The 72,089-nt window shown below is 38.4% G+C and overlaps 1 protein-coding gene and 1 long non-coding RNA gene across 2 annotated transcripts; both read right to left on the bottom strand.

The window, feature by feature from the left end:
* Positions 1–28,848: 28,848 nt before the first annotated feature.
* On the bottom strand, positions 28,849–30,403 carry LOC311297761. The gene is made up of 3 exons (XR_014628876.1): positions 30,274–30,403; positions 29,913–30,031; positions 28,849–29,561 (listed from the first exon to the last, which is right to left on the bottom strand). It is a non-coding gene; the product is annotated as an uncharacterized lncRNA (long non-coding RNA).
* A 29,155-nt stretch (positions 30,404–59,558) lies between these two features.
* LOC311296868 (uncharacterized protein) lies at positions 59,559–71,246 on the bottom strand (the record flags this gene model as incomplete). Its single annotated transcript, XM_084418852.1, has 5 exons — positions 59,559–60,269; positions 60,428–60,540; positions 60,665–60,735; positions 63,393–63,481; positions 71,158–71,246. 5 exons carry the CDS (start codon positions 71,244–71,246, stop codon positions 59,609–59,611), a joined length of 1,023 nt encoding a protein of 340 aa, XP_084274978.1. The 3' UTR covers positions 59,559–59,608.
* Positions 71,247–72,089: the final 843 nt, after the last annotated feature.

The following is a 72,089-nucleotide window of genomic DNA, read 5'->3' as shown; positions in this document are numbered from 1 at the left end:
AGACTGCGCGCCTCACGGAGGAACGCGTCCAGTCGGTGCTCAACTGCCTCAAGTCTTTTCGAGGCAAGTCAGCGGTTCCACTGAAACAGTTTCAGAGGCTCCTGGGGCATATGGCAGCCGCAGCTGCAGTAACGCCGCTCGGTCTGTTGCATATGAGACCGCTCCAACACTGGCTTCGCGATCGAGTCCCGAGGTGGGCGTGGCAGAGTGGCACGTTCCGGGTCAAAGTCACCCCGCACTGTCGCCAAACCTTCACCCCTTGGTCGGATCCTGTGTTTCTACGGGCCGGAGTGCCCCTAGTCCAGGTTTCCAGGCATGCTGTGGTGTTCACAGATGCTTCTGCCAAGGGTTGGGGGGCCACGTACAAAGGGCATGCAGTCTCGGGTCTGTGGACGGGGCCCCAGCTGCATTGGCACATCAACTGCCTAGAGTTGCAAGCAGTACGCTTAGCCCTGTGTCGCCTCAAGGGGCTTCTCAAACACAAGCACGTACTGGTCCGTACGGACAACACTGCGACCGTTGCGTACATCAACCGACAAGGTGGTCTGCGCTCCCGTCGTATGTCGCGACTCGCCTCCCACATCCTCCTATGGAGTCAGAAGCATCTGAGGTCGCTTCGTGCCGTTCATGTCCCAGGGGAGTTCAATTGTGTGGCCGACAAGCTTTCACGTCAGCCTCCCCTTCCGGGAGTATGGCGACTCCATCCCCAGGTGGTCCAGCTGATTTTGCGAATCTTCGGAGCCGCACAGGTAGACCTGTTTGCCTCTCCGGACACGACCCATTGCCAGTGGTATTACTCCCTGACCGAAGGAACTCTCGGCACGGATGCCCTGGCACACAGCTGGCCCCGGGACTTACGCAAATATGCGTTTCCCCCAGTGAGCCTTCTTGCACAGACCCTGTGCAAGGTCAGGGAGGACAAGGAGCAGGTCCTTTTGGTGGCCCCGTATTGGCCAACCCGGACTTGGTTCCCAGAACTCATGCTCCTCGCGACAGCCCCTCCTTGGCCGATTCCTCTGAGGAAGGACCTACTTTCTCAGAGACGGGGCACTCTGTGGCACCCGCGTCCAGACCTCTGGAAACTCCATGTCTGGTCCCTGGACGGGACGCGGAGGTTCTAGATGGCCTGCCACAGTCAGTGGTGGACACCATCTCTTCAGCTAGAGCCCCCTTTACGAGGCGCCTCTACGCTCTGAAGTGGAACCTGTTCGTCGGCTGGTGTTCTTCCCACCGGGAGAACCCACGAACTTGCCCGATCAGAGTCGTGCTCTCCTTCCTACAAGAGGGGTTGGAGCGAAGGCTGTCTCCCTCCACCCTCAAGGTGTATGTTGCCGCAATAACTGCACATCAGAAAAAAACGATGTAGTTGAAGGTAAGTCCGTGGGGAAGCACGACCTGGTCATCAGATTCCTTAAGGGTGCTAGGAGGCTAAATCCAAAAGAAACCTCGCGATTTGCACCCTGTACCCTCTTGGGACTTAACTTTAGTGCTTAAAGCACTCCAAAGTCCTTCCTTTGAGCCTTTGCCGACAGTTGAGCTTAATTTCCTGTCCATTAACACAGCGCTCCTGTTAGCATTGGCATTCTTCAAGAGGGTAGGGGATCTGCAGGCTTTTTCGGTCGACGAATCGTGCCTAGAGTTCGGGCCTGGCCTTTCTCATGCTATATTGAGACCCCGGCTCGGATATGTGCCCAAGGTTCCTACCACTCCCTTCGCGGACGAGGTGGTGAACCTGCAAGCGCTGCCCCTGGAGGAGGTTTATATAGACAGAACGCAAAGCTTCAGGACCTCAGATCAGCTCTTTGTTTGTTACGGAGACCAGCAGAAGGGGAAGGCTGTCTCCAAGCAGAGGTTAGCCCACTGGCTAGTGGATGCTATCACCAGGGCTTATGAGTCCCAGGGTGAGCCCTGCCCACCCAGGTTGCGGGCTCACTCCACTAGGAGTTTGCCGCTTCCTGGGCTCTGGCATAAGGCGCCTCGCTAACAGACATTTTTAGAGCTGCGGGCTGGGCGACACCGAACACGTTCGCTAGGTTTTATAGCCTACGTGTGTAACCTTTTTCCTCCCGAGTACTTGCTACGGCCAATAATTAGAGGGAATAGGTGTGTCGGCTTGCGATGCCATTCCGTGAACGGATACGTGCGTCTTCTTGCTCCGTTGGTTACCCAACAAACGGCTAACCTCGTGAGTTCCTCCATCACCCCCTCCGGTGCCAGGCGTTGCGGACCGCCCGGCACCAGGTCTGCTACCTTCAGTAAGGAGTTGCTAGTAGACTGGGTGCTTTTTCCAGTGGTCCCTGCGGCGACCCGTGATTGCCACGTGCAGTTCAGCCGTGTCTTCCCCTTGACAGACTCATTCTGTTGAGTACGCTCCTCACTCCTCCGGACTGGGACTACCTTCATGGACTGCCATATGTTTCATTACCCTAAGTGGTTAGTACATGTGTGTATTTGAGGGCCTTCCTCTTCCTCTAATCCCTTAAATTTCATTGGGGTCGGGCACGCTTTCCCAGTGTTATCCAATATCCACTGATTGGGTCTTGCGGAACAGCAGTGTGATTCCCTAGCTAGCTCCCGCAAAATTTCTGGAAACTGCTGCAGGGCTGTAGCTTAGCTGGGCGCTGGAAGGGGCCAGCACCATGGCGTTTTGGTAGGGATCCCAATTCGTCAGGGGAACTCCGACGAGGCGTGTGAATTCTTTGATAGTTCTCTCAAGTGTTTTTAGAAATATTTGGCTATCTTTTTCATAGTCAACCAAAGTTAAAATGTCATCCCATTGTATTTGGTTAGCTGCAGCTACAAAGTTGTGATATTTACTTTTAGGGATTGTAATAGTTTCTTTTTTATCTCTAGCACAAGGATGGAAACTAAGGTAGTAGTTCCTACATCCAAATTCATTCATAGTTGAGTTCTATGATGTAATCACTCGTTTTCTGCCAGCCCCCCCCCCCCCCCCCCCCCCAAAAAAAAAAAAATATATAGATATTGAATGTTATATTACAGATAATACAAGTATAATCCAACAAAGTTCATAAGCAATTGATGAAAGCTTTTTTTTTATTAAAAATAAATATGTAAAAAATATGTAAACAGATGATAAAGATCAAGATACAAAAGGTTCCAAAGCAAAGGTATTTAATATAAAACATGCTTAAGTAATCCACTGATGGACAGGTAACATAACAGCTTGTAACACATGGCAACTAAAGTGAGCACAAAGAGGAACTGAAATACACTGTGATAATGAGACAATGACAAACAGCTGTGATGATCAATGGTTGTCCATGGAAACTGATGACTGGCGGAAAACAAAGGAAGCTAGCAATACATTAAAAGTCCAGATTTTAGTAAAACTAAACACTGTTCGTGACAGAATGCCCCCATCAAAGAAGTGTGGAGGTTCGGGAGGTGGACGAGGGACCGGCGATGCGCTGGAAAACCATGGGAGGACCAGGGCGGAGCAGTTGGTTGAAGAAGCCATGGAGGTGTAGATGGTGGTAAGATCCAGGTAGGAACGGACGGCCGTCTAAATCCCAGAGCAACCTGGGAGAAGGCCATGATGGAGGAGACCCACAGTGGCAGGGATGAAGGGAGAAGCCAGGGTGGTACGACCAACTGAGGTGACACAGGGAGATGGTGAGGCCCAGGTGATGTGTGATGGACCAGGAGTTCTGGTGATATCAACTGCCTGGGAGACCAAGCCAGAGTCCCGGCGACAAGTGGCCGAGGTGGAGCCAAGGGCCAAAGGACTGAGGCGAACTTGTGTGATTGAGGACCCTGCTGGAGCCTGAGGGATGGAGGAGCCCGATGGAGCCATAGGATTGGAGAGATGGAGCACGGCAGACAGCCCAGAAGTCAGTGACGATGGTGGAGCAAAGACTGACATGGTGAAGCCGGTGGGACGAGGGAGCTCCGTGGAGCCAGAGCAACAACGGTCCTGGGTGAAGCCGAAGGGACGAGGAGCCAGGACGGAGTCAGTTGGTCGATGGGCCGAGGCGGAGCTCGGGACTCCTCATGCTAGGGCAGCACTGGGGACCGGAAGCCCCAAGGCGGATCAGGGCTGCATGGCTGATAGTGGAGCTGAAGGGCTGAAGTTGGTGGTGGCAGAGACGAGGGAATGGCTGGCTTCAGTGGAGTGTGCATGGATAGGTAGACTGGGTGAAGAAGCAAGCTTGGTGATGTACATGGCTGGTGGCAACGGAGAACACTCTGTGAAGGACAGGACTGGTAGTGACGACAAACTCTCTGAGATGGTGGTGACAACGAACTATAGGCCAAAGTTGATGTACTCAGCCAGCATCCCCGCGGCTTTATCTCGTCGTCCAAACCGATCCATAATCCCTCCATGAGCATGATGACATAGTAGATGGTGAGGTGGCTGGCACTGATGAACTCCTCCGCTAATCCTCCAGGTCTCGTCCTCTGTGAAACATGCAAATCATAAACCCATTGGGCTGAAAGCTCCCCTTTGGGGCAATGTTCATGGACACACCAGAAAACGTGGAGGAAAGCTGTGGCGATTAATCAATTTCCATGGAAACTGGGGGGAAACTATAGGAACAAAGGAAACAGGAAACTAACGATAACAAACTAAAAGTAACACGAAAGTAAAACTAATACAATACAAAAACAAAGATACAAAATTACAAATAAAAAGTCAATGAATCAAATTACACTACATTCAAAAGTTCATCATACAATTTAACAATTCTGACACTTTTTTTATTGTTCAAGGATAATAGTTGAATTGTGTTCTGTGAAAAAAAGTTTTATGAAAGATAAGTGGAATAATTAGAAATCATTCATTAACATGCCACCCTTTGAACATTGACATAAGCATTTCTCTCAAAATGGAAAGTAGTGATTTCTTTTCAGGCTAGAATTTTGTCCATTGGAGAATTACCTAAAGGATAGAGCAGAAAATGAGTTGGCCGTGCAGCAATGACATTATGTGATGGTGTGCCAACAGAAAAGAATAGAAAGGTGATTGTTCATTAACTTTTCAATTTCAAAATGATTCATGGTCAAATGCAAACACACAGCCTACTTACATGAAACGCCTTCTTTAATTGATTTCCTTTCTGAAGCAGTTCATTGAGTAAGAGTCTAACTGTTGATCCTGAACCCTGGGCTACCTTCCTCAAGAACATTTACAAGACCAATGGAAACCACATAATTACTCACTTTCACTGCGGTCTTTGCAAGTGTTTAAGTTTCTCCTTATGTGAGTAATTCTCCTTATGTGAGTAATTCTCCTTATGTGAGTAATTCACCACCCAAATATCAAATGGCCAAAACCACAAACATACTTTTGAGTATTTTCGCTCAATTTTGGCTATTTCAGCTAAATCAGCTATTTCTGCAAAAAAAAAAAGAAATTCAAATTTTGAGTATGTAAACTAAATCAGCTAAATGTGCCACTTTAAAGGAGTAGTTCACTTTAAATTGAAAAGTATCCCATGATTTACTTGCCCTCAAGACATCCTAGCTGCATATGACTTTCTTCTTTCAGACGAAAACAATCAGAGTTATATTAATAAACACCCTGATGCCATCAGTAAGTGATGTAAGCTTCAGTATCAGTTTGAAGATCATAAAAGTGCATCTATCCATCAAAAACGAACTCCACACATCGCCAGGGGGTTAATAAAGGCCTTCTGAAGCAAAATGAGTTTGCGTAAAAAAAATATTCATATTTAACACGCTACAAAGTAAAATTCTAGCTTCTGTCTTCACATTTATTGTAAGCCACAAAATTGTATCATTTATTTAATGAGTGCCTTACCAAAGACCAGATGTCAGTTTGCATATTATACAACAAACAGATGATGCATGTCAGAGATTTAAAAATTGTTGTTCTTTTGAGAATGTTGTTATCCTAACAAATTATATTGTAAAAAATCACTGACAAACAAATGTTGTCAGTAATTTTTATCACCTTTGTTATTCTTTGAATTGAGCGATTCCTTATGTCTTTATAACGGCATTAAATGTCATTAAAGAGTATTACTGTTTATATGTTATTGTTGTAGGTCTTGAGGGCACCAGTGATTTCAAACTCTGGTCAATGTCTATGTGTTCCTGTAGATAAAGAGCAAAACTCCAGACTTATGTCAACATTTATAACTGGGTAATACAAGTTTAATTCACATGCCAAACATAACATTATGAGTCAGCCTGGGCGGCACATGTTGAGTTTAGGTTTATTGAGATATAGAGAGGCTGTTTTGAGAAAAGCAGCCCTGACATATCTTGATCTGCAGGTTCTTCTATGGGCTGCCACTGCTTTTCAAAATTAGTTCTCCCTCTAAATGTATTATGGTGTAAATTCCAGCATCTTTACCATAATCTCCTTTGAGTTGGGGTAAATAAGGAAGCAAGTGTCAAGGTGTTTTTATTAACTAGAATCTTTTTCCTGTATCTAGATGACTTGCCTTTACTTAGTTCTCATGTAAACAGGATCTCCAGATGGAATGTCAACACTTCGAATCACTGAGTTTGGCTATTTTTAGTAGCTAGTAGTGCGTGTCTAATTTCAGTGACTCCGCCTTGACGTTTGGATCACTAAGTTTGTTGACCTTTTAATTGCCCCACTGATCATTGTCCAATGAGGTGAGCGTTCATCTGCTGCCAGCCAGATATCAACAGATGCCAAAATGATGATGATTTCTAACTGTACCAGAAGTGAGAGTGTTTCCTTCACTTTCACAAGGATGGCATTCATTCTCACTCACACCATGGAAGAGGAAAGCATGAGGAACAATCTTCATTTTATCAAAGTTCTTTTAAAGGATCTTCCATGTTTTAGTTAGATCAGAATATTTTTTATACACTTTCAGTGAACTGGGGTTTTTCCACACTGAATGTCTGATAGTTGGAAAACATGCGAAACATAACTCAAGCAAACACTCTTTTCATACTTTTACTTTACTTTTTATTTTTTTGCTAATATTACCTTTAAATGGTGAAAGGTCATTCGATAGTTTGAAGTCGTTGAAGTTACGTCAGGCATACTTACTTCTGGTCAAAGTTGTTTGCAATATGACCAAGAGTAGGAATGTCCACACAATCTGTGATTTTGCACTTTGAGTAAAAAGAAAAACAGAAAGAGTCCACTAAGTGGCGCCATTGAGTTCTTCATTGATAACACAAAGAATTTGGTGTAAACAACATGAAAGCATTGATCATCCTGCCTGTATCAATGGTTCAGGCTGCTGGTGGTGTAATGGTTTAGGGGATATTTTCTTGGCACACTTTGTGCCTCTTAGTACCAATTGAGCATCGTTTAAACTCCACAGGCTGACCATGTCCATCCCTTTATGACCACAGTGTTTCTATCTTCTGATGGCTTCTTCCTGCAGGATAGCACGCCACGTCACAAAGCTCAAATCATCTCAAACTGGTTTCTTGATCATGTCATTGAGTTCACTAAACTCAAATGTTCTCACAGTCACCAGATCTCGATCAAATAGAGCAGCTTCGGGAAGTGGAGGAACGGGAGATTCACAATCATGGATGTGCAGCCGACAAATCTGCGTGATGTTATTCTGTCAGTATGGACCAAAATCTCTGAGGAATGTTTCCAGCACCTTATTAAATCTATGACATAAAGAATTAAGGCAGTTCTGAAGGCAAAAGTGTCCAACCCATGTGTATATTGTTTTTATTTGATTAAAAATTATTTCATTTTAATATGAAAAGTGTGCCACACAAAAGTTTGTGTGCATTTTGTTTTGTGATTTCACCAGAAAGAAGAGCCACAAGAGAACACAGTACCAGCGCCACTGATAACAGCGGCAGCGTACACTCCAAAAACAACACATTCCAGCGCCAGATAATCTGATTTAAGACAAATTAATGTTAACTGGATATGTTTGATTTGATTTCCTTACAGCGAGATGTTTCAAAAAATTTTACATTAATAATATCAACCCTGGCAAAAAGTGTTAGCATGTCCCACCCGCAAATTACGCCTATGATTGTATGAACATTTTATGGTCCTACGCCTTCCACAGACAATATCCATATACATTTAGACTGCTTAACTTTGTGATTGCTATCAGGATGTGAAAAGACTTTTCAACCCATATGGAGAAGGTTTGCTAAAAACACCTGTGATTCTTATATGTTCCAACAGAATATTGTAAGGGACATATATGCTGCAAAAACCACATAATATAAATTGCATAATATTAATGTATTTTTAATCATATTATGTCATATATGTCCTACATACAGTACAACTAAAGCCATATAGATTTTCATGATGTAAAAACATAGGAAAATAATGCTAATTTTATGTCCAGCATGGACGTGTATAAAACACAGTGCAGTTTACCAATCAGTATAAGGCTGTACTTCACTCATGCTTGTTCTTATCTTGTCCTAAGTCGAGCCCTATGTCTGTAGTCAATCATGGTTATATACTGTATAATCAGCCTTAGATGAAACACAACATTTAAACTACACACACAAGCACACATTTTAATTACAAAATTATTTATTAGAGTGTATTAGATACAGTTGCATATTTCACATATCACTAGTTTTTATTTTAAATCCTGCATCACCAGATTTTATTTTCATTTGTGACAATTTCTCTAAACTTTATCACAGTACTACTATGGTATACAACAGTTCAATTCTTAACCTACTAACATAAATGTCTAAATGTCGAAGTGATTCTTATGCTTACATTTTAGTTTGGGCTTAATTTTAATTAAATAATTAAAAATATATATTTATTTTATTTTTTTACACAAGCAACATACACATCACTGCTACAAATGAACACTTAGGATCTATCATTTTCGTACAGTTGCACTGAAAGTGACAGAAGTGCAAATGTTACAACTTACCCCATATGTGGGGTTAATTGTAAGAGACAGAGGGGTTAGTTGTAACACTTGTGTGTAACACATAATTCAGTACTATTTTATCTGTATAGTTTGATATTGTTTGTACATCTATATAGATAGATATCCAAACATCCATTCCTCATCCAAACATCCTTCTATTAGGGATCAATATCATGGATAGAGATATAGGAAAGGGCTGCACAGTTTTGTAATAAATAAATAAAATCATCAAATATTGTAATTGCTTTTGAATTATATTTGTGTGTGGCAGCTGCATGCAACATTTTTATTACTAATAATAACAGTAATAATAATAAAAACGCTCCAAATCACATTTTAAAGGGTTTATTGCATGAAAAACAGGCTTAAGTGATCAATGCATTCCAGATCTGGTCCTGTGGGCGTCAGTATCACAGTTCACACAGTGAAGCCCCTCACACAACAATTCACCAATAAATACTGGGAATATTCAAGATTTTTAATATTCAGAAAATAAGTGATTTAAGAGCAGCCGTATGTGTGAATAAGTTATTCTACTATTATAATCATGTGTTTCTGTCACTGTGAACAAGAGGTGGGCAAGTGAATGGTGTGTTTACAGCTGTACTCCTATTTCAGGCCCGCAAGAATGTGTCATATGGTGAAGACCTTCCCACCTGTCCATCTCTTAAAATATCTGTAGAATGCGTTACCACTTTGGGAAGGATGTGTAGATATATACTTGAGTGTGAGGCAGGACTCTGCAGTTGTTTCATCAGAAGCTGCTTAGCTTTATATATTTAAAGAATAAAGTCCATCTCTGGCATCAGAACCCCAAGACTGTAAAGATGGAGTTTATTAAAGAGGAGATTGAAGACATGCGTGATCCAGAACCATCCAGCATAAAACATGAAGATACTGAGGAACAAATAGGTGGGTTTCCATTCTTGATTCTTCAATAATTCTATGAATTAATAATCAGTATATGGATGATAAATGATAGAAAAATGCATGTAAATGATTATAACCTTGTATAACTGAACTGACCTTTTCAGATCAAATATACCTTATACTCACACAGACAGATACCTTGTGTCTTGTTTTCTGCTAAGTTTTTTTTTTTCTTTTTTTTTTCTCAACTGATTCTAACAACTTAATACATTTTATTTTAGACCAGCTGGAAGTGACGGAGCAAAGGCAAAAACTAAATGACGTAAAGAAACACTGCGACTTACAAACTCAAGGAACAAAAGTCAAAAAGCTGCACTCCTGCTCTCAGTGTGGAAAGAGTTTCCAAAAGAAAGCAAAGCTTAAAATACGCATGAGAATTCACACTGGAGAGAAACCGTATACATGCACTCAGTGTGGAAAGAGTTTTAAACAAGCATCACATCTCAGTGTTCATCTGCGCATTCACTCTGGAGAAAAAACATTCAGCTGTGATCAGTGTGGCAAAGATTTTATTTCATCATCAAGTCTAAAAGAACACCTGATAGTTCATTCAGATGAGAAGCCTTATGTGTGTCCTCTCTGTGGAAAGAGTTTTTCACGGCTGATCAATTTTAAACGGCACCAGAAAACACATAATGGGGTAACACTTTACAATAATAGTACATGAATAATCATGTACTAATACCTGAATTAATAATTACTTTACTATGAACTAATGATGAGTTAAGACATGTATTAATGAGGTACTAACCTTAATTACGACATGAGTATCATGAATTCCTACATGAATATACCATCTTAACTACGCGTTAGTACATGCTTGTTAATTAATGTATTAATTAACATTTCGAGGTAAAGTAAATCAAACATGCTCTAGATCAGAAGAAAGATGGGTAACACTTTAGAATACTGTATCTTACTTACTGCATAACTAATAAGGAATTATTGAGGAACTAATAGATAATTATTTATTAACACTTAAGTCACTACTGTTAACTACTAAGGAAGATGTGTTAACTAATTAGTATGTAATAGAATTGTATGATTGTGTTAAGTTTCAGTTAGTTAATCAATAACTAATGAATTATGTCATAACTCTTGAAGAACTATTATTAATTATCTATTAATTAATGTGCAAGAAAAATAACTAAGAAGTAACTACTAATGAACAGTCATACACAGTGGTTACTACAATAAACCGTTTTATTTTAGCAGTGGAGTGGTGGATGAAGTACACAAATCAAGTACTTGAGTAAAAGTACAGATAACCCAATAAAATATTACTCCAGTAAAATGATAAACTATTGGCCTATTCATTTTCAAAATTACCTTAGTAAAAGTACAAAGGTAATTACTTGAAAAGTAAAAAGCACTGATCAATGTTTTTTATTTTATTTTCTAGCCAGTTTTAGTCATTCTTGAGCACTAATAAGAAAGATAAGTGCAGACATTTACTAGGCTATATATTGATCTGCAAATAAGCAAACTTTTTATTTAATTAGCAAAATGTATCATAATGTATGATAACTTATCTATTTTACAAAGGTTTAGATAATACCGTTAATAATGTGTTTTTTACAGTAAGTTTGATTTGAGTCAGAAGTATGTGGTAATTCTGTATTAATTACTAATGAGTTTCCTATATTCTCACTTTAGAATACTGTTTCAGGTTATAAGTAATTCCTGAAGAATTATCTAATAATTATTTGTTAATTACCAATTAATTTCCTTATATGTTCACTTTAGAATACTGTTTCAGGTTATAAGTAGCCTAATTCCTGGATAATTATTTGATAATTATTTATTAATTACTAATGAGTTCCCTATATTCTCACTTTAGAATACTGTTCCAGGTTCCAAGTAATTCCTGCAGAATTATTTGATAATTATTTATGAATTACAAATAAGTTCCCTATATTTTCAGTTTCCCTCAGTCATTGCCTCAAACATGAATTTACTCAATGGCATTCTATGCTGAGGAAAACAGACACACACAGTACTGTATATAAAATATAAAAACTAATCTGAGGTTAGTTTTGTATGACTGTTCATTAGTAGTTACTTCTTAGTTATTTTTCTTGAACCTTAATTAGTAGATAATTAGTAGTAGTTCTTCAAGAGTTATGACAGAATTCATTATTTATTGATTAACTAACTGTTACTTAACACAATCCTAAAAATATATTACATACTGATTAGTTAACACATCTTCCTTAGTAGTTAACAGTAGTGAAGAAGTAGTTAATGAATAATTACCTATTAGTTCTTCAATAATTACTTATTAGTTATGCAGTAAGTAAGATACAGTATTCTAAAGTGTTACCGAAAGATGTACTAAAAGGGCACAATGTTAAATTGTTCATAAATTTAACACCATCAATTGTCACATACATCATTGAATGACACAAGATGTCTTGAAATATTTATATTAAACCTACTCATTGAACACACATTCCGTTTTAAGTGATTCCACTGCTGCCTTCAAGTGTAAAATACCTACTACACTAGCATATTCATTAAACAGATGCAATTTTCAAAATTAAAATCAGTGTTAGCACAGATGATGGTTATTTTCTGGATTTGTTTACTGTCTTTATATCATAATGCAGTCGGATGTTAGTCTTGTTTGCTGGCTCTTCTTTGGGGCCACTATTGCCCCTTCAAAATTTGTCCACTTTTTTCCTACCGTTCAGTTCCTTCTCCATCTAATTCAGGCACAGCACCTCTGCTCTTCCACTTCTTTACAAACCACCGACAAGCACCAAATGATATCTGATTTAGAAGAGCTGAATATGTATAAAACATGTGTAATTGATACATTTTTGAAGATTTACTCTTGGATTTTCCAAGTAATTAATGATGAGTTAGTAATGATGTGCCCCCCCAAGTAAAGTCATGACATTATGATACATTAACAAGTCATGAATTCATGTTACTTTCCAAGTAATTAATGATGAGTTAGTAATGATGTGCCCCTCCATGAAGTAAAAGTAACATGAATTCATGACTTGTTAATGTATCATAATGTCATGACTTTACTTGGGGGGGCACATCATTACTAACTCATCATTAATTACTTGGAAAGTAACATGAATTCATGATTTGTTAATGTATCATGTAATTTCTTGTGTTGGCCCTCCAAGAGTAAATCTTCAAAAATGTATCAATTACACATGTTTTATACATATTCAGCTCTTCTAAATCAGATATCATTTGGTGCTTGTCGGTGGTTTGTAAAGAAGTGGAAGAGCAGAGGTGCTGTGCCTGAATTAGATGGAGAAGGAACTGAACGGTAGGAAAAAAGTGGACAAATTTTGAAGGGGCAATAGTGGCCCCAAAGAAGAGCCAGCAAACAAGACTAACATCCGAATGCATTATGATATAAAGACAGTAAACAAATCCAGAAAATAACCATCATCTGTGCTAACACTGATTTTAATTTTGAAAATTGCATCTGTTTAATGAATATGCTAGTGTAGTAGGTATTTTACACTTGAAGGCAGCAGTGGAATCACTTAAAACGGAATGTGTGTTCAATGAGTAGGTTTAATATAAATATTTCAAGACATCTTGTGTCATTCAATGATGTATGTGACAATTGATGGTGTTAAATTTATGAACAATTTAACATTGTGCCCTTTTAGTACATCTTTCTTCTGATCTAGAGCATGTTTGATTTACTTTACCTCGAAATGTTAATTAATACATTAATTAACAAGCATGTACTAACGCGTAGTTAAGATGGTATATTCATGTAGGAATTCATGATACTCATGTCGTAATTAAGGTTAGTACCTCATTAATACATGTCTTAACTCATCATTAGTTCATAGTAAAGTAATTATTAATTCAGGTATTAGTACATGATTATTCATGTACTATTATTGTAAAGTGTTACCCATAATGGAGTGAGAGATCATGTGTGTTGTGACTGTGGGAAGAGCTTTACTACAGCTGGTCAACTGAAACAGCACCGAAGAATTCATACTGGAGAAAAACCTTACAAGTGCTCATATTGTGACAAGAGTTTCACTCGGTTGGGAACACTGAAAGTACATGAGCGACTTCATACTGGAGAGAAGCCGTACTACTGCACTCAGTGTGAGAAGAGTTTCAAAGATTCAACAGGTTTGAGATATCATCTGCGCATTCACTCTGGAGAAAAACCATTCAACTGTGATCAGTGTGGTAAAGATTTTATTTCATCATCAAGTCTAAAACAACACCTGATAGTTCATTCAGATGAGAAGCCTTATGTGTGTCCTCTCTGTGGAAAGAGTTTTTCACGGCTGAACAGTTTTAAACGGCACCAGAAAACACATAATGGAGTGAGAGATCATGTGTGTTGTGACTGTGGGAAGAGCTTTACTACAGCTGGTGATCTGAAACGGCACCTAAGAATTCATACTGGAGAAAAACCTTACAAGTGCTCATATTGTGACAAGAGTTTCACTAATTCTGGACACCTGAAATCACATGAGCAAGTTCATACTGGAGAGAAGCCGTACTACTGCACTCAGTGTGAGAAGAGTTTCAGAGATTCAACAGGTTTGAGATATCATCTGCACATTCACTCTGGAGAAAAACCTTACAAGTGCTCATATTGTGACAAGAGTTTCACTCATTCTGTAGCTCTGAAATCTCATGAGCGAGTTCACACTGAGAGAAGCCGTACCCTTTCTTTCACACTGAGAGAAGCCGTGAGAAGCCTTTCTTGAGAGAAGCCGTACCACTGCATTCGGTGTGAGAAGAGTTTCAAAGATTCAACAGGTTTGAGATATCATCTGCACATTCACTCTGGAGAAAAAACATTTAACTGTGATCAGTGTGGTAAAGATTTTAATTCGTCATCAAATCTAAAGAAACACCTGAAAGTTCATTCATATGAGAGGCCTTAATTGCGTTCTCTCTGTGGAAAGAGTTTTTCACGACTGATCAATTTCTCCACCAGAAAACTTATAATGAAGTGAGAGATCATGTGTGTTGAGAATGTGGGAAGAGCTTTACATTTACCCAACTGAAACGGCACTAAAGAATACTTCATTTTATTTGTTAATGAACCAAATGCAGTTGCTCAGATCTACTTTTTTTTTTTTTACTTACAGTTACTCAGTTCATATGGTATATGTCATTGATTTCATTGCTTTAAAAAATAATCAATATTTTTAAGTGTAAAAATGTTTGACCAAAAAAAAAAATTGAGTAAATCATAGTAAAAGTTGTTAGAGTGAGTGTGAGAAGAGTTTTAAACATTTATCAAGCCATCACACTGTCATGACTCCTGCCTCGTGTTCCCCTTCTCTTATGTGGACTTTTGTCATTTCCTGTTTCATGTTTTGTAGTCCTTTTTTAGTTTTTCTTGTTGATTAGTTCCTGATTGTTCCCAAGTGTGTCTTGTTTGCCAGTCACCCCTTGTGTATATACAGGTGCTGGTCATATAATTAGAATATCATGAAAAAGTTGATTTATTTCAGTAATTCCATTCAAAAAGTGAAACTTGTATATTATATTCATTCATTACACACAGACTGATATATTTAATGTTTATTTCTTTTAATTTTGATGATTATAACTGACAACTAATGAAAATCCCAAATTCAGTATCTCAGAAAATTAGAATATTACTTACGACCAATACAAAAAAAGGATTTTTAGAAATGCTGGCCAACTGAAAAGTATGAACATGAAAAGTATGAGCATGTACAGCACTCAATACTTAGCTGGGGCTCCTTTTGCCTGAAGTACTGCAGCAATGCGGCGTGGCATGGAGTCGATCAGTCTGTGGCACTGCTCAGGTGTTATGAGAGCCCAGGTTGCTCTGATAGTGGCCTTCAACTCTTCTGCATTGTTGGGTCTGGCATATCGCATCTTCCTCTTCACAGTACCCCATAGATTTTCTATAGGGTTAAGGTCAGGCGAGTTTGCTGGCCAATTAAGAACAGGGATACCATGGTCCTTAAACCAGGTACTGGTAGCTTTGTCAATGTGTGCAGGTGCCAAGTCCTGTTGGAAAATTAAATCTGCATCTCCATAAAGTTGGTCAGCAGCAGGAAGCATGAAGTGCTCTAAAACTTCCTGGTAGACGGCTGCATTGACCTTGGACCTCAGAAAACACAGTGGACCAACACCAGCCGATGACATGGCACCCCAAACCATCACTGACTGTGGAAACTTCACACTGGACTTCAAGCATCTTGGATTGTGTGCCTCTCCATTCTTCCTCCAGACTCTGGGACCTTGGTTTCCAAATGAGATGCAAAATTTGCTCTCATCAGAAAAGAGGACTTTGGTCCACTGTGCTTTATTAAATCCAGTCAACGCAGCCGTCTACCAGGACATTTTTAGAGCACTTCATGCTTCCTTCATTCTCCAGCAGGATTTGCACCTGCCCACACTGCCAAAAGAACCAAAACCTGGTTCAATGACCATGGTATTACTGTGTAATTACTAAGTCATTTCATGTAATATTCTAATTTTCTGGGATTTTGATTTTGTGGGTTTCATAAGCTGTAAGCCATAATCATCAAAATTATAACAAATAAAGGCTTGAAATATATTTCTTTGCATGTAATGAGTCTATATAATATATTAGTTTCACCTGTTAAGTTGAATTCTTGAAATAAATCAACTTTTTGATGATATTCTAATTATATGACCAGCACCTGTATACTTCAGTGTTTCCCATGTTCTGGGGCCTATACCATGAAGCCGGTTTAGGTGGCTAGCCAGATATGTTTCAGTTTAGTTTGCGCCAACCCTGGGTTTTAGGCACCATGAAAGTGGTTTGGCTTTTAGCAGTGTTCATCGCCATAGTAACTTACACTCCACGGCTAACCTGGTGCGGGACAGGTTATGTTCCGGGTTAGAGGTGGCAAACCAAACATGTACCAATCAGTAGTGATTGGTACATGTTTGGATTCCACTTCCTGCTCAGCTACTGTTCGGACGCTCTTGCTTACTGCTCCGCGCTTTGCTCTATCGCTTTTACATTTTATCTCCTATTCTTTTGTATTTTATTTCCTTTATTTTATTTCCTTTTATCACCTAATTTTAACTTCAGCAATCAGCACAGTGCTCATACGACAAAGTTTGGATTACTACAAAAACTGAGAATTCTTTTACCCGACCAGCTTACATTCCGGGAAAGGAAAACACAACTTCCTTCAAGGATAAGAGAAAATGCCTCTTCTGGAATCTACTTGCTGCACCAACTGCCACAGACTTTTACAAAGGATTGCAGTTCTTGAAACAAAGTTACTTACGGGACCACCAAACCAGACGGAGCACACAACAGAGCTTCGTCATGGACACCCTCAGCATACAGCCGGTGAGTCCCATGAAACTAGTGCTCCTCGACAGGTAGAGAAACAAGCCGATCGACTTACTAATCGATGGCACAAACAGGGAGCGAGACCCAAAGGCACTCGAGACATCAGATTGTCACGAGCATCACATATTGTCGCAGTAGCATCCTCTACCCCAGATACGGCTCTGACAAGGATTGCAAACACTGGTCTCCTACCACCGCCTATACATCTTGAGAACAGATTTGAAGTACTAAGGAATGTAAATGAGGAATCCCCAAATGTGATGAATGTGATCGAACACAGACTGAATGGGCCAGTAGCTAACACTGATGCTAACTGGCGCTCAAGGTCGAGCAGACAGCGGCACTCAGCTCAGAGCGCAGCTGAGCCCAGGACTCTGATAGTGGGGGACTCCATAATCAGAAACATTAGCAGCAGGGATACAACTACGTGCTGCCTTCCACAAGCAACAACTTCTGATGTAAACAGGGAACTTCAGAACATTCTGATGAAACATAAGACTGCAAATCGACTCATCATTCATGTGGGGAAGAATGATATTCATAAAGAGCAGTCAGAACTCCTTAAGAAGGATTTCCATGAACTTTTTGAAACACTTAAAAGACTGAAAGTTCAAACATTCATCAGTGGACCTCTCCCAGCAAGAGGAACAAACAGGTTTTCACGGTTACTTGGGCTTAATACGTGGCTGCAAAAAACCTGCAATATAAAAGCAGTAAACTTCATTGACAATTTCAATCTTTTCTGGAGTCAGAGACAACTGTTTCATCGGGATGGCCATCACCCAAACAAACTTGGTTCAGAGTGTTAAAGGACAATATCTACTTCTCCCTCAATCATCCTTCTGCAGTTTGTGCCAATCCACTCAATCTGAACGGCACACACACACCTGGACACAGTACGAATGACCACAGGACTTCACATCAGCAGCAAAATGGACATGATAACACCACTCCGCCACAACAACCTCACGGACACAATCTCAGCTGAGCCCTGCACACAGAGCTCACCACAGACAGACATATCAGAACTGCTTGAAGATTCAGCACCCAAGGACGACTTCCTGGAAAACAGCCAGGGAAGCCAGGACAGCATATTACAGCCTCCAATAACACCAGAGCAACAGCCCCTCTCACCAGACACTTTCTCCCTCTCTCCAGCATCGCCACATCTGTGCTTCTCACAGAAAATGGAAGAACTGGTGTATGCTGGAACCAGACTATCCCACTCTTTTGCTGCAAGCCCCCAGATACCAACCAAAAAAAGACAGGCACCATTACCACCAAAGCCTGCGGGCCCAGCTCGCCCTCCCCCTTCTCCTGTGAGAGCTCTTCGGCCTCTGCCACAACGCCAGGGCCCACACCCTCCTCTGTCTGCTCGAGGTGAACCAAAAACAACTGATACCAGCTCTCAGTGATATGTGTCGGGTCCCCGCTATGATAACAGTAACTTTCTCAAATGTTTACAGAACAAGCGGGAACCCAGTGTGCCTGTATCTTTCTCTATTGCTGTTCTATTACAAGATAGAAAGTCTAAGGCCTTCAATAGTCGTACAGCAAACCTAACTAATCTGGTGCCTATTGCACGTCAAACTAATATTGCTGTGGGGAAAAGTAAGTCTGTTAAGTTAGCACTCTTTAACATCCGCTCACTTAAAAATAAATCACTTCTAGTCAACGACTTAATAACCACAAACAATCTGGATTTTATGCTTCTGAATGAAACCTGGCTAGAAGACAGCTGCAGTGCAACAATCCTCAATGAAGCAGCCCCTCCTAACTTTACTTTTATGAGTGTCTGCAGAGCTGTTAAGAAAGGTGGGGGTCTAGCTGCTCTTTTTAAAGATATCTATCAATGTAAGCAAATATCATTTGGGAATTACTTGTCTTTCGAATATCTGTGTATTATGGAAGCTTGTTTCCGCCACAAAATAATAAAAAAAAAAAGATAATTGCGACTTTTTATCTCACAATTGCGAGTTTACATCTCGCAATTCTGACTTTATTTCTCAGAATTGCGAGATATAAAGTCAGAATTGCGTAAAATAAAGTCGCAATTGCGTGTTTTAAAGTCAGAATTGCGAGATATAAAGTCAGAATTGCGTGAAATAAAGTCACAATTGCGTGTTATAAAGTCAGAATTCTGACTTTTTTTCTCGCAATTGCGACTTTATTTTACGCAATTCTGACTTTATATCTCGCAATTCTGAGAAATAAAGTCAGAATTGCATGATATAAAGTCGCAATTGCGTGTTATAAAGTCAGAATTGTGAGATATAAACTATTCTAAGGTAAAAAAAAAAAAAAAGTCCCCTTTTTCCCCTTAGAATTGGACTTTATATCTCACAGTTCTGAGAAAAGATGTCAGAATTGCGAGATATAAACTCGCAATTATGTGTTATAAAGTCAGAATTCTGAGATATAAAGTCAGAATTGCGTGATATAAAGTCGCAATTGCGAGAAAAAAAGTCAGAATTCTGACTTTATAAGACGCAATTGCGACTTTATATCTCGCAATTCTGACTTTATATCTCGCAATTCTGACTTTATATCTCAGAATTCTGACTTTATATCTCAGAATCTGACTCAGCATGTACATGGACCCACACACAATCGTGGACACACTCTAGATTTACTTATCAGTAAGGGTCTAAACATTTCATCGATTGTTATTAAGGATGTAGCACTGTCTGATCATTTCTGTATTTTCTTTGATATTGATCTCTCCTGCCACTGAAGCTAGATCTGTGTCTGTCAAGAAGAGATGCTTAAATGAGAACACTAGTGTACTATTTATGAAGGCTATATCCTTAACACCAAGCATATCTGCAGATGATATATCTTTGATGATATTGCTCCTGTTAAACTCAGGAAGAAGAGTGGCAGACAAAAAGCACCTTGGAGAAACTCAACAGCAGTGCAAAATATGAAAAGACAATGCAGAAAAGTAGAGCGCATGTGGCGGAAGACAAAACTTGTAGTCCATTATAACATCTACAAAGACAGCATCCATGCTTTCAATATGGAACTAGGCAAAGCTAGACAGACTTTCTTCTCAAATATTATAAACAGCAATTTAAACAACACACGCACTCTTTTTGCTACTGTAGAGACTGACAAACCCCCCAAGCCAGATTCCCAGTGAAATGCTCTCAGACAACAAGTGCAGTGAGTTTGCTTCTTTCTTCTCTGAGAAAATCAATAATATCAGAAAGGTGATCAGCACATCCTTGAGTTGCACTGGGGTCAGACAGATCAGACCACCTGAGAAAGTAGCTACTTTGTCTGACTTCAAAGAAATTGATGGCAAAATTTTGGAAGAAACCTTACAGCACCTTAAAACATCAACATGCGCTCTTGACACACTTCCCACATCTTTTTTCAAAAGTGTGTTAAACAGTTTAGAAGCAGATCTTCTAGAAGTGGTAAATGCCTCACTTCTCTCTGGTAGTTTTCCAAACTCCCTGAAAACTGCAGTTGTCAAGCCCCTCCTGAAAAAGAACAATCTGGATAAGACCATATTAAGCAACTATAGGCCGATCTCAAATCGTCCTTTCATAGGCAAGATCATTGAAAAAATTGTCTTCAATCAGCTGAACAAATTCTTATGCTCGAATGGATACTTTGACAATTTTCAATCTGGTTTCCGACCGCACCACAGCACAGAGACAGCGCTCATAAAGATAATAAACGATATTCGCTTAAATACTGATTCAGGCAAATTATCAGTGCTGGTGCTACTCGACCTCAGTGCTGCATTTGACACTGTTGATCACAACATACTTCTGGACAGGCTGGAAAACTGGGTGGGGATTTCTGGGATAGTCCTAAAATGGTTCAGGTCATACTTAGATGGGAGAGGTTATTATGTGAGTATAGGAGACCATAAGTCTGAGTGGACATCCATGACATGCGGAGTCCCTCAAGGCTCAATTCTTGCGCCACTCCTGTTCAACCTGTATATGCTCCCAATGAGCCAAATAATGAGAAAGAACCAAATTGCTTACCACAGCTATGCAGACGACACACAGATTTACTTAGCCCTATCACCTAACGATTACAGCCCCATTGACTCCCTGTGCCAATGCATTGATGAAGTCAACAGTTGGATGTGTCAAAACTTTCTTCAGTTAAACAAAGACAAAACTGAAGTCATTGCATTTGGAAACAAAGATGAAGTTCTCAAGGTGAACGCATACCTTCACTCTAGGGGTCAAACAAGCAAAAATCAAGTCAGGAATCTTGGTGTGACACTAGAGTCAGACCTTAGTTTCAGTAGTCATGTCAAAGCAATAACTAAATCAGCATACTATCATCTGAAAAATATTGCAAGAATTAGATGCTTTGTTTCCAGACAAGACTTAGAGAAACTTGTGCATGCTTTCATCACCAGCAGGGTGGATTATTGTAATGGACTCCTCACTGGCCTTCCCAAAAAGACCATAAGACAGTTGCAGCTCATACAGAACGCTGAGCAGAACCAGAACATATGAACACATCACACCAGTCCTCAGGTCTTTACACTGGCTCCCAGTTAAATTTAGGATTGATTTTAAAGTATTACTACTGGTATATAAATCATTCAATGGCCTAGGACCTCAATACATTGCAGATATGCTCACTGAATATAAACCAAACAGATCACTCAGATCATTAGGATCATATCAGCTAGAAATACCAAGGGTTCACTCTAAGCATGGCGAATCTGCTTTTAGCTATTATGCTGGAACCAGCTTCCAGAAGAGATCAGATGTGCTCCTACTGTAGTCACTTTCAAATCCAGACTCAAAACACATCTGTTTAGCTATGCATTTACTGAATGAGCACTGTGCCAATGTTCGTCCGCCTGTTTGTACTGTACTGTATTTTATTTTTTATTTTTCTAAACTGTTTTAATTATTCTTATTTCTTTTTATTATTTTAATTTCTTCTATGTAAAGCACTTTGAATTGCCATTGTGTATGAAATGTGCTATATAAATAAACTTGCCTTGCCTTGCCTTGCCTAGTGAGCAAAGTGACACATGTGGGATGCGATAAAGTCACTCCACCTGTTTCTACTCCAAATTAAAGGTCAGTACATAGAAAATGATTTTTAAAGACACAATCGTCTCATATTTACATTTAGCTGACGCTTTTATCCAAAGCAACTTACAATTGCTATATATGTCAGAGGTTGCACGCCTCTGGAGCAACTAGGGGTTAAGTGTCTTGCTCAGGGACACATTGGTGTCTCACAGTGGATTTGAACCCGGGTCTCTCACACCAAAGGCATGTGTCTTATCCATTGCGCCACACCACCCCGTTTTTACCCCATTTTGTATGATTATTGTATAATTATTAATCGATCACACATGTATAATTTTAGCTTATCAATTATTATTATTAAGCAAAGTTTAAAGGAATAAATATATAAAAGGTAATATAAATATGCTTTAGATTGAATAGATAAAGCTATAAAATGACTACATGTGAGTTAAAATTTTCAATTCTCTCTATACCTTTATCAGCTGTATAAACTAACTTCACAACTTTTTACTTGCACTGATATAGCAAGACTTTTTCTTTTAGTTGTTGTTTCATAGACAGCTATTTTCTTCTTGCTGTGTAAATTTGTTTAAATTCTTAATATTTTTCAATCTCATAATATTCTGCAGAAGAGAGAAGTGAATTACAGTTTCACTCTTTCTCAGCATGTGATTGGCTGTTCGCTACTGATGTCACACATAAACTCCTATACTCAGGATCAAAACCTGAATTGACAGAGAAAGTTGATGATCAGCATCACGGTACCATCAAAGCCTGGTTGGACTGGTTTGGTTTTGTCAACTCAAAACTAATCCTGTAACCCTGAGTTTGTTCAACTACCATCATGGTACAGGCCCCAGGTTTCGAGTGATGCTCTCCGGTAGTAAATAAACAAATAAATAGACTTAGCCCTCACACTGTTGAACAAGTCCTGTTCCTTAATAAAAATCTTTAATTTCTTAAATTACCCACAAAATAAAATGTCAGCCCCCCAGTTTACAAGCACTTCACCATTCCACATGAATTGTCTTTTATTTTGATTATATATGCCTTCATGAGTCCCATTAGGACTGAGGCTAACGTTTATGTGAATAAGGCTGCATTTGTTGATCAAAGCAGATTCATAAGAATTGTTTCTGTACAAGTTCATTTGTAGGGGAGAACCGGGGCGAAAGTAACGCGGGACGAAAGTAACAAAGCGATTTTCTCAGAGCCCTGACTATATTAGCATTTCAACCTATGACAGCACGTTTAGTACGCAACCCTTGATGGAGCTGCCAAATATCACGTGATTTCGTCATCGTTTCCCGTGGTTAGGTCCGGTAAGCAGTTTTCGAGTTCGATAAGTAAATAACTGAAGCAGTACTTTTTTTCTAATTACAAGTTGTGTTTTTCGTTTCATGTCACACAGTAATGATCAATCTACAGGTTATTAAGTGCTGTAACACATCCTGAAGTTTGCCTTGTCAGAGTTTTTCAGTATAAAAGTAAATCGGGTTTAAATGTCAGGAGTTCCTGTCGGGACGAAAGTAACACTTGTTACTTTTGTCCCGCTATAGTGAAAAAAAGTGTTTCTTTTGTCATGCTGCTAATGTGGTGACTTTCTCTGTGTTGCAGCATTTATTAAAACATGTTTATGTCATATTATACCAACAGAATATGGCAGTGAGTGAGGGTCATAAGACAGATAGAGGTCTGATTCAGCCAGATGTTTATGAGAGGGCGTTCACATTTAAATCAGCTGATTTCAGCTGAGGTTTTAGCCATTCCTTATAGCTTTTTCACCTCCACCTATGAATTTGCAGGGTTTCCATCCTTATGTTTTTATGCAGATTTAAAATGTATGCATAAAAACAGCTTGATGGAAACATGACTATTGTTACATTATGTTGAGAATTTATATTATGATAATTTAATTAAATTTTCATATTGTTCATGTTGAAAACACATTTTATAAAATAGATTGACATTGCCAATAAAAAAAGAAAATTCTAAACAATTCAAGTTTGTACTGTTGGGTTATTTGAAACATTGATGAAACTGAAATTTAAAATGAAAATGTAAATTAACAATTTTTTGCAAACATAAAGGCCAAAATATGTTTGCAGTTACATGTTAACAAGGTCATATACTCAGGTATATTTAGGCTAATAAGTAACCCAAAAAAACAAGAGTAACACAAAAAATCTAGTTTGTATATTGTTGTGTTACTTTTGACCCACCTGTGTGTTACTTTCGTCCCAACTGACGGGGTCGAAAGTAACATGAGCAGTCTTAAGTTCAAAGTGAAATTATACTGAAGTCCTTCTACATTTTTACAAAATACCACCTGGTATTGATAGACCACACTTGTGAGTGACTGGCCACAGCAAAAATATATCTCTGTCTAAAACATCATCTTTTCAAATTATGTTTTTCTGAAAAATGGTACTTTCGTCCCTGCTCTCCCCTACCATTTGTTAAAAAAATGTTCTTCATAAATTCATTCATAGAGTTGTTTGTTCATGGGTCTTCTGGGACAGAAAGGCAGCTTTTCCACCTTTTGACCACAAGATGTCGTTAGTGTGCAACGTGTTGAAAAGCTTCGAACCATTTTATGATACAGTCGAGGGGGGAAGTCCTGGTGCTTCACAAAGCTTCATTTCACCATCACTAACAAGGATACTCTGATACTGGGAATATAAAAAAAAAAAAAAAAAAAAAAAAAAACGTGCTAAGATTCAAGAGCACAAACCAGAAAACCCCACAAAAGTACATACACAAACCGAACCAGCAAAGACATGAGGGAAAGAGGCACAATAATATAAAGTGGCCAGAGCACATGAGGATCAGGTGAACACAATGGACTACTTGCACAATACATAGCATTTTGGGCATAAACATGTAAATAGTGAAAAGACTGACATTGAAAAATGACACAGAATGATTAAAATATTGAATCCAAATAAATAAATGTTCGTGGTTCGTACAGATGTTATTCATCTGTTCTCATACACTTCAGCGTCGCAGTCACTAGTTTAGACGAACACTGACACCCTGTGGTGAAATAATGGCGTATTTTTAACACCTGCTGCTTTCTCAGATCGGCTTGGGTTGGATTAAAACTTTATGTTCCGATAAGTTTGGAAAATTCTGCACACAGTAAACATCAGAATATCCCTTCTCCTGTCAATAAAAATTGCCAAATTTTTTAATCTTATTATATCATTTTAGTTGGCGTTTGTTCAACTCATTGACCACAGTATAGCCTATACACTGAAAGTAAACATAGCCAGAAATAAGTGAGACGTACTATTTCCAAACGGAAGTGCCTCACAAAGTTCAGTGCAAGTGGTCCATGAGTAAAAACGAGGGGAGGGCCAAGATGGCGTCGTCATAGGTGGGCACGCATGTGGGCACGTAAGTATGGGCTGCTATGATGTGGTGAAACATCTTATTTGTTACCACTTTACTCATTTCATTTGCACAGAATACTTATCTACAGCACATAAACAATTTTTTTTTAAGCTTTGTAGCCTAATTCTGAATTGTGGGACTACTGGAAATGTAATAATACTTTATTAAAGGATAGCAAATTCAATGAGAGTATTATTAACCTTGTAAAATAATTATTTACTGACGTATATAATGATTACAAAGGAAAATGGAAATATTTCAAATGAGTTATTTTTGAAAAAGAACATCTCAGAAGAAGAAAAACTGGAGCTGAATAGTATCAATTAGCAAATTAATAAACTTTTATTTAGAATTAGCCAAGGGGGAATTTATAAGATTTAGAGCCAAGTGGTTAGAAGAAAGTGAAAACAATTCTAGCTATTTATTTGCACTTGAAAAAAGAAACTGGAAGAAAAAAGCTCTTACTGCCCTTAATACTGACCGAGTAATTTGTAAAGATCCTATTCAAATTTCTAAATTTGTTACAAAATTTTAGTGACCTTTATTCTTCTAATTTCAATATTAATAGTTGTGATAAATTTATTGACAAAATACAGCGCTTTATCCCGATAAATCTTAATCATATATAAATTGTGATGATGTGGAAAGAACTTCATTCAATGAAAAAAGGAAAATCTCCAGGCATTGATGGCCTTACCATAGAATTTTACATTCATTTTTTTGGGATATTATTAAATGCCCTTTAATCAACATGTACAAAGAATGCATCACTCAGAGAGAGATGACAGTAACCATGAAACAAGGGATTATTTCCCTCATCCCTAAACCCAACAAAGATACTCTTTCTATTGGCAATTGGTGCCCTATCACGCTTCTTACTGTAGATTATAAAATTCTGGCTTTGGTTTATGCCAATAGATTAAAATTGAATCTCAGCTCTATTATATCTGAAACACAATCTGTTTTTTTTTTTTTTTTTAAATGCCGTCATATTTCCAACAATATAAGATTTGGCCTGGATTTGTTGGATTATGCAGATTCCATGCAATCTCAAGGTTTTATAGGCTATTCTTTTTTCATGATTTTACAGAGTCTTTGACACAATTGAACATCACTTTCTTTTAAAAGCACTTAAGTTGTTTGGTTTTGGGGACTCTTTTATTTCTATGTTTTATAAAGGTGTTAACAGTTCTGTTATTATTAATTTTGACACTTCTCATAGATTTGATGTAAGATGTGGTGTTAGGCAGGGTTGTCCTATTTCTCCTTTTTTATTTTTATTAGTTACTGAGTTGCTCTCTGTGAGCATTGTTCAAAATCAAGAATTGAAAGGAATCTCTATTTTTGGGAGGGAAATTAAAATTTCACAGTTGGCAGAAGACACCACGTTGTTCTTAAAAGATGGAAAATATGTGTCAAAGGCTTTAGATTTCATTTACCAATTTTCTTGTGCTTCTGGTTTAAAATTCAATATCTCAAAATGTGAGATCATGCCTGTCCATGGTTTAAATTATGTTTCAATAGAAAATATTCCTGTTAAGTCCACAGTGAAATACCTAGGTATTTATATTAATAAAAATCTTTTGGCAAGACAACATTTAAACTTTTCATCCAGGATCATTTAAATCTAAAAATATTCTTAATACCTGGTTACAGCGGGACCTGTCGTTATACGGCAGAGTCCTCCTATAAAAGGCGGAAGGTCTTTCTCATTTTGCATTATCTTTATCTTTATTTGTGAAAAACAAAATTGCTAAAGGAGTCAATACAATTTTTTTAGATTTCATTTGGAAACAGAAACCTCATAAACTAAAAAAAGAAGTGCTATCTAACGACAGCAGATTGAGGCATTGAGTTTTTAGAATTTTCTGACATGATAAATAAATTGGCTTAAAAGATGTCTCACCAATCCAAAATCCATTTGGTACTTTATCAATTTTTATATTTTATATATATATATCCTAGAGGAAAATTCTATTGGAGATCTTTGGTGAAGATATAGATTGGAAAAAGGCCTGGCTCTTACCTGGGAAATACTGTATGTCCATTAAAGCTAAGGAAATACATTTCAAAATATACATAAAATATATCCTGAGAACTTTCGAAATATTGACAGCTCATATGCTTTTTGTAAACAAGTAGAGGAGACATTTGAACATTTGGTTTATGATTGCCCGATCCAGACAATTTGGATCCTTGGTTCTTACATAAGCCTATTTGCCAGTGTGACACATTCTTTCAGTTTAAAAGACAGTATTTTTTATTATAATGACGATAAAAATAAACCCCTAGAGTACATTGTTAATTTCTTTATTTTATATGGCAAATTCTTCATTCATAAACAAAGGTTTGCAAATGGTGCCCTATCCTTATTTTGACACTTAATCTCACTTCTTAAATCTCTTCGTTATATAAATAATAAAAAAATCCCTAGATTTATAAAATATTATGAAGAAATATTTTAAGCTTTCCCTGTATATGTATGTTATTGTGTCAATACAATTGTAGGGTATGCCTTCTTGTCATATCTCTTTGCCTTGTCATCCTTTGTTTTTCATTGTTTTCGTATAATAATAATAATTATTATTATTATTATTTTATGTATTTGTATGTAATTCCTTGACAATGTTCTTGTTATTGAGCATAGAATTTCTATTTATTTATTTATTTATTGTAAAAACAAGGACTTAGACTGGACTAAACAAGGAGGCGGGATGAGCACATGGCAAACACAAGACAGAGCCATGTACTCAAACATAAGACAAATAAGGCAGAACCCTGACAATGTGTGTATAATAATTTTATTTAATTAAATTATAATGTCATTTTAATAATTCATGTTAAAAATTCTAAAATATTATTGAAATAGTATATTGTTTAAAACTATTGACTTATTATAATTATTATTATCAATAATAATTATATATTATTATTATTATATTTTATTCTATAACATGCCTATAATAAACCTGATGCTGACTGTATTTAATGGAATATGATTTCAAATGTTTCTGTGTGTGCTTGTGCAAACAGCATTTGTAGAAAAAAAAAAGACCTTAATTATCTGTTTGACACATCAGTGATCTGGCAGTTTTTTCAGTCCTTACAGTCATGTAGAGTCAAGATCCTGAACCTCTGGTCCCATAATTATGTATTTATGTGTCATCTAAATATGTGCTAAATATATATAGCATTTCATATTCATGCCACAGCTTAAAAGTATAAGATAATGGAAGGATATCATCCATATGACTGTAAAACGTGTACTTATAGAGTGTGTTTAAATGAGATGATACTTTGAACCAGAAATGATGCTCAGTAAAATGTATTTTTATTTGCTCCAGCATTAAGGAGACATGCTGACATTAGTTTACTAACAATAATTACCAGCTAATCAAGCACACGCAATATCACAATTTATGCATTTCACAGATTGTAGAATTTATTTGCCAATTTTAACGTTTACTGCAATTACTGTAAAAAGTTAAAAATCCTCAGCTAAATAAAACTGTCTATGTGTGAGGAAAGCAACTGTCAAGTATAAGCATTACTTACAGGCGTTCACATTCAGCTTGGTTTATCTCACACTGATAATATGGCAAATTAGGGGCTATTTCATACAGTGTGTTTATCAGCGCCTCCCATGTATCACGCTTCCAGATGTATCGGAATGCAAGGGCTTTAATTCCCCCATAGTTTTGTAACTGTGTAAGACTGGCATTAATGTTGTATGGCCCATCTGATAGGCATGTTGTCAAACAGGGTGAATTTACAGTGAAATAAACCACACATTCATTTCCAACATTCAAGATGTTCCCCAGATAATCCTTCAGGCGATACTCTGCATGTTGATGAGACTCTGGAATAGCCTTTGCAGCAATGAGGTCATCACTCAGATAAACCCCATTGTTCTGAATTATTTGTCTCACTTGATCCAGTAAGTTCTGATCTGGAAAGTCAGAATCTTGAAGACATATGTTCTGCTCGACTCTGAACACAACAGCGTATTGTCCCCTACCCAACCTGGAAATGAAAGCAGCGGAAATGTAATGTTGTGTGTTAAAAATGACAAATATGAATGTAAGTAATGTATATATTAGTATGTAATTATGTATTATTATTGTTATTATAAATACATGTAAAGTTTAATGTTGAAATATACTGTACATGATTATGTAATTATAAAAGACAAATTCTTCTGATTTATAACTTATAACAACATCTGTTACTAAATCCACTACTTTTTTGTGGAAGTTTTTTCTTTATATATTTCTTGTAATTTCGTTATATATTTTTGGTTGTGTATATGTAATTGTTCTTTTTTTAATTATTTTTTTTATTATTATACTAATATGTTCAATCAAAGACACTTACGATCTATGAAATCTCGTTACAATACGCTGGAGGATTTCTGGGTTCACATTCTGACCGACTGCACAAGTGCTGAAGTGAAGCAGGCAGAGCAGGAGGATCCTCAGTGGCACAGCGAAAACCTGGAGCAAACACACAAATACGAACACTTATACAAAAAATATGCACAGTACACACAAAGTGCATAGAAATTTAAAACTGAATTATGTTTGTTGTAGGAATGGAATTTTCCTTGACATCTTATGGCCACTTTTTCTGAATATTATTGGTAAAAATGATGAGTTTTCAAAAAAACTTGAGCAAATGTGCAGCTTTAGCTCCACGGACAATTATTAAGTGATAAAGAAGTATGAATATGACTTACCATGTTATCTGTTGCTCAGATCAGGAGGTTCAGAGATGTTGTGTGAGTCTGCAGTGAAGCAGGAGTGATGAGGAAGAGGAAGTAGGTGGTTTTTATTCTGACACTCGACCAGCCCTCTTCTTCATCACCATGAAAAGACCAATTAAAACGGTTCACACTTGCAGCACTGACTCCTTTAATGATGTCACTGAGCATCTTTGTGTCTCGCCATGTACGACTTGGACTTCCTCAGAATGGTCAATAAGAAAAAAACAATGAATAATTACTCCAAGAACTCTAAAAACTGTCATGGGTTTCTCCAATAAAGCAATCCAAGGAAACGGATTTAAGGCAGGCAATTGCATTGAGCCCGAAATAATGTGCAGGAACATAAATATGAAAATGAAACATGATCTTACATTGTTAATTTAATAATTAACAATGGTAAGTAATTGTAATTACAGTCACAATGCATACAATATCCTTTTCTTTTTTTTCCCCTCCCTTGGCCATTGCATTAGAAACACCCTTGCAGAAGTGTGAATTTACTCCTCTCAAGCCATTCTAGGTGTATATAACTTTCTTCTTTCAGACAAACACAATCTGAGTTATATTTAAAGCTATCCTTGATCTTCCAAGCTTTATAATGGGAGTGAATGGAGGGTGAGATTTTGAAGCCCCCCCAAAAATGCACACATATATCATAAAAGTAATCCATACGTCTCCAGGGGTTAATAAAGGCCTTCGGAAGCAAAGTGATGCGTTTGCGTCTCAAAATAAGCTTGTTCCAGCATAAAACTGGCATCAAATCTCACTAAGAAAACATACATTGTCACTCATAACTCACTGTCCTAACATTGACAACAGGGAATATTTTAGTAATGATGAACTTTTTCATCAAAGTCATAAATTTTATTTATTTTGATATTTTTCATTTACTTATTATAGGTGTTTATATTTTAGCCCTGACGGTATGGTTTTCTCGGGAAATTGCATACATACGTCACAGGTCGGGGTGGGCCAAGCCGGACTGCACCCACCCCTGGGGACCGGGCACCGCCTCGAGGAGCGTGTCAAGGAACCAGACAAAAACAGAGGATAAAAGAATAACAATTTCTTTATTAAGTTAAAAGCAGGTAAATTTGAAAAGTCCTAATTAAAATCTCTTCTTTCGCCAGAAGCAATTCGATGGGCCCCCTGGACCGGAGCAGGATGGACGTTCGTGGACACCCTGCGGCTCGTCGGAGAGGAATCAGAGGAGGACGCACACCACTCAGGTAAGCCACTGGGTAAGTACTCTTTACAAGGCTCTCAAGGAAGTCTTGGCTACACGGACCCCATTCGGACTGGAACCAGGTAGGTATTCACAGTGAGGATGGAACGAATGCCGGAGGCTGCCCAGAGGTAAATATCCAGAGGACGGGGGTCCTCGACTCAGACGGGTCACAGGGACGCAGGTGGCGAGCGGGCCGGGCCAGGAGGGGACCCTGAACCGCAGAACAACCCTTTAATCGAGACACATGAGGTAGTTACTCTTTCTTCTGAACAGTAACAACACTTTGCAACACGGGCGTGGAGGACCACCCGGCAAGAGGACTCTTCACTTTGGCTGTGCCCTGCAACGATACAACAGGGTTCAATGGTTCAACAAGATGCGACACTCGACAATGATACCTTCTCTCCTTCTGTACAGGGCGGAAGCTTTCAGTGGGGACAGGTGGGGACCACCAGACGGAGAAGACACTTGAGCGGGACACTCCACTTCGGCTGTGCACTGTAACCAGGTAGCAAGGTTTAACTGTTCAACAGCGTATCAAACGTTCATTCAAATACCTTTTCCTTTTCCGAACAGGACAGCAACTTTCAATGGGGCATGTGGGGACCACCAGACGAAGAGGACACTTGAGCGGGACACTCCACTTCGGCTGTGCACTGTATCGATGCAACAGGATTTGACCATTCAGCAGTAATAAGACATTCAGCTGCAATACCTTCTCTCGTTCCAACCAGGCAGCGGCTTTTGATAGGGACGTGTGGAGACCACCAGCCGGGAAGGATGCTTTAAGCAAGACGCTCCAGTTCAGCTGTACGCTGCAACAATGTAACAGGAATTAATAGATCGGCAGCATTAACAGAGCGGGGCTGTCTCGAATGGTAAGTTGGGCGCTTGATGTGACAAACTCTGTTCAGAAACAGCGGGTGAAAGACTATAGAAGAGAGTGCACAGCAGACTATTAATACTTCTCCACACGATAAACTTCACTCCATAAAACAAACCGTGTGAATCGTCACTTCAGGCACTGCATTCCACTCGCACACCGTGCATTCGGGCCAGCACTCACCCACCAGTCTTTCTCCCACCAGATCGACTCTCGTCTCTCACACGGGCTCCACTTCTCTCAGAGACAGTCAAACGGAGGTAGTAACCGTCACATTCAGTGCAGGAAGAACAAAGGTTGGAGACAGATCATTAATTCACTCGGTGTAATACTTCACTCGTGCCACACGCTTTCCAGACTCTCCACACCACTTCAGTGTCAGTGCATATAAACAACGGATCAAATACTCATCACTTTGCGTCTTTCCCACTGTCGACGATATCCCCTGGGTTTTCACTGACAAACTTCACTCTCTCATTTCCACTTCTCGGCTTCAATCTTCGCCCTGCTTCACAGCCCAGCCTCAATACAAACAGCCCGCCGACAAAACACAGTATCTCACGGGAGGAAACCCAACCAGTGTTGCCAGATTGGGACGGTGATTTCCAGCCCAAAAGCTCACCAAAACCCGCCCACTACAAGAAAAAACCGCCCAAAATTTTACTGCCGCCAAAATAATATGATATAAATTCATTACCATGTCATTCAAGGTTGATAAGCACAATTTTTATCTCCTTAAAACAAAATAACAATGATAAAATAAAAAAATAAAAAAATTCCAGGAAAACAGATCAAAACAGGGCAATAATAAAGGAGAATTAGCCAATATGACTAAAATGTCCAGATGGACACTGTCAAAACGGCAATCAAGAAATGAACCGATTACTTTAACCCTCGGAAGTACACATTGCAGAACATAACGCAGAATTTAGCAGTCAAACTCATTCATCGTTGATTCAAACCTTTTTCAGCAGCTGTCAGGGTCGAGTATAGTGCAATCTGGACGGTGTAAAAGTTGCCGATGTCTCTGGTAAGGTTAGGTTAGTGTGCACATGGCCATGGACATATTTCACGTCCCATATTTCATTTCAAGTCATTCAACTGTGCTCTCCTCAGAGTTATATTCACCATCTATCTCCCACCAGGTGTACGTTTTTAGAGTTGCTCACTATCTTACTCTTTACTGTGTAGATTAAACTTACTGTTATCACTTTGGCATTAGCGATCACTTGAATATACAGTTACAACTAATCGCGCTCAATGGCATCTGCCTGCTGATCACTGATTGGCTAAAAGTGCGTGCTCGTCGGTGATGTCAACACTAACGCCAGCTGACTCTGCATGGGCGCGTGTGTGTGTACAGTAGGCTAATGTCATGATGACTGATTTTATGGACTACATGCACACTTTAGTTTAGTTTTTTAATCAATTAGACTTTAAAATGTAGATGTTTGAAAACCGCCGAACTGACCCCAAACCAGCCCAAATTTTGTCCACCCGCCCAAACCCTTTTTTACCCGCACAATCAAATTCAAAACCGCCCAATTGGGCGAGAAGCCTCTCGCTGCAACCTGCGGTGGACATCCAACCCGGCCCACATCCAAGTGAGACGTCAGAAGCCATTAGGCCGGCACGCCCATGCCCAAATTGGACACATTCTCATTAACGAAGAAGCATCGAGAAGAGAAGACAAGAAGACAAGAAGACGAAGGTAACTGCGAAACAAAATGCACAAAACACGCGGTTTTAGTATAAACACTGTTCAACATTATACGAATGAGTTGTATGAGAATGAAATGTTACCTGTTGAAAGCAGCTCTTATTACTTTAATAATAGTTTACGAGGTCAGTGCAGTGCGACTGATCACTTGACTAGCATGCCTGCTCCGCAATTAGCGCGAAAGTCCGCGATATGTAACACATTGTCAAAATATGGATGTAATTCGAATGAATAAGATTTGATGATGTTGTTTTAGAACGATGAATTATCTTCAACTTACATATTTGGTCATTTAACTCTCCTGTGATGTCTCTTAACTGAGTTGTGTGTTACATTTGGCTGAGTGTATTTCGTATCGGCAAGTTAACGTTAACTAACGTTAAGGGTAGATATGAAAATTATATTATTTCAGTGCTTATGTGTGACGTTACATTCTGTAAATCTTATTCTGCTTCTAGAGAATTTGAGAATTGATTGTCACTCTGTCAGTTGTAACTGCATATTGAAAAATTTGAAGTTGTTCAGTCATTGCTATGTAAATAATCTATGTTCAGTCATTGCTATGTAAGTGTATTGCTTATGTAAATAAGCAATACACGTTTAGATAATGTAATGTGATGATAAACTGTTGTAATATGCATAAGTTTTATTAATGATTCATAGTAAATACAGTGACAGCAAGCCAGCCATCACATCAGCAGTCTTTTAACTATATTATACTTCTTCTTTCAGGAGTACTACAATTTTGAAAGCAAGTGATTGTTTGTCATGTCGGTAAGTAAAAATAAACTTTGGGGTTTGTATCAAGTTTGTGTACTGTTAACTGTCGGGACAAAGGTTAGTCTGAAATGGAATTAACAATTTAACGATAGCTAGGTTAAAACGTTTGGTCTGATGATCACTTATCACTTACAACCCTTGCAAAGTAACTTGATAGAGCAACTGAATCATTTCACTACATCTTACTTGATAACTGTGTGCGTGTGGCAAATGATCTGTGTATTCTTCTATCTATTCTAGATTAATGGAAAGATCACATAATTACTGTCATTGCCATGTTTTACAGCATCCTACACATTTTCAGTTCAAGCCTGATGCAGATCAATACTGCCTGGATGGGGGGTTCGAATGTCCATGCTGCAGTTTTATGACTAAGGAGAAATTCTCATTTTCTATTCATCTTGAGAACCATATAAGTCATGCAGTGAAGCATGGAGGTATGGTGGAGCATTTCTCTAGATATTGATACATTTTTGCGGTTTTAAATCACAAATATGTCTGTATAATCTAATTATGTTCTTGCATCTCAAAATAAAGACAAACAAGATGAGCTGTAGTTTCTTTAAGTAGAAACACTGAAGTAGGGCAGGTCTTTTATGGCAAAAAACTAAAATCTTGATTTTTCCTGTTCAGAATTATTGACCGATTCGATTTCTTTAAATGTTTAACTAGTCAACGTAAAAATCACATAGCCCTACACTGAAGCCCTACAATGTTGTTACGTTTATTTATCTATTTCTGTGTTTTGTTAAACTTACTGTGTACACTCTGCACTGTTGATAACATAGTTGCTATAATTTTGCAGGTTACTTCATCTCAAAATGCAACAAACTATGCAGGACCACAGCCCATTTTCACTGTCTGTACTGCAGCCAGACAGTAATACGGAAGGAACAATTCATAAGCCATGTCTCCAAATGCTCTAAGACAGAAGTATTTTCAGCACCTACCCTATCTCCAGCTCTTTCTGTAGCTGCATGCCCGACACCCTGTCCCCCAGCTACTTTAGTTACCAAGGCTCCAGTCTCTACCCCCCTTTCCTCTGATCCTGGCTTTGTACCATTCCCACCCCCACAAATACAAAGAAAGAGAAAGATGTCTTTAGTTTCTAACTCCCTTACCTCTGTTCCTGGCTCCTTTGCACCACCCCCACCAAAAATTGAAAAGAAGACAAACACAGTCATGTGTCCTCATTGTGGACTGTTACTTAACAGACGTAATGTAAGGCTACACATTCTGAGACGACATACACCAATAAAAACGGATATTAGCGCTCTGAACCACCTTACATCACAGTGTGTGGATTATAGAAATGGTGTCTATGCAGTAGCAAAAGCATTTTCAGCACCCAACACTCCAATACACATAATCAGAAAGACGTGGGGCTCAGAACAAAGAACAGCATGTGAACTTGATATCTGCAGAATTAATAAAGAATTTGCAGAAAGATCAAACATCCGTTCCTATGAGTGCCATCACCTTCGATCACTTGCATACTGCCCATCCGCCGGAAGGGAGATTTCCTTACTGACAGAGCAAGGTTTACAGGCCATGGTTGATGATAGGTGGTTTGGAAAGGACAAGAAGGAGAAATGTTTGGCACGCCAGAGAGAGGCAATTGATGCAGGAGTCCCTCTCTCCTGCCTAGTGACCGTTTGTGGGCCCAGCCATAAAAAATACATTTCTGTGTTCGAGCCCACCATTTCCTACTACAGCAGGCTTGGTCGAGTCATGGTTTCCTATGATGCCAAAACAATTTCTTGGCATTGTCCTTGTGCTAAACCAAGGCAGTCATGCCTTCACAAAAATGTTGCAAAGTGGCACCTATTTGAAGTGGACAGGGCACTCTTCCGGAAAACCAGAAGTGTGGAGGAGGATAGCATTGCACAACAATTTCCCACCAATGTAGAAGGTTTTGAGGCAGAGGACGGAGCCCAGTACCCACCCGAAGGCCAGAATCTGTCTCGGATGGTTAGGTACATCTTTGATAAAAAGAAACTACCTGCAGTCATCCCCTCAGATGTGTTAAACTCTTGTAATTTTCCTCTGAGCTTCACACCATCTGAAGCCTTTTGCACAGAATGTTCTGAGGTAATTCCACTGAGTGAACCATTGATCATCACATCAAAAGCCAAAATCCTGACGATGACCAGTGTCATAGAAGGTTTGTTATGTTTTATTTAAATTTATCATTAATTTAACATTTAATTCCTATTTACATGTACTGTTAAGTGTTGATGACCATGATTGTCAGGGTCTCCCTCTCCACTTGTAGGCTTAATAGCATCTCCATGCACTCATTTTAGTGTTTAATGTATTAGGGTTGTACGGTAAATCAGTGACAAAAAAATTGGTAACCTCTTTATTGACACTTGCTTTTGGTAGGAATATCAATGTACAGGAAACAGTGCTATAGATGTGGCATGGTATATCGATATCAGGAGTGGTGTGATGGTATCTATAATTTTGACGACCACATACTTCTGTCGATACACTTGTGCCATTTTCTGCGCAACAGTCTCCAGGTAAAGAACCTTGTTGTATTGAATTTGTGGTATAAAACAACAACAAAGAATTTTGCATGAATATGTATTGTAAAGTTTACATAATGTGACCTCTATTTGGCAGACTCACCAGGCTGTAGGAAGTGCAATTGAGGTCTTAGAGAGAACCTCGGGTAAAGTCTTTCCTTCAAAAACAAGGATCCTGCATGCCTACTTGAGTTTTGAGGCACTATCCGACCACACCTACACTTTTGCATGCGTAACATGTGGTTACCATCCAGTGTCTGTCGTAATGGACCTTCATAAGAAGGGTGTTTTTAGTATGCCTGGTAAGTCCACACATTTATTTATTTTTTTACTCGTTTGTTATGTCATGTACATTGCATGTCCAACTTAGGTAAGACTTGTTTTTAGTAAAGTCTTGCTTTTTAGTGAGCAGCATTGAGGAACCACCAGAGGATTTTGATGGAAAGGTGAATGCTGAAGATTTCTGGGAACATGTTTCTCTGGAAATGATCAGCCGTGGCTTGGTTCCAAGTGAGTATGATTCCCTGATACAGCTGGTATCACATATTAGTGTTTGCTTTCTTTACTATGGAATTATGATGGAATATTCTATTAACAATTTATTATTCAAAGACAATAAGGCAAACCCCTTTGTGGTTCGTCCGAGCTACCATAACTGGGCTCCATGGATTGGTCCTCACACAAGAAGCGGGAATCATCTTCTCAATACAGAATATCAGAAGGTGCATTCTCCTTATAGTGTAAAGGAGGAATCCGAGTTTACCCTCACAGAGGACCGGCTAACAGATGAGCTTCTAAAACTCAAGGTATTTGAGTCATTAAATCATTTACTGTGAGCTATGTCAGTTAATATATGTGTATTACTGAATCATACTATGTGTTAATTATTCAAATATGCTAATGTTCACTATAGATAGAGGCAGTGCGTTCCTTATGTAGGGAGTGTGGCATCGACCCCAAGGGCTCGCGAATGGACTTGGTTGGACGACTGCAGCAAGAAATGAAAAACAGAGCCAGTTACGACAAGGTGTTTTCACAGATCTGGGGAGCATCTGGTATGTTATGTTGTATAACAGAAAAAAACTTTTCACACTTTACAAGCAGTTCTTTGTTTACGGTTCTTTCAAACGGGCCTGTGATTTGTGTTTTCCTTCAACAGGTGGATGGGCTGTGGTCACCTGTCCTTGTGCTGTGGTCTATGGGGTAAAATTTAACATCAGAGCTGAGAGCCCACGGGACTTCACAGACCTTTTGTTTTCAATGAAACATTTTCCAAATATTTCATTGTATGATTTTGCCAGAGGGTTGGCAACACACACTAACATTAGAAAACCCGAAACCTTCCATCCTCATGGGGGCAGGCTGCTAGAGCCTACAGAGGAAAACATTCAGCTTGCAAATTCTGGGCAGATTAAAGTGAATTTACCGTGGCTACTCACAGAAAAGTCAGTGCCAGATGTAAATGGCCACCCTATAACAGGATCATCTGATCATTATGCCCTATATGATCGTTTCCATGAGGCTAATTCTAAGGACGCCAGGGATACCTTGCGTAAGGTGGAACTGGTCCCGGAGTTGTGTGGTTGGCTCAATAGCCAGTGTGCCGAACAGCTCTTCTCTGGAATGAGAAAAAATAACCATTTTCTTAATATGATGACTCCCTCCTCACACATCTTTCTGATGCGGAACATCTTGCATCACCACAACATCTACAAAAACTCCAGAACCATAGAGAACATGAAGACTAGACTGGGCATGGGAGTGGACATAGCGTTAAATTCCAATGGTCAGACAGTGTTGGGTATGTATTCCACCCTCATTATTAAGTCTAAGTGGTAATGATATTATTGTGAATATTATATATTTATATACGCGTCTGTTTTTATTAAGGTGAGGATGTTTGTTTATGTGTGTTTTAGGTGCAGCCATGGCTGTGAATTCTCAATCCTCCTCTGTTGATACTGCAGCATGCAGTCAAATTCCAGGTACGAAGGTGCAGTTGTTGTGGTCGGAAGATCAATAATTTTTTATTGTGAATATTATATATTTATTTATGTATTTTTTTTATAAGAGTTGAGGATGTTTGTTTGTGTTTTAGGTGCAACCATGGCTGTGAATTCTCAATCTCCTCTTTTGATACTGCGGCAACTGGTGAGTAATGAGGGACTCATTCTGCTTTTCTTTTTTCTGCGCCCAGTCCAGCGTCCCTCGCTGCGCCCAGTCCAGCGTCCCTCGCTGCGCCCAGTCCAGCGTCCCTCGCTGCGCCCAGTCCAGCGTCCCTCGCTGCGCCCAGTCCAGCCCCTCGCTGCGCCCAGTCCAGCGTCCCTCGCTGCGCCCAGTCCAGGGTCCCTCGCTGCGCCCAGTCCAGGGTCCCTCGCTGCGCCCAGTCCAGGGTCCCTCGCTGCGCCCAGTCCAGGGTCCCTCGCTGCGCCCAGTCCAGGGTCCCTCGCTGCGCCCAGTCCAGGGTCCCTCGCTGCGCCCAGTCCAGCGTCCCTCGCTGCGCCCAGTCCAGCTTCCCTCGGCTTCTCAGGACTGAGTAAACCCTGGGAAAAAGAATTTAATCCTATCCAGGACAAATTGGTAAGCTAATTATTAAAATGTGATATGTGTAGTGGTGCAACGGATCATCATTGATCCGTGATCCGTTTGGATCAATATCTTCGGTTCTGCACAGTTATGGGTGTAACCGATATTTGATCTATGATCTCTACAGGTTACACCCCAGATTGTTCATGTTACCCACTCTATAATTGATGTTAAGAAAGAAAAAAAATCCTCTGGCCTTAATAACTTTAGAAGCTTTTAACAAAGAATGCCATGTATTTTGCTCTTGTACTAATAATAGTCATTTTCAGCTCAGCTATGTTCTGGACACGAGACGGCCTGGAGCGGAAATTATTATAAAAGAAGGGCCCATATGTGTTACCCGTGAAGAGTTTTGGAGCCTAGGGTTACAAAGATACATGGATTCCCAGGTGAGTAGTGGGAAGTTTGTTCAAAATAGGAGGGGGGAAAGCCCTGTTTGTATTAGTTTTTTAATGATTACTGATATTTGGATACAATTAATGATAGTCTTTTATATTTTATTTGGTTGTTTGTTTGTAGATTGGGAATGCCTGCTTTAAATTGATCCATGAAGCAGCTCAGCAACACGTATGTAACTTCTATATATGTATTATATATACACTAGACCAAAGCCTAAATTCAACATAATTTATCAGTTACTATATTCTTTCATTTTATTGTCTACTCTCAAAGTAGTTATAAACTTTTTACTTAGAAATATATTTACTTTTTTTTTTTGTACTTTAGGGAAAAGACATATATATAGAGAACATGTACGTAGTTCCTACATGGAAGCGTACACCAAATAATGTGGTTGTCAACTTTCCAGTAAGTATGCAAAAAGTACAATGTGTATGTTGTTCCAAAAATTTAGATCTGCATAATTACAAGACATTTGATTAATGTTAGGACGATGTTGACATGAAAGACTTGTTGGTGTTTCCGGCATGGACAGACTCAATTGGGCCAGATCACTTTGTTCTCTGTGTAAGGGATTAGTACTGTTCTAAGATATTAGATTGTACATGTGGCGGTTATTGTTAAATCATGTAAATTGAAATTGTGAATTCCATAATAATTTTTTTTCTAACGACTTGTACAATGTTGTGTATCTTTATCTTTTACCAAATACCACATTATAGGTCATGAAGCCACTCATGAGAGAGATGTTATTTTTAGACTCCCATTACACATTGCATGAGTCTGGATTTGGTGATGCTGAATACAGAGCCATTTTTAGGTTCACAAATGAGGCATACTGTTTGACATGTTCATATAGCAATTTATATTTCGGCTACGTTCTTATAGCCTGTACTGATATATTTCGGCTACGTTCTTATAGCCTGTACTGATATATTTCGGCTACGTTCTAATAGCCTGTATTAATATATTTCGGCTACGTTCTAATAGCCTGTACATACATATTTGGCTATGTTCTTATAGCCTGTACTGATATATTTCGGCTACGTTCTTATAGCCTGTATTAATATATTTCGGCTACGTTCTAATAGCCTGTACATACATATTTGGCTATGTTCTTATAGCCTGTACTGATATATTTCGGCTACGTTCTTATCCTTTTTTTTCTTTTTTTTTGTAGAAATCTTGCACAAAAAATTGATCCTGGGAGCTGGACTGAAAAAACTGGACATGATATTGTGGTGATTAATAAATGCATATTTAGCTACAAATATTATTAATTCCCATAATCTGCATATCATAGATGTCATAATGTAACCGAGATGGTAATGCTTTCATCTATTTGACATGTATGTTACCTTTTTTTGTTGCTTTTTAGGGATTGCCACACCAGATCTGTGGAAATGACTGTGGGGTTTTCATGCTTATGGTAAGGTCAGTTTATTTGGCAAGTCTGTACAAGTTTCTGTCAACATTGTAAATAAAATGTTTTCTGTCTTTTATATTTCAGTATACCCTTTGCATTGTGACAGGTGTGGGGTTTGACTTCGAGGAGGTTAGTTGATTTAAAAAAAAATGCAAAAGGAAATTTCTCACTTTATATGTTGTCTGAGTGCACACTCTTCATCATGAAGAAAATGGATACATTATGAACTAAAGATTCTCCTCGTCACTGTCACACATCTTTCAGATGGACATGTCTTCCATTCGAAAGTGGTGGTGTCTCATTCTGATGGAGCGCTTCAAAATAGAAGGGTATGACGCCACTAAACAATGTGTATATTCATTTCTGTAACTTTTTCTGGTTTTAATACCTTGTGCTGTTTTTTATTACATTTATGTTTCCATTTGCAGTCTATTGTTCATTTTGTGCCTTGGCTCGATCATTTATTCAAATCGATATAAATCTGTTCACTAGATATGAATAATGACTATCATCCATTTAGCTACATGTAACTTAAATAAGGTGAATGGGTAATGTTTACAATAGTTTCCTCACTCTGTATGCAGCTGCAACTATATGGTACCATTAGTGATGTAGTACTCGAGTCCGGTCTCGGACTCGAGACCAATTTCTGCTTTCTCGGGCTCGTTCCTTCAAAGACTCGGTCTTGACTCGGTCTCGGACCACAGTCGTAATTTCGGATCGAGTCCTTGAGATTTTTTTTTCAACGCATTTTTTTGTTCAAATAAATAAACACACAACACTTAACAGTAATAAACCCGCCCATCTGGCAACACTGAACCCAACCTCTCACGGGGGAGAAAGAACCACACCGACCGTCTGTTTCCTCTCTCTTTTTAAAGCCCCATCTTAATGCGCGTTCCTCTCACAACACTCTCTGTAATTCTCCTCACCTGCTGTCAATCAGGCAATTGGCCTCGCTGCCATGGCAACAGATTTCGCGGTGTGATGAGACGACCATCCACAAGAGGTCTCCAAATAATTCTGCCTTCACGAGGATTTTACTCTCTCTCTCTTTATCTGGCTTTTGTCACACCGTGACACATACATCACTCGTCCGTGTGTGTCTCATAACCATTAATATAGAAAAGTTGCTTCGGCTACTTTGACGTGTGATGTGGGAGTGGAATAGGTCACAATGGTTGATATGGAGCAGCTAAATCTCAAAGCTTGTTTTGTTTTTAACCGCTAGATGAAAAAATGTACATAGTGTACCAAAAATTTGCATAATGATAATGAAGCTCCTCATCAGTGAGAACCTACAACACCCCCCCCCCCACACACACACACACACACACAAAAACATATACACAATAAGCACACAAAGAAATCTGAAATAGCATTCTGGCTGTTATGAGTTGGGTATTGTTTAGATGTTAATGAATGTACAGTGTCTATTATTATTATAAACGACTTTTGGTCATCAGGGAAAAACAGCTGCATTCAACATACTGCGGATTTGGACATCAATCTTAATCTGGAGCACTAAAAAAAGCTGTAGAATTGTGAAAATAATCTTAAAATGTATTGAGCTAAATGAATTCAAGCTACCATAAGGCATGAACTGTAAAAAAAAAAAAAAGTGCAGGTTTTTTTTAGAGATGTTCAGATGAACTTTGTCTGCATGGGGTCATGAAAATTTGATGCTATTCCAGAACCAACAACCACACATCATGCGACTGCATGACTCAAACCACAACCTTCTTGAGACAATTAAACAACTAAAAGCAAAGTGAATAATTATATTGTTAGAGGTGATATTGCACTGTTATGACAGCTAATTGGCTTTTGACATTTTTATACTACAAATTATCAGGTGATTTTACATTGTTGCTCCCATCTAACATTTTTTTTTTTTACAAAGAAACAACATTTTAACATCGACGACACTATCTACTGTTTTACGAACAGATGCAGAAAGAGAGTTCATGTATGAACAGTAACATTCTTGATGCACCATTTAGACAGGCTGATCAGGATGTGTTTGCCTTGTGCAAGCAACATTTGTGTTCAGTGTTTGCAATGTGTTCATGCAGGGCCTTGCAGTCTGTTTGACACTCAGTTTAGTATGTGTGAATGATATGAATACATCACAGGATGAGACATAGCCTACACTGCAAGTATTCAGGCACACTCAACGTCTGCTTCAGAAATTTAACTGAATGGGAAAAAAAATATCTTTGGGGCCATTTACATGACACCATGTTCTACTGAATGCATGAATATTGTCTCTGTGTAAAATACAAAAAGGCACATTTGTATTCACACTGCAAGAGTAACAGAACAGGTGTTCAAGAATGATACTTTAAAGATTTATTATGCCACAGTTTGATCATTGATAGAAGCATTTTCAAGAAAAGGAAAATTACTTTCCTTTTTTTTTCTCATTTCTGACATTCCATCACATCACTGGTTCTCTTACACTGATAAAGAGGCACTTTCTCATCAATCTTTAGAAATTCTTCTCGCAGATTCTTTGTGATGTCCTTATGCCAGATCTCTTGGAAGACAAATGCATTATTTCCATCTTTATTTTTATTTATCTAGTTTGAAAGGCCCTTTAAAATGTTGCCTTTGCTCTGAATGCATGTTTTCACGCAAGGTGAGTTGTACGAATAGAAAACTACACAGGTATTCTGACCTGCCTTTGCTAGAAGTCTGTCCATGGGTGAATTACCTAGACTAGAGGATAGAGCAGAACACGCTCAGAATTCTCCTCTGGTTTTTTATTTATATCTGGCCATTTTATTTATATTGTAGCAATGACATTGCCTGATGATGTGCATTTCTCTTTTTCAGTGAGTAAACATTTCTCTCCTTTATTGAGCTTATCTTTTACATGTTTTGCATCTTGCTTACTGAACACAGTCTGGATATCAGATCCTTCATCTGTACACTGATCCACTGGTAAATTGATCGCTATTGCGCAATGAGCATCAGTTTTCTGCTTGGTCTTCGGCTGGACACTGGAAGATATAAAATAACACAAGGTTATAATTCTCAATAAACATTGAATTTGCCTTGTTCCTTGTGCATTTTGATATTCAAACTTAATTCAAATTTACATGCACTTTACTAATTCAAAACTGCATATTGATTCATTTGACTGTAAACTGCATGTACAAATGGACCTACTTGTCATACAAATACTGTGTCATTTTTTCCAGGACAGCAGTGTTCACATCGCCCTGAACGCCTTGAACACACAGATGAAGCAGGCAGAGGAAGATGAGACCCCTCAGTGGTATCACAGGTGCCTAAAGTGAAAACATCACTCATTTCAGCATAAGACTTGAGTTAAATTCATGCAGGAGACCATCTAAAGAACCAGAGTGTTTAAAAGAAAAGAAAGTTAATTTATTGACGTGAAACTTGCCATTTTGACTGACAGGGACGGACTGGGGCTAAAAAACAGCCCTGGACTTTCTCCCAAATAGGCCCATCATCCGGCCATTCGCCTCTAGCCGTGTGCAACAGACACTACAGCCAGGATGTCCTGATACTATGCTACAATACTGTAGCCTATCAGACAAGGTATTCACAGCAAGTAACATCTCAAAACAATGATGATAATTGGGGTTGTGTTTATTGATGAAGCCTCAACCTCCAAATAAAAACAAAAAATGTACAATGCCATAAAATACCAATAATGAAATGTCACTGGCTACAGAAACCCCAAATCACACAAACTTGTAATTATAAAACATATAGTTACTATATACCAGGGTCCAACCGTTTTGTGTGCGAGGGCTACCTCAAGGGATACAATAATCTAGAAGGGATTTTTGTTTGTTATACTCAAAAATATTTATTATACACATTTATCATGGTGGTGCTTTTTTTACTTTTCACCATCATATGAGAAATAATTAAATATCTTGATATTCTGGTTCAGACTTACTATAATTAAAAATAAATAAATCAACAATTCCTGAAAAATTATTAAAGTATTTATTGATTTTTTTGTTGATTTTCTATAAACCTATTGTATGTGTTATCAAAAACAGTAGCCCAAACATTTAGTATAAATATAAATGCAAACTTAAATAAATAAACTGCCATAACTTCTAAACAAAAACATTACTGCATAAAATGTAATACATAGCCGATTTGAAAGCTTTGTAAAAAGGGGATATTTATGGTGAGAAATAAATGTAAAAATTTTCATTTAGTGTCAGAAACAGAGCCAGGACCCAGTTGTGAAGAGACTAATGTTCTCACTGTGAAAGACACAGGTAAGCTGCTGTCTTCAGTGTGTGAATAAGCAAACATTATCACTGAAAAAAATAAATAAAAAATTCTTACATAGTATCTTACTTGTTTCCAGTTCAAATATCTAAATATTCTTAATTCAAGATACATTTACTAGACAAGTGAAATGGCATAAGAAATTATGTCTTGTTTTCTGAAAAAAAAAAAAAAAAAATTAAGTGATTTTGTTTTTTTGTTGTTGCTTAAAACAAGCTAAATCTAAAACAATTGGATTGGACGGCCCTCGGTTGGACGGTCGTTCTGGACTTTTCCAGAACGCACAGATTGTCAGTCCGTCCCTGGTGACTGATGAATTATGAGGAAGAAGATTATTATATTTTAAGAGCTGCAGTGCAGTTGTTTCTTTTCTGATAGTGCTTATGAGGAAATAAGGCATATATTGGGACCCAACTGTAAGTTTATAATTCACAAATTCTATTAGTGTTTAACTATTAGTGCATGGGTGGGATTGTGTGGTTCACACTTGTTTAATGATAGCTGATAATTGGTCACATTTTCTGCACTGATTTTGAGAATTCTGCAGAGTGTAAATGTGTTAAACTTTAAACACAGCTGTGTTACCAACACTGTTGTTTTTTTTGTCCGTGGGTTGAAGCGACCCTCTCAAGGCAATGCGATTTTTACCCCGGAAACTTGATTTCTTTTTTTTACCGGGGAACCCCCGGAATGCAATTGGGCTTGTTTTGGTCATGATTGGGCGAGTTTTGAATTGCAATTGGGCTGGTTTTATTACGCAAACCTGGCAACCCTGGCGTTAAACAGAGCTAACCGCACTACAGCTAAAACTAGGGGTGCTTCGATTGATTGGCTACAGATCGCTATTGGCCGATAACCGCTTCTAATGACTCGATCGCAGTCTCTTAATTTGCAGATCTCAGACACCGATCTGAAGCTAATGATGTAAAAAAAGGCACTTGTATGCTGTAAGAGGTATGGCCAACCCGATCTAACTGGAAAATGTAACTATTTTATGAGGTTGTGATTTTGTATAAATTCATACGATTTGAATCATACAAAAACATAGATTTTTTAAAATTAACTCATTATAAAAGACCACCGCTAACCCCGCCCCTAAACTTACCCATAATTTGGGTTTAAACAGATCATACATATTGGCCTACGCGCAAGTGAGATCGCACGAATTTAAGCAAAACATAAAATAGTTACAAATTGCTGTGGATAGGTATGGCATATATGACATGTTTGCAGTGGTGTCTAATAATGATAAATCTGAAGGTGATGTACAATTCCAACAACATAATCAGTAATTTGAAAATGTTCTGTGAGACGTTATCTAACAAACAGTGTAGCAGCACTCTCACTCTCAAAATACACTAATGGCTTCACGTCACCACATGGCGTCTACACTAAGCAGCTGCACAGTTGACAGAATTGTCACTTGCACAATCAGGGCAGTGTCACATCGTCACTAATGTTTATAATATGCAGATCTTTTTAAATCTCGCCAATTTAAAGATTCAAACATTTTTTAAACCATCCAGCACTTGTGTATTCTCTGAGAGATGGTGCACACATACGCCTTCAAAGCGTAAACAGTTGAGAAAGAAAACTCATGTGTAACAGTATATTGGATCCGTGCTTTGGTCTTAACCCATTTAATCCCAAATTTTTCCCAGAGATGAAATGTATGAGTTTGTGTGGTATTTGCAAGTATATTAAACAATCAATGTCAATAATGTAAAAAAATATTTGAAAAGTCCATGAAAATAAGAGTTTTATCTCTGGTCACAATTGTGACCGGTGGTAGAACACAGGGAGTCTAAGTCTATGGAGTATATAATAAATTAAAAATCTCCAGAAATTAGTTTGAAGACAGAATTAAATTGTTGAAGTGATTTATTCGATTAACAAATAGTTAAACATTGTCTGGCCCAGTTTAAAAAATGACAAAATAGCAATCCTATGCAGCAACATGGCACAAATATTTTAATTAAATTATGATGAAATAATAAATTATAGGAAATTGCTTAGAATGCAATCATTATAAATGATGCAAAATACTTAAAATTACAAAATGAAAAGAAAAAAAAACGTACAGAAATAAAATAATAAATTAAAATAAACAAATTAAAATAAACAAATGATTAAAAATGAGCCTATGGTAGGAAACATGTAACAATGCCAAGGAACATGTAACAATTCATGAATAACAGGAAGGCATCACAAAAATTATCAATCAACAGTCACAACTGTGTGCTGGTGTGGAACTCATTATCACCTTCCTAAAGAAATAACAGTGGAATTATATATTTTTTTAAAAATCACAACTGTGTCCTGCCTACCTGTGTTTATCAGCCAGTGGGCAACACCATCAAACCTGGGTATATCAGTCACAGCAGCTGACATTGAGGATGGCCTCCCTTGTCCTTTTGGTGCAGTACCAAATATTTTCAGGAGACTTTGGGCAACTACTTGCTGAAATCCAAGGAGATCATAGTCACAATTCATGACATCTCTGTGGAACAGCCAACTGTTGACCACAGCACTGTGTAGAGTCCAGGCATGTCATGCTTGAAGATGCATCCACCTGGAACACCAGCTTGTTCAGCCAAACCCATCACTACACTGGCCCATGACCTAACCCAGTCTCTGGAAGACAGAGCATATCCAACTCCAGCAGCCATATCACCCTGTAGCCCAAGAGTGGTCTCCCACTGAAGCTAAGCAGGGCTGAGGCTGGTTAGTACCTGGATGGGAGGCCTCCTGAGAAAACCAGGTTGCTGCTGGAGGAGGTGTTAGTGAGGCCAGCAGGGGGCGCTCACCCTGTGGTCTGTGTCGGTCCTAACACCCCAGTGTAGTGACGGGGACACTACTGCCAAAGAGCACCGTCCTTCGGATGAGAAGGACGGTGCTCAGAGAGTCACTCTGGGGTCATTAAAAATCCCAGAATGTCCTTCGAAAAACAGTAGGGGTTTAACCACGGCATCTTGGCCAAATTTGCCCCTTGGCCTCTGTCCATCATGGCCTTCTAATCATCCCCATATACTGACTGGCTTCATCACTGTCTCCTCTCCACCAGTAAGCTGGTGTGTGGTGGGCGTTCTGGTCCAATATGGCTGCCGTCGCATCATCCAAGTGGATGCTGCACATTGGTGGTGGTTGAGGAGATTCCCCCTTCCATATGTGAAGCGCTTTAAGTACCCAAGCGCTTTATAAATGTAACAAATTATTAATTATTATTATTATTATTAAGTAAATCCAAAACTTGACTTAAAGTCAGTCTGAAAGAGAGTTCATAAAAATAACACAGAATTACATATGGGGAACATAGACTCCCTGTGTTATACCACCGGTCACTATTGTAACCGTCTTCATTTATCTGCAGTTTCACAACAGAATAAAGCATGTATTCATTTAATTTCAATGTGTATGTATAGGTAACCCTTTCATGATGATATGTGCAAAAAATGTATAAGCTATTCAAAAAGGAACTTAGTATTCTTACCTGTCCTTTCTGAGCTTTTATGTCATCCTTCCGTTAAGACGACAGTACCAAGAAATAAATGTGTGTGGTCACATAACCAAACAAGCTAATCATGTTAGACCTGCCATAAACTCTTATAGACATCTTACATTTTCATTATATATGAATATGTACTTCATAATATGAGTTACTTTTTAATTTCATACTAAAATATGCAAAGAAAAATTGTGGTCACAATTGTGACCAGTGGGATTAAATGGGTTAAAGTGACAGCAGCCTAATATACCTAATGCATGTCATTAATGTTAATCAAACAATAGAAGACAAAGCGAAAATCACTTACTGCTCTTGACTGAACCACTTTTGTAACTTTAATTGTAAGGATCAATCTGTATTTAATTTATTCAGGGAAGATTATACAGTGTTATTTTACATTTGATCCTTTATTCAATTTGTGTAGTATTTTTTTGCCTGAATACTGCTGTTAGACCGAACTGAACTGTTTATTTTAGTGATAACTTTAATAATCTATTGCATTTATTTGTGCTACTGCTCCTCCCAACTCCCCTCTCAAATAAAAAAAAAAATCCACCCAAAAGAGTCACTTAACCCTTTGATGTGTACGATCACACCAGTGTGATAAGAACGTTCAGTGCATGATAAACTGCTAAGTGCAAACATGCTTTCACGCTTTGGCTGGCGCTGAGCCAGAGACGGATGCACTCAGCGCTGTCATGTCACAACTATTTATAGTGATACACATAAGTACTTGCAAAACAATACATTTACAATTTGTAAATATGTCTATGGAAGCGACGATAACAATCCATTCAAATATAAATTGACAAGGTGTTTTATTCATTTCAGATACACATTGTGTAACTACACTGCTCAAAAAAATAAAGGGAACACTTTTTAATCAGAGAATAGCATCAAGTCAGTTAAACTCCTGGGATATTGATCTGGTCAGTTAAGTAACAGAGGGGGTTGGTAATCAGTTTCAGCTGCTTTAGTGTTAATGACATTAACAGCAGGTGCACTAGATGGGCAACAGTGAGACAACCCCCAAAACAGGAATGGTTTTACAGGTGGAGGCCACTGACATTTTTTCCCTACTCATCTTTTTGGACTGTTTTTCACCAGTTTTGCATTTGGCTAGGGTCAGTGTCACTACTGGTAGCATGAGGCGATACCTGGACCCTACAGAGGTTGCGCAGGCAGTCCAGCTCCTTCAGGATGGCTCATCAATACGTGCCATTGCCAGAAGGTTTGCTGTGTCTCCCAGCACAGTCTCAAGAGCATGGAGGAGATTCCAGGAAGATAGACAGCTACTCTAGGAGAGCTGGATAGGGCCGTAGAAGGTCCTTAACCCATCAGCAGGACCGCTATCTGCTCCTTTGTGCGAGGAGGAACATGATGAGCACTGCCAGAGCCCTACAAAATGACCTCCAGCAGGCCACTGGTGTGAATGTCTCTGACCAAACAATCAGAAACAGACTTCATGAGGGTGGTCTGAGGGCCCGACGTCCTCTAGTGGGCCCCGTACTCACTGCCCAGCACCAGGGAGCTCGAATGGCATTTCCCATTGAACACCAGAATTGGCAGGTCCGCCACTGGTGCCCTGTGGTTTTCACAAATGAGAGCAGGTTCACCCTGAGCACGTGACAGACAGGAAAGGGTCTGGAGAAGCCGTGGAGAATGTTATGCTGCCTGTAACATCGTTCAGCATGACCGGTTTGGTGGTGGGTCAGTGATGGTCTGGGGAGGCATATCCATGGAGGGACGCACAGACCTCTGCAGGCTAGACATTGGCACCCTGACTGCCATTAGGTATCGGGATGAAATCCTTGGATCCATTGTCAGACCCTATGCTGGTGCAGTGGGTCCTGGGTTCCTCCTGGTGCACAACAATGCCCGGCCTCATGTGGCGAGAGCATGCAGGCAGTTCCTGGAGGATGAAGGAATGATACCATTGAAGGGCCACCACGCTCACCTGACCTACATCCAATAGAACACCTCTGGGACATTGTGTTTCGGTCCATCTGACATCACCTGGTTGCACCTCAGACTGTCCAGGAGCTCAGTGATGCGCTGGTCCAGATCTGGGAGGAAATACCCCAGGACACCATCCGTCGTCTCATTAGGAGTATGCCCCGACGTTGTCAGGCATGCATACAAGCACGTGGGGGCCATACAAACTACTGAGTACCATTTTGAGTTGCTGCAATGAAATTTCAGCAAAATTGACAAGCCTGCTACATCATTTTTTCACTTAGATTTCCGGGGTGTCTTTGAATTCAATCCTCTGTAGGTTGATCATTTTCATTTCCATCAAACGATGTGGCATCCTTTCGTTCATAACACATTACCCAGTCCATATTAGTATAGATATCCAGCATGATATTTTTCCCCATTGAGATCTGATGTGTTTTCAAAGTGTTCCTTTAATTTTTTTGAGCAGTGTATATATACGTATACTCTATTCTTCTCCCAGTTCACCGGCCACTTACTTTCATGCATTTTGAGAAAAGTGGATGAATTGATGTGTTGTAAATCTGGCAGATACGATTCTCTGAACTGCGGGTCAAACTAACATGGCATCACGCATTATAGATCATCTAACATTATCATTAGAAAGGTTTTAAAAAAACAAAACACATTCACTTACACATTCAGTGGGGAGAACAAGTATTTGATACACTGCTGATTTTGCAGGTTTTCCCACTTACAAAGCATGTAGAAGTCTGTAATTTTTATCATAGGTACACTTCAACTGTGAGTGACGGAATCTAAAACAAAAATCCAGAAAATCACATTGTATGATTTTTAAGTAATTAATTTACAAAAAATTAATTTAAAGGATCTGGACCTTCTCAGACCATAGATTCACAAGATACATCATATGTGGTATATCGACATTCTTAGAGAACTTTCAGAGACTTGAATCAGGGGGAAAAGAAGTGTGTTTGAGCTCAGCTTTTTTCTTATTAGGAAATCACCAACGACACATTTTCATGAAAATAATAAGTGATAACTTATAATTGAGCAGACAGAAAGGCTCGACCTTCTTATTACTTTCCACACATTTTTACATCCCATCACATCAGTTTTGTTACACCAATAAAAAGGCACTTTCTCATCAATCTTTTGGAAATCTTTTGCCAGATCCTTCCTCCAGTTGTCTTTGTGCCAGATCTTTTCAAAGACGAAAACATTCATTCCATCTTTTCATAGCCTACATTTATCCAGTTTGAAAGACCTGGCAAAATATTGTCATCTCTCTGAATGCACCTCGTCACACAAGGAAAGTTGTACGGACAGAAAACTATACAGCTATTCTGATCTGTCTTTGCTAGAAGTTTGTCCAATGGAGAATTACCTGTGTACCAGTCAAGATTCTATTTAAAGACATGCAAATGATTTGGTGAATGGTTGAAGTGTGAATCTTCTCAGTGCTCAGTATGTGTGAAGTTTCCACTCACACTGATCTTTCAAGAAAATAGTCCATAGTTTAACCACACACTTTAATAAAACAGAACTGACCTCTTTAAATTGTCTGTGATGTGAAGTCATAGAGTCCTGCAAAGATCATCATGTAAAATCTTGTGTTACTTGTTATGATTACCAAAATCCCTCAATGCTGTTGTGCTAACAATAACTGTTAAAGTTAACCTAAGAATTTAACTCCAACCAGTGGAACACACATCTTTAGCTATTAGATTAGCCTTTAATTTGATATAGCACTTAATATGTTGATTCCATTGATAAGATTACTTCTCTATATGAGTCAATATCTGTATTTGTTGCTTTTTCTTGGTCATCTAATACAGTTTTTTTTACAATCACTTTGCTACTATTTTCAGAACCTTGATTTTCTTGATCATTTTTCAAAACTCTAGACACAAAACGGTTATCACTTGTAACACAGGATAATGTTCAAAACATTGCATTGTGCATTCACATCTTTAAAGAAATCTTGCACAATCATTGGTTCAAAAAACAAATTTACTGTGAAACACCATTGAAACATAACTATAGATCACCCACACACAAGCAACCAATAGTTTCACTGTGTCATTGTTCGTACAATCATTAAATATTGTAGAACAAAATAGGTGATTCAGGTTTCATTATGGTACTACATGTACAGTAAATACATCTCTGTAGAAGCACTGCAGTAGTAGAGAGAATACTACAGACAGTGGAATCATTGAACAAAGTTTGTAATATATTGATGCAAAACACTACAGTACAATCACAACATAGGTTTATTTGAATCAAAGCAAAAATAATTAGCTATGAAATAGAAAAGACAGTACTGTAAAACATCAAATGCAGTGTTCCTCAACTTGCTTGTACTGTAAGAAACAAAACAGGAGTGATTACTGTACTTCTACATTGTCATCAACTCGGTGTTGTGGATTTGGCCACAGGTTCTCATCTACATCACAATGGATGTTTTCATTAGCCAAACATCTTGGAAAAAACCTTCGGGCATGGCGAATCCAGGCCTGGCACTGGTCTGCTGTGATGTCATTGCAGGCGTCATCCATTGCCTGGAGAAGAGTGACTTTGTTCATGAGGGTGCCTATCATGAACCTTCCATCTCCATGCGGAGAAAAATTCCTCAATCGGGTTAAGGAAGGGAGAGTATGGGGGTAAATACAGGGTGGTAAATTGTGCATGCGCCTGAAACCATGCTTGCATCACATGAGCTTGATGGAACCTGACATTGTCCCACACAATGACATAGGTCACACCTTCAGCTCTACAAACCTGATCGAGCTCATCAAGAAAGGTGACAAGGAGAGCTGCATTATATGGTCCAATATGAGGTCTGCATCCCACCCAAGGTTATAATCGTTAACGAAAACGAACGAAAACTAGGTGGGAAAAAACATTGTCGTTAACTGAAATAAAAATAAAAACGAGGCATTACAAAAAAAACGATAACTAACTAAAACTGTAATGTGTGTTTGGCAAAACTAACTAAAATAAAATTATAGAGTAAATGTCCTTAGTTTTCGTCTTTGTCAAGGTCTTTCATTTTTTAACGCTATTTAAAACACGCAGCATATTCATTCAGCTGCATTTCCTTTCCCCATGCGTCTCTCACATGCGCGCGCGCATGCACACACACACACACAACCCCTCCCCTCCGTGCACACCGGGTCTCCATGAGAACGAGTGTTCGTTCGACGTTGAAAGCAAGTTCGCGAAAGGTTGGTATCTCTATCTCGTGAACACCTTTACACAATCACACATTAAAAAGTGGTAAAAAAATATTTTAAATTCTGAATATAATTTAGTCAGTGTGTTAAAGCAGCACTAGGTAACTTTTCAACCTTCATAATATATTTCCAAGACTCTTGTGGTGGTACATCGACTTAAAAATAGGTTGAATGACATGTCTGCCATAGCCTGACGGGGTCTGTATCGTTTTTAATCGTACTTTTAAACTTCGGGGTTCGGGTAGTAACCCCCGCGCACACAAAGAACTACAAAATTCGACTGCTTTACGGCATAGGCTACCTCACTTCCCCCAACACGTCCTCACATGCTGTTGGACTTGTAAGTATATTGCTTATATTGTATATCACTCGGACAAGCTTTCACTCGTTGGTGTGAGCTAAAAGCTGGCGTTCTTGTTGATGGATTAGTAACTTAGACATCTTCGGAGGCTAGCTGTGCTTGTTCGATGTCCGACGATTTGTAACGCGTTGTGTTTATTCCCCAATCGAACTCGTGTAACTGTCTGTCACACGTTCTACCGTCCACAGCATTACTTGATAGACAAAAATAGGACAAGAATGAGCATCAAATAGAAACAACCAGCTTACGGGGTGTTCGAGGCACACATACAATACAGACTGCCGACAGTTAAACAGGGCGCGCGCAGCTCTTAAAGGGGCCACACCTTATTTCCACTCGTTACAGCTTCCATCCGACTGAACAGGGACCGGTATACAGGGGGGAGGGGATCAGGCCGTGAGTGAAGAGACTGCTCTGCGTGAGTGGTATTTAGGACAGTAACGTTAAATACAAGTAGTCCACAGCGACTCTAGGGGTCGTTGTTTGACCAAAACGGAAATCTTACCTAGTGGGGCTTTAATGTCGACCCGAGAAGGGATTGCGCCTTCTTTAGAAAGTTAACTAGTCGCAAGTTTGAGGTAAAATGCACTTTTTGGTTGTGGTTGTCGATGTCAAAACACTATATTATATTAAATAATGTTATGTCATTTTTTTACTTTTACACTGAATGTTTGCTGCTTCAATCCAGATGACTAGGCTATTGGCTGTATAGGGTAAATTTAGTATAGGGTGTGAAAATTGTACAGCTGTGGTATTTGTATAGGGTGTGAATTCTGTATAGAAGATGTGTAGATTTTTGGTATGGCGTGTGGATTTTGTAGCCTGGTAATACCAAACTCTGCTACTTCGCTTTGCTTCGTAGACAGAGTCTGGCATGGCATAATTGAAAAGCGTTTTCTTTCTCGCAGGGAGGCGCTTGTCTGAAGTTTAAAATCATTGGTTACCCATAAGCCAATCACATAACGTTTGGTTATGGCGCGTGTTATGCACATGCTCAGCTGCATCTAACTTCCACTGTAAACACATGTAGTATGATGCGAAAACAAAACCATCAGCGAAATACCGGAGTGAACATGGCTGTGAATGACTTTTGCAGATTATGTGAAGTAAATCTACGCATCCACGGTACAATCAGTGTCTACGTCACGGCTCTCAGCCCGTCCTCTGTTCGTTGATTGGCCGACTGTTTTCAGGCCGGAGGAAAACGGAAAGCTATTACGCTGTCTCAGACGGAGTACAGAAGCGAAATGAAATTGAGCGGAAGTAAGAAGTCTGACGTAGTCAGGCTATGGATTTTGTAAGAGGTTAAAGAATTTCAATGGGGTGTGAATTTTTTTCTAAAAATTGTATGATATTTTTGTTGAGTTATTATTACACAATACTTTTTCCGACCTTTTTGAATCTTGCCCCTGACAAATAACCCAAATTACAAAAAAAGACTAAAACTAACACTAAAACTAATAAAAACTAAACTAAAACTAAGCATTTTCCAAAAATAAAAACTAAACTAAACTAGCAAACCCACTTTAAAAACTAATTAAAACTAAACTGAATTTGAAAACAAAAAGTCAAAACGAAATAAAAATAAAAACTAATGAAAAATGCAAAACTATAATAACCCTGATCCCACCACACCATCTTCTGATATAGTTGCACACATGGTAATGTTGGCCCCAAGTTGTCCAGGTACTTGGATGGTTGCCCGCTGGCCAATGAAATTCTGACCTCTCCTCCTTGTCTTGGCCAGATTAAAACCTGCCTCATCCAAATATGAATTTGTGATGGTCGTCATCAGCATCCAGCTCCATCACCCTCTAAAAATACATTTTGGAAAGATTTAGAAATTACCGTACAATGTAGAATTTTTGGGAATGTTTTTACAACAGCCATCTTGAAACTGAACTTACCTGAACATACTCAGTCCTCATTTGCTTCACTCTGTCTGCATTTTTCGAAAGGCACACGGTATAGTTGTTTTATAGATACCTGGTGCCTTTTCAGTATGCGTGCAATAGTCAGCAAACTTATGGATCCCACATTGTTGAACATGTCTTCATTGTCCACGATATGCTGGCAAATTTCTGTAAGGCGAATATGATTTCTGACCCGAACCAAATCGACCACAGCCTGCTCTTGTTGCTCAGTTAGAATTTTGCCTCTGCCTCCACTATTTGGCCTGGTCACAATTCTACAGGGATCATTAGAGTAAGAAGACACTTGGTCACATCACCTATTCTGTGATACACATTGGTATGCAGTCATTTAACAATTGAGAGTAGCATAATGTTTAGTGCATGCTGATAACTTACCGGTTCTCACTGCGGAAAGTTCTGATTATTGAGGCCACGGTTGACCTTCTGAGGTTTGGTTGTGTCATTGAAGCCACCTCAGTCATTGTCATGCCATGATTTATGACATGGTCTACAACTATTGCCCGAATTTCATTGGACACTATGCTGTTGCTGCCGCTGTCTTGGTCCGTGGCCTTGTCCTCTACCACGTTCCCCCACACCTCTCAAACGAGGCCCACGACCACCTCTCAGAAGTGGTGCCTGTCCTCTGCCATTCCTTTGACCAACACGTCTTCCTCGTCTTCCTCGTCTTCCTCGTCTTCCTCGTCTTCCTCGTCTTCCTCGTCTTCCTCGTCTTCCTCGTCTTCCTCGTCTTCCTCCCACCACTGCTTGACCTCCATTGTGACCTGGATCACCTGCTGGCTCCATGTTACATATCATTATGCTCTTGCAATTGGATCCCAATCAACTCTTTATATACTCATTCCACAATGTGCACTCAATCATCAGTAACGAGTTGGCAGAATTGGACAAGCAATTACAAGGGCCTGCATCTATACAGTGCAGTACTGTCAATACTGTAAATAGTCTGAAAAGGTGGTGCAGTATTTGGGACCATAGACACAGTGTCTGATGAAGCATTATGATAAAATATTAGGCTACATCCATGGATATTGTAGTCTAATTGGTTCATGCTCCACGCTAATTGGTGACAATGAATCTCGTTATCTTGAAACTTTCATGATTTAAACATGCAAGATTGTTTGTCTGTTTCCATACAACTATGCATTAAGAGTAATGCAACAGTTACTTATCATTTTGAGCAGCTGTATCAATTGATAGTTAGATCATTGTAAGGAAATGAATAGACACTCATTTGAAATGTAATGTGTGAATTGCCTTTTGAAATAGTAGTACTTTTATGCTAAGTTATGTAATATTGAACAGGTGATTTTTGTTGAATGAACAAATGATCTAATGTCATTATGTGTATTGTATCCAAGCAATTGAGAAAATGGTTAGAGTTTTGAAAAATGTGCATTTTGATCATTGGTTGTGAGTTTTGTGTCTAGAGTTGTGAAAAATGACATCAAGGTTCTGGAAAAAGTAACAAAGTGATTGTAAAAAAACTAGGAGCTGGGTTTTGCTATTTTACTATTTTTAGAAGCTACTGTTCTGCTTCAAGTTTACGTGTCACTTTTATAGTTTTGTCGCCCTCTAGTGGCAGTTCAGGAAATAAGTGATCATATTTCTCATGCAGTCATCTTCTGCTCAACTTGGGATGCCATCCTTTGTTATGAGTTTGTAAAAGCATCATCTGTAAGTTAATTATTCATTGTGTAATGCTTGATGATATATCTGCATATATTTGTGATAAGTTTATTCAAACCTTTGATTTAATGTGATTTTGGTGATAGCCTTTATCTATTAGCCTAGCCTTTAATTTGATATAGCACTTAATGTGTTGATTCCATTGATAAGATTTCTTCTCTATATGAGTCAATATCTGTATTTGTTCCTTTTTCTTGGTCATCTGATAATGCCATTTAAGTAAGGGCCGATGAATTATGCACTGATCTTTCATTGCCATCTAGTGACCATTTCCTGACTCTAAGATTTAATAAACAGGCAATTTGCCTCTGTGTTGCACTGCAAATTAGTGACACCAAATCTTTGAAGATGCAGTTTTGTAGTAAATAAAACATTTTATAAGAAAATATTTCTGTCTTAGTTTACAATTACTTCTAAATTTCACGTTTAGGACTAATTTAGCGTGTTACTTGCCATTTCTTTGTAATTAATTGTGAAAATTGTTTCAAAGTAAATCCTACACCAATGTTTTTTTTGTTTTGTTTTTTAGTGAACACACTCAATAGCAAATAAACTAGATAAAACTAGACTCATGAGCAGAATTTAATGTTTGCAAAGTCTACATAATAAATTGGCAATAGACAAAGGACACATGCACGATCACATTTTATTAGACACAGAACATGTGTTAAAAAAAATAATAATAATAAAAAATTCAAAAAAACTGTATGTAAGAATTCTGATTTCATAGCCCAATCAATGTTCGCAGGGCAAAAACTCTTTAATGAAAGATATGATGTGCAAATCATTCATTAACACGCCACGCACGTTTCATCATTGACAAAAGCATTTTTCGGAAATAGAAAAGTAGTGATTTCTTTTCAGGCAGACAGAAAGGAATCACCTTCCCAGTGTTTTTCTCCACACAATTCTGACACTGCATCACATTATCGTTGATGTCACACCGATAAAGAGGCACTTCTGCATGAATCTTCAGGAGATCTTTTTCCATATCCTTCCTCCAGGTGTCCTTCTGCCAGATCTTTTCAAACACAAAAACATTCATTGCCTCTTTTCGGATATTCTTCCAGTTTGAAAGACCCGGCAAAATATTGTCATCACTCTGAATGCACCTCGTCACACAAGGTGAGTTGTACGAATAGAAAACTATACAGCTATTCTGATCTGTCTTTGCTAGAAGTTTGTCCATTGGAGAATCACCTAAAGGATAGAGCAGAAAATGCTCAGCATGTTCCACTGGTTTTGGTGTTGGTCGTGCAGCAATGACATTTTGTGATGGAGTGCAGAGAACACATTTCTCTCCTCTAGTGAGAATATTTCTCACATTTTCTGCATCCTCCCTGCTGAACACAGTCTGGATATCAGATCCTTCTTGTGTGCACTGAGACTGTGGGACAAAAATCGCTATTGCGTACTGAACATCAGGCTTTGTCTTTGGCTGGACACTGGAAGACATAAGACATTATCACAGTTTTCAAGAAATATTGTTTTTTTTTTACCTTGTTCCTTTTTATGTTCATCAACTCAACACTTTGTACATGCATTTTAACTGAAAACTAAATATTAATTTTAATTCATTTGACTACTGTATAAACAGACTTACTTGTCATCAAAATACTGTATCATTTTAGCAAGGACGGCAGGGTTCACATCGCCCTGAATGCTTTGAACACACAAATGAAGCAGGCAGAGGACGACGACACACTTCAATGATGCCTGAAGTGAAAAAAAAATCACTAATTTCAGCACAAAACTTGAGTTAAATTCATGCAGAAGATGATTTGAAGGACCAGAGTGTTTAGAAAAGAAAATAATGTTTACTTATTGAATTGAAACTTACCACTGTGACTGCTTGAATTATGAGGAAGAAGATGCTTTTATTTTCAGATCTGAAGCTCTGTTGTTTCTCTTCTGATGATCAGGAGGAAATGAAGCACATATAATTTTCACACTAGACCTGATTGTGACATTAAGACTAATCACAAAGATTAATATTTACCTGTAGTTCTTTATTAACCTTCAGTTTCACTGAAGAGCAACAATACACAAGTGTTTCACTGTAGTTGTTTTTTAACCTTTGGCTGATATAAGCAGCATCAAGGCTATTTCACACGATCACAGCTGTTATTGTGTCAGTTTCAGTGTCAACTTGATCAATTATTTAATGTACAGTGTGATGGATTTTTTTTTAATTTTTTTTTTTTTATTAATCATAACTAACAATTCTTTTCCTTGCAGGATTAATATTTATATGCTTTTGAAACCCAAATTTCCTTTGGCCAAAGTCAGTGTGTGTGTGTCTGAATCATGTCCGAATATAACAAAAGGGGAAATGAAACCAGACAGATAACTACATTTATAAACTCATGATTTTAAGTAATAATCCAGATTTCCTTTTACCTACAGTAGTAACAGAAGGGTTTGCTGATTTATATATATGAAGAACCAATCATATTGTATGAAAAATGATGTATCATGTCATCCCATAAAAACTTTTGTATTATTTTTGCTGGTGGGATTCTCTCTGGAATTAAGTTAGGTGCAGCAACAATTATAATCACTCAAAACTCTTCAGACGAACACAGACAAAGTGACGAATCTTTCATCTCATGCCCTTAATGCATGGACAAAACAAGTTTATTTAGGTGCAAGACATACAGTGATTTGAAAATATGCAGTATGATTATTGACATCGTTTTTTTAAGACACACAATTTTGATTTAACGTCTCACTGCCAGCATCTTCACACATATAGCATTTCATTTGATTGTTTTCCTTCACACAACGATAGAGAGGCACTAGATTATTAATCTTTGCAAACTGATCTCTGACACCAGTCCAGTCTTTGTGCCAGATCTCTTGGAAAACTAAAGCCTTAATCCTAGTTCTCTGTGTGTTTAGCCAGTTTGAAAAGTCATACAAAATAGTGTCAGCTTTATCTTTAATGCACTTTTCTATGCAAGGTGAGTAGTAAGTATACAAAACAACACATTGATCATCATTTGGCATTCTCAAAATTTTGTCCAGAGGAGATGTATTTGTGGCATCCATAGGATAGATAAGAATATATTCAGAATGCAATGTTTTTCCAGAAGAACTGGCCATTTGGATCCAGCTCGGCTTTGCAGCAGCGAGACTGAATAAGTCTTGGGTGACTTCACAAAGCCGTCGCTGACCATTAGTCTTGAAATCACTGAAGGCATTTTCCATTTCGTTCATGTTGAAAACCGAATCAAGACTAAACTGTTCTGTACACTGTTGATATGGGACCCTGATGACTACAGAATACTGATAAGGACTGTCATGGTTGCTTGGCTGTAACCTAGAAGACAAAAATTACAAATATTGCCGTTTTCAAAAACTAAAACTTGTTTCTGAGACAGAATCAATAACATTTTTCCTTGCTTATGCACTGTGGCAAGCAGGGGGCGGGGCCGAGAGCTGTGGGAACAGAGCTGCGCCGGCGGTGCGATTGCTAATGAGCGTCACCTCCGCGCCACATCGACCTCGATATGTCTGATATTACAGTCCCATCCTCACTCCCGCAGAAACGGTTTACTGCAGAACAACTCATTATGTTGGTGTGAAATCACAGCTGTCAATCATGACGTCACATTTCCATTTTTATTCCACCAAATAACTAAAACCATTCTTATTTAAACAAAAGAAAGAAAAAATACTTACATGCACTATCATACACCAGCATGTTAAACTACATAAAATTACAAAAAATATCTTTGGAAAAAATGTATTTGAAGTGTAATTTGATTGCTTAGTTTCCATCGCGTCCATTAGACTTCATGGGGTGGGCGGGGTTTATGACCTATACTGGGACCAGCCACCTGGGGGTGATTCAGGACTTGCACGCTTGGTCGCCACTCACCATGTGTTGGAGGAGTTAGACTCGAGGTCGTCCACTGAGGGCTATCCAGCATCACCACCAGACATTGTGGATTGTGGAGGAGTTCGTCCAGCTGGTGGGGAACTACATGGCAGTGCGTTTTGGGAACTGGACCAAGATTTATTTTTCTATTACTCTCTCCCCTCTCTCGACTCTGTCTCTCCTCATCCTTCTGTCTCCTTTTCTCTCACCTCATCTGTCCTCACCCCTAGGTGCTGCGGCTACTGTGGGAGTAGAGCTAATCTCGAGGGTTTATTTTTTTAAGATTTATTTTTGCTATAATTTTGCTATTATTTTTGCTTTATTATGATAGGACAGTGAGTAGACAAGAAGAGAATTGGGAGAGAGAGGGGGACATGATCGGAAAAGGTCCAGGAAAGGACTCAAACTCAGGTTGCCCGAAGTGCAAGGGTGCTATATGTCAGCGCTCTACCCACAAGGCTATGGGAACCAACATGTTGTGTTTTATGTTTGTGTGGCAGTCGTCCGTGAGGGGATGTTTTATGTTAGACATTTGCCGGTTCCCGCCTCCTTCTTCCCCTGAGTTTTTAACTTTGCTACATGCACATTCAGCATTAACACATTTCACTTTTACTGTAATTGTGCAAATATAGACTTACTTGTCATCAAAATACTGGATAATTTTAACAAGAACGTCAGTGTTCACTTGCTCCTGATCGCACTGAATACACAGATGAAGCAGGTAGAACATGAACATCCTCAGTGCGCCAGACGCCTAAAGTTAAAACGACAAACCTGATAAACAAAAAAACACAAGCAACAAAACAGAAAAAGCCATGATGAAAATAATTACCATAATGAATTTTAGAGAAGAAGGGAGACACTTCTGAGCTCTTCAGAGAAGATGTGTTTGGTCCCGTCTGACTCAGAGAATATTTTTTTCTGTGATCAGCCATATGCAAATAAACTACTTGTAATATTTAACATAGGAGGCCGTGTGAATGTTCTGTGTGAAGCTGTTTGACATTTGCATATAATTCAGTCCATATCAGTTATAGTTTGCAAATATAGAAGTCAAATATCATAACAATGAATGTCCTCTCTACTGCAGTCCTGTAGAGGAATGATCCATCATAAAGTCTAACGCTATTGGACTAGTAAATATACAAGATATACTTCTGGATTGCTTCAAGACTTCTAACAGAAAGATACAAAAAATGCTAATGTTAGCTAATTTAACAGTGAAGCAACAGAAGTTGTTTGGAATTCTGTGCAACAGAATTTGTTTTGTAACCCTAGAAAGAATACGTGTTAGTTCAGTGTGTGTTATTTTGTCTGATACAGGTGTGTCATGTCTCAAACTTGCATGACTATCTGACTTTCACACTCTGTCATCTCTTCTGAAATTTTGGGAAAGACTACAAATAACCCTTCCTTAACACATGCTTGTGCATCAAGCAACAAAACCGCATGCAGCAGATTTCACTTAAGGTGGATTATGACTGTAATTGCTCTGATTTACTTTTTATGACCAAACTGCTACCTCTTTAAGATTTTATTATAGAAAGAAATCATCCACAGAAAATGACAAAATGTAAAATGTAATGACTAAAATGTAAGATATTATTCACTATAAACCTCACGTTTGCTATAACTCTGAAGTAAAAGCAAATTACAGAAATTATGTTTTAGAAAAAATATGACAAAAAGTTAATTCATGGTTAAACTATTCCTTGTTCTTGATGACTTGTAGGGCTGATAATATTATCCTTTCAAGTGAACATCGTACTAATGTTTATGTGTTAAATGTTTATACACCATTAACTTTAGTGTGATCACTCATGACTGAATTCTTGGCTTAACACACCAAGGCCAGTGAATATCTAAAATCTAAAATTCTGTTTTTTATTCGTCATAGAACTCTATGTGTTTGCATTTGTTCGTGAATTACTCTGAAATGAAATAAACACACAACAATTATTAAGCAAATATTTATTTTTCATCAAGCAGTATATTCAGTAAATATAAGAGAGTTGGCATCTAGTATAAGCACAATGACTTTCAATCATTCTCTCAGCTTTTTTCTTTTCTGCATTTCTGATTTAAAGTGTAATATGAAGATACATATTCATGAAAATACATTTTAAACTCCCCATTTTTCACACTAAAATGTTTCTGCCTATTATCACTCATGTGACTGTCAGCCTCTGCTTTTCCACAACAGACTGAAGCCGCCTTGAACTGATGCACTGAGATCCAGTCACACGAAGAAGTGATGGATAAATTTTTTATTAGTAAAGAATAAAATGAATAAAGCAATAAATGGTCAAAAACATTTTGGTGTCCTGGTCCTGGAGTAAAGCAGCGAGGTCGGAAGTACCATACCCAACTATGAGATGTCAGGTTCGAATGAAGGAAGAGAAGGCGTTGCAATGGACCTGGCACAATATTACAAGGATCGTCTAGGAAAAGTTGATGAATGGCACTTCTCCAATGCAAGTCATCAGGTGTCACTCAGAACAGCAACCTGATTGTGTGAATGTACTCAGCATAGTTTCCAGACAGCATTCATTATTCCTATGGAGTATAGAGGTAGATATAGAGGATAGAGAACACATGGAGATACACTAAATGAAACAACAGCATTATCCTAGGGCGTCATATATTGATGCTTTTGACATTTCGTCTACATCGAACGCACATGGCACCCTTTAGCGTCAATATGAGACGCAGATAGAAATGGGCCAGAAGGCGCCTCCTAGCGGTCTAACCCTAACCCTACACCAGACCTAAACCTACCCATAACCGAACAAAGCTCTGTGCGTCTCATATTGACGCTAAGGGTGCCATGTGCGTTCGATGTAGACGAAATGTCAAAAGCGTCAATATGACGCCCAAGGATAAGAATGCGTTGATCTTTCCCTATCAAGACTGACAATACATCAACAACACCTATTGCAGGCACATCATTCAGCAACCCTGTGGAGAAAAAGACAGCATTGGAAAAATTCTTGTGTGCGCTTAAAAAAAAGAAAAAACGTCTTATGTCAATTTTAGTTGCAAAAATCATAGCAGCACTGATCTAAACATTGTCCTCGTACCTGTCAAAATTACAAGAAGTACTGAACAAGTCAACAAGTAATTCCAACAAGAACCTTTCAGAGAACAGTTCTAAAAAATAAAATAAAAAATCTTATGTGAAGAATATTTTAATAATCTGAAGAACCCTTTTCCATTATAAGGATCCTTTTGAGGAATGTAAAGATTCCATGGATGATAAAGGTTCTTCATAGAACCATCAGTGCCAATAAAGAATCTTTATTATTAAGAGTAAATGACTACCTCTAACACACAATGAATAAAAACAGGGTGATCATGTTAAGTATTAAAATATGAATATTACTGACCATTGATGCTGAAGGTCCAGGAATGATGTGTGAGTCTTCTTCAGACGCAAGAGTGAAGATGTAAGTGTTGTAGATGTTATAGTCCTGGACCCTGGACTGAAAGCATCCACATAACCACTCTCTCTTTTACAGAAGTCTTTGTCAGGGTTTAAGCTTCTCCTAGTGTGTACAAAAGCTCATCTGACCCACTTTTTTCTTGTTCTGCTGACATTTAATTGGAAAATGTTTGTTTCATTCATTTTTTTTAAAACTTCCAAAATTTCCACAAAAACTTCTGGAATTTATTTTTTATTTTATTTTATTTTTTGTAAAAAGCTTCTGGCAACATTGTAAGAGACTTTTGTCTTTAATGACACAGTGGGCTCCACAGTCACAGATACTGGCACCTTTGGTAAATATGAACTGGGAAAATTTGTTTTTGCGATTTCTCTTCTTAGTCAAATTCATAAAATTCACACAAATCTAACCTTTAATTAAAGTCAAATTCTTATAAAACAAATGTTTCTAAAATATTTGAATTTCACAACTATTGGCACCTCTACAAATTCTAATGAGTAAAAGTCTGAAATCACATTGGTATATGGTTTTTATGTCCATCTTAGTGATCAGGAACACTTAAGTGTTGAGTCATGACTTCCTGTGTCATAGTGACACACAGGCTAAACCCAGGAGTGTGCATGTGCGTGCAATAACAATTGTAGCAAAAGTGTGTGTGCAATAATAATTGTAGCAAAAAATAACATTATGATGTCCAGAAATCGATTTAAATAGTATCCTGATATTCTTCATGTTACTGAATAAATACATAGATCAGCAATCAGGGTTTGTGTTTCCTATAATGATCTGGTGGTAGAACTTTTGTTAAGCGTGTCCGAGTGTGGCGGGGTAGTGGAAGGGCAAAAGTTACACTTATGGACAAAATAGAGCAAAATAAAGAGCAGACTATGCCACCCCGTTACGTGAACGGGGAAATTTCATAAGGCACCCAGGTTCGCTACCACAGAGGATAAGAGACGTGGATCTGAATACAAAATACTTTATTTTCACAACAATAATTATTTTAAATATATAAAAACTGTTGACTCAGGGGGCAAGAGTTTACACCACTTCAGTGTGCACCAGACCAAAAATAAAGACAAACAAACAAACACTTTCAGGCTGAGGCTTACCAGTAGGGCAGCTAGCTGGGCAGTGAGTCAGTATCCTAAGACCACACCACAAAAACACTCGGTGAAGGAAACATCACCAAAAGGGCAAGGACAGCTAGCTTCACACCGGGGGCCTTTAGCTCCTGAAAGAAACAAAAAAATAAATAAATATTATATATATATGTCCAGTATAGTGCCAGTTTTGCTCTTTTATCCAGTGCCAATAGTTAAATCGATACTATTTCTGTAAGCCAATTCATTTAGACAAAGGACTCGTAAATATACTAGTAATACGTCTGGATTGCTTAAATATTTCATACAGAAGGATAAATGCTCATTTCAGCTCAGCTGAAACTGAAGCAACAGAATTTGTTTAAATTTTTGTGCAACAGCATTTTTTTTTTTTTACCTGAAAATGTGTTATTTCAAGTGTGTAAAGATTATTTTGCATTGGTATGAATGTTCCTTATTTGAGGGATTGTTATAGAATAGAAAGAAATCACTCGAGAGCCAGATAAAATGATTGGCTGCATTGCCAATAATACTAAAATGTAAGATATGATTCACTGTAAACCTGATGTATGCTATAACTCAAGTAAAAACAAGTTATGTTTATTTATGACAAAATGTTCATCCATGGTTAAAGTATTCCTTGTTCCTGATGACTTGTAGGACTGAAAATATGATCTGTTCAAGTGAATATTGCACTAAAGTTTATGTGTTAAATGTTTATAAACCATTAACTTATTTTGTGTGATCACTCATGACTGAATTCTTGGCTTAACATATAGTTGTTGACACCAAGAGCTGTGAATGTCTATCAAATTAGTAATGTTTTTGTATTATTATTAAAAAAAAAAAATTGTCACAGAATAAATAATTTCATATAATAATACAGACATTTACATCTACAACCATTTTAAATTATTGCATTTAAGATACTTTAATTTGACTTTGCAGCACAGAAAAAAACATCTTTCAATGCTTTTGTTTCGCTGCTCTGTTGTCATTCTGTGTTCAGAGGCGCACAACTCAAATCGTTTGAAAAAAGTTTATAATCCACAATTAACAGAAAATGAAAAGAGCTTAAAATTATATAACATTTCTTAAAACTTAAAAGACTTCATTGAGTTAACACTTAATAAATGTGCCTTCTTCAGGAAAGAATTAAAGAAGGTGTAAAGGGTTGTGTGTTTGCAATTGTCCGTGAATTATTCTGAAATGAAACCACTGTACAATTATTGAGCAAATATTTATTTTTCATCATGCAGTAAGCCAGTATATACATGTATATCAATTATTACAAGACAGTTGCCATCTAAATACAGCATAAGCACATTGACTTTCAGGACTTTTTTTTTTACACTAGTAAAAACTTCAGCTACCTCAGAAACTACCAACTAACCCTAACCTAAATGAGCTGCATTTCAGTACAGTAACTAGTTAAATGTTTGAGAACTTATTCATTATATTTGATGGGGACATCAGACTCATTCCCTGATAAGCTTGTTCATCACTGGTGTTGGCATTGCTTTGTTATATAGGAATAACAGTTTTATTCACAAAGCGATAGAGGGGAACATATTTCACAATCTCTGTACAGTTTAGTGCAAGACTAGAGCATGTATGGTCATTTTTATCAACCCCAAGACTAAAGACAAAGGCTTTAATTCCACTGTGTTTTTTCAAGGTTTCAAGGGTTGGTGTAATGTTGGCTGATGTATTTTGACAGGGAGAATAGACGGTGTAGATAACAACGCAGCTGTCATTTGTACGGTTTAAGAGATTGGTAAATGCTGCGTTTCTTTGGAGCAGGTAAGACACTGGTTTACTTTCGCAATTTTGTTTTCCTCCAGTTAAACGTCCTGCAGCAATGAGGCTTTTGTTACCATTGTAAAATTTATTATTTTCTCTATAAATGTAATTTTTCACAAGCGTTGCGTTCTCATGATTCAGGAAGTTCGAAAGATCAAAGTTCCCTTGACATTGATTCTTCAGTACATTGATGGCTACAGCAAACGGCTTGGGATCACTTTCTCCAGTTTTTTCCATATAGCTGTAAAACATCAAATGAAGCCATTTAAAAGAGTTTTATGATGTCCAACAGCCTAAACACAGTTTACTAATGACATGTAATTCATTAACTTCCTCTTTGTTCTACATCATAAAATAAAATATACTCACTTCTGATTGAAGAAGTCAATTATGTGAGCAAGAGTTGTAAGGTTCGCTTTCTGTTCCTCCACACTTTCTGTACAATGAAGAGGCAGAAAGTGCAGCAGGAGTCCACTCAGAAACACAATGAACTTCTAAAGACATCAAACACACACATATATAAAACACAACTATGTTACTGACAGATACATTAATCGACAGTCCTCTGCCTTCACTTGATCAATATCAGATAACATAATACAAATTAATAATTAATTTGAAGATAAACGTCTACCTTTAACACGTATAAAATGATAATCAAGGTGATCATAAAGGAATGTTCACTTTAAAATGAAAATTCTGTCATCATATACTCACCCTCATGTTGTTTCAAACCTGTATGAATTTCTTTCTTCTGCTGAACAGAAAGGAAGATATTTAGAAGAATGTCAGTAACCAGACAGTTTCTGGGTCCCATTGACTTCCATAGTAGGAAAAATATATACTATGGAAGTCAATGGTATCTAAAACTGTCTGGTTACTGACATTCTTCTAAATATCTTCCTTTCTGTTCAGCAGAAGAAAGAAATTCATACAGGTTTGAAACAACATGAGGGTGAGTATATGATGACAGAATTTTCATTTTAAAGTGAACTATTCCTTTAAGTATTACGAATATGAATATTACTGACCATTGATGCTGATGGTTCAGGGTTGATGTGTGAGTCTTCTTCAGATGCAAGAGTGAAGATGTAAGTAAAGTATTTCTGCTATTATAGCAATTAACTATTTATAGTCCTGGACGTCTGGCCACCTGGACATTTAACCCCCACCCCCCACCAAATGCCAATTGGCCGAAAACACAGGCAGACTTTGAGGACACATCAGCTGAGTTTGCCATACCAAGGAATGCAGTCAACATAGGCTGCTCTTGACTTCAGGTTGCACAACAAACAATTACATGTTGATGTTTAGTGTCTGTAATCATTATAAATTAGAGGGGTGAATTCAGGTTGATTGGGACACTTTTTGCTATTAGGATGACTGAAAAAAGTGTCCCAATCCACCTTAATTCACCCCTATGTGGTCTGGGGAAATGAATTGTTACAATGATATGCTGGCAACATTGTTAAAAAGTGATTTCAAACTAATCAAAATTATAAAGACTCAGAAGCCTCTGGTCAATGTCTATGTGTGTAATGCATAAATCAAAAAAAAAAAAAAAACTGCAAATGAACTGATTTACTATAATGAGTTGTGCCAACTTAACATTTAAATGGGGGAATTACACACTTTTAATTCACATGATGTACGTTAGTAAACATAATATTTGTGAACCTACGCTTACTGAGATAGAGATGCCTTTGAGAAATGCAGCCATGACGTGACGTCTCCTGATCTGTGTTCAGTCAGTGTAAACTGAATTCCTTCAAGTTGTGGTTTTCCCCATAATACCCTTTGGTTTGCTAAATTTAGAAAAATATGCATGCTGATTTCTGTCCAGAAGACTTACATTTACTTAGCAGTCGTGTAAACAGCACCACCATACAGAATATCCACATCTCAGTAAGTTCCTGCCTGTATGTTGGTAGTAGTTCCTACGCACTAGGGCAGGGCAGGACCAGTGGCCATGATGAAGACATTCATTAATGTAGGAAGGGACCAGTGACAGAAAATGTTCATGGGTGGTCTATTAGCCATTGCATACAGAGTCCAGGTCCATTAAAAACCCACTGTCTAATGTTACGGCTGGCTCACAAACCTGGTCAGCCAGGCCCTCAGGCGCTGCTTTGAGGAATTGGCAGCTGGCTCTGTCTCTCTTGTGGGCTTTGGCTCAGGCTTGATGTCCATGGCGGGTAAGGTCTCTCGGTCTGCGGTGGGTGTGGGCGCTGCGTCTGGCTCTGGAGCGATGATGGATGTTGAGTGGGGCTGGACGCTGGTGGTGTGATCCTCTTCTACATCGCCCACAGTAAAAGAAAATCCATAGATTTATTCATCTTATTCACCTGGCAAATAGATGTTTTAGTAATGAAAATTATATACATAAAAAAATCTTGAGCTCAAACTTGACCAAACTTTTGACCACTATTTTTAAGTTACTGTACTCTGCCTTTGTATTGTCAGCAAAAAGTGAGAAGTCATGCCAAGGCAAAAGGCAGTAACTTCAACATTATCAATATTTGGTTGCTGATCACCATTAACAAAAGCATTATAGTAACACCTATAAAATCTAGTGATCATGGCATTTATTTTGTATGATTTACAATTATTTATAGCCATCTACTTATTGCTATCCTGTGCTTTGGTTGCATTCTGATGGTATTATTAATACATTTGACATGACAAAATTCCTCCATAGATATATTAGTCCAGCGTTGGCTCGACCGTGTTTAGGGTGGTGCTGAAGGCGCCGGCGAAGTTTTGGCACTCTGCCATGCGTGGTAAAAGTGAACGATGCGCACTAGAAAACGTGGAAGGAAGCTGTGGCAATTAATGAATTTCCATGGAAACTGATGACTGGCGGGAAACTAGGAACAAAGAAACTGGAAACTAGCATAACAAACTAAAAGTAACATGAAAGTAAAACTTTCAATAAAATACAAAAATAAAGATTCAAAATTACAAATAAAAAGTCAATTAATCAAGTTTGTCATACAATTTAACAAATTTGACACTTTTTTATTATTAATAATT

This window comes from Rutilus rutilus (genome assembly GCF_951802725.1).
Source record: "Rutilus rutilus genome assembly, chromosome: 9".
In the NCBI taxonomy this organism is placed as follows: domain Eukaryota; kingdom Metazoa; phylum Chordata; class Actinopteri; order Cypriniformes; family Leuciscidae; genus Rutilus; species Rutilus rutilus.
This window is presented reverse-complemented; position numbering and strand designations above follow the sequence as displayed.